This window comes from Hippopotamus amphibius, chromosome 16 (genome assembly GCF_030028045.1).
Source record: "Hippopotamus amphibius kiboko isolate mHipAmp2 chromosome 16, mHipAmp2.hap2, whole genome shotgun sequence".
Taxonomy (NCBI): domain Eukaryota; kingdom Metazoa; phylum Chordata; class Mammalia; order Artiodactyla; family Hippopotamidae; genus Hippopotamus; species Hippopotamus amphibius.
Window position 1 is genome coordinate 51346047 of NC_080201.1, and position 69184 is coordinate 51415230.

General features: G+C 47.7%; 1 protein-coding gene across 1 annotated transcript; it reads right to left on the reverse strand.

The window, feature by feature from the left end:
* Nucleotides 1–3281: 3281 nt before the first annotated feature.
* Nucleotides 3282–57580, reverse strand: FCGBP (Fc gamma binding protein). The gene is made up of 19 exons (XM_057712083.1): nt 57526–57580; nt 52736–53085; nt 34032–34602; nt 31410–32014; nt 28276–28843; nt 23657–24249; nt 22125–22719; nt 21818–22017; nt 20458–20599; nt 17915–18252; nt 16261–16834; nt 15306–15933; nt 14370–14902; nt 12697–13268; nt 11811–12384; nt 10507–10706; nt 7439–7822; nt 3579–3850; nt 3282–3457 (listed from the first exon to the last, which is right to left on the reverse strand). The coding sequence occupies exons 1-19, from the start codon at nt 57578–57580 to the stop codon at nt 3448–3450; spliced, it is 7764 nt and encodes a 2587-aa protein (XP_057568066.1). The 3' UTR covers nt 3282–3447.
* Nucleotides 57581–69184: the final 11604 nt, after the last annotated feature.

The window sequence follows — 69184 nt, forward strand, 5'->3', positions numbered from 1 at the left end:
TCTTAGTTGTGGCATGCATGTGGAATCTAGTTCTCTGACCAGGGATTGAACCTGGGCCCCCTGCATTGGGAGCTCTGAGTCTTAACCACTGCGCCACCAGGGAAGTCCCCTCACTGCATCTTTTTAGCTCCAGGCTCACTGGCACCAAAGCTGCTCCTCTCATAATTCTTGGTGATTTCCAAATTCAGGTAGATGATCCTTTGACCATTCTGGCCTCTCGATGCCTTGATTTCCTCTTCTCTAGTGATCTCGTCCTCCACCTCACCCTTCCTTCCCATACGTAGACTTTGGGCTGGGGACACAATGGTGACTGTGGCCAGCCCTGCGGTTCCAGGCCAGTGGGGGAGAGAGGCACACCCCCAGACAGTGACAGCCCCAAAATCGCAGCCCCTGCAGAATCTCAGTTCCACGCATCTCACTGTCTGCCCATTACTGCTGGTCTCTCCAGTTCACTCCCTCTAAACCTGTTGCTCCTGGGATCCTTCAGCCCCATAAGCTGACCTCCTTTCCCGTGCCCCTCACCCCCTCATGACCACAGTGTTCTCACCACCCAGCCCGATTCCCCATCCACTGCTGTCTCCTCTCCTCAGCTCATGCCCTCAAACGTCTAACTTTATCTTTTGCACCCAATTGAGTCCACTCTCCACCTCCTCCACACCTGCACACTGGAAGCTGAATATGGATGGAGAAAAACCCACACCCACTCTGGCTGGTCTCACCTCGGATTCACAGCCACAAACTCAAGTGGGCCCCATCCTATCACCTGTCCCTAATTAATTCATTCTCACATTTCCTTTTTTTTTCTTAATAGTATCGGTAATGGGTTCATTTTAAAATGCTTGATTAAGGCATAATTTACATACCATAAAGTCCACCTATTTTAAGTGCAGAGGTCAACACATTTTAGTAAATGTATACAGTTGTGCACCCATCACCGCAATCCAATTTCAGAATGGCTCCATCATCCCATTTCATACAAATAAAATCATACAATACATAGTCTGCTGTGTCTGCCGTTTGTCACTTAGCATCACGTTCCAAATGGTTGCATGTATCAGTAGTTAGTTCCTTTTCATTGCTGAGGATTCACTATATGGCTGTACCACATTTCATTTGTCTGTTCACCTGTTGATGAGCATTCGAGATGTTTCCAGTGTGGAGGTTATTATGAATAATGCTGCTATGACCATTCACTTACAAGTATTTGTGTGGACAAATGCTTTCGTTTCTCTTGAGAAGAGTCCCAGGAGTCAAATGGCTGAGTCATGTGATCAGAGCATGTTTACCTTTCTAAGAAACTGACATACTGTTCTCCATACTCTTTTTTTTTTAAAGACTCTTAACCAGTACTTTTGAAAAAATTAATCAATTACAAGATTACTCTGTTGTTCAAACACAAAGATTTACACATTTTTTTGTTCAATTTTTAAATGCTACTGGAAACTACATGCCTTGGACCCATTTTTTGAAGGATTATCTTACACTCTCTCATCAGACCTCAAAACTTTTTCTTTCTCTTAGCTGATGACCTTGCTTCCCATGTAACTGAGAACAAACAAGAAATCACAGGAGAACTGCAGTGTCCTCCTATCCCCATATCTACCAGCCAACAGCACCTGTTACCTCTTATGCTGTAAAAGAAAACTGTTTTTGTGCTCATATGCCTCACTCTGACACCAAATGTATTTCCACAGCAAGCAATTCTCCAGTTCTCTGCAGACTCTACCTGCTGACCTATAATTTAATTCAGTTCGGACACTAACTATCCAGAGTTGCATCAGACCCCACAGGTTAAGGACATAGAGTAACAGAGGAAATCCACTTTAAGTGAGGTGGTTGTGGAAGGCCTAAGGTAGTAACATGTAAGTGGACATTCGAAGGATGAGAAGCATCTAGTCATGTGATGAGTGGAGGGAACAGCTTTTCACAAAGGAATGAAGTGAAAAATTTTGGCATGTACAATACCCTGAAAGGTCAGGTTCCCAAATCATAATTAGCAAGTAGGACAGTGACAGGAGATGAGTCTGAAGAGGTTGGCAAGAGCCTTGTAGGACAAGGTGAAGGAATCTGATTTCATCACAAGATAAATTTGTAGCCAGTGGTCCTATTTATATGTAAAGAAGAGTCATCTAGTGGCTGTGAGGATGAATTACAGGCAGGGAAGAGCAGCTAGTAGGCTATTTCTACACACTGAGGAGGATGGCTGAAGCAGGTGGTGACAGTGGGCATAAGAAAGGCAGGCAGATTTTAGGTGTGTTTTTGATGCAATCCGAAAAGATTTGTTGGTGAACTGAGTGGAGGGCAGAGGGGTGGGGAGAATCAAGACTAATTCCCCATTTTCTGGCTGCTCGACTGAGGATTGGCAGTGCTATTCACTGAGGTGGGGAAGACCTCTGTAGGCAGGGCAGGAGACAGGTTTAGAAGGAAAAAGAGACTTCAATTTTTGGCTTGTAGATTGGATGAACACATTAAATCTTCACTCCAACTCTGAGAGGTAGATGCTATTCTTAGCTCTCCTTTAAACATGATGCTATTGGCTGAATGTTTGTGTCCCCTCAAAATTCATGTGTTGGAACCTAATCTCCAATGTGATGATATTTGGAGATGTGGCCTTTGGGAGGTAAGAGGTCATAAGGGTGGAGCCTTCATGAATGAGATCAGTGCCTTTATAAAAGAGGCCCAGAGAACTCCCTTGCCCTTCCACAAATGGCACATGAGAAGTAGCCATCCATGAACCAGAAAGCAGTTTCTTACCAGACACTGAATCTGCTGGTGCCTTGATCTTGGACTTCCCAGCCTCCAAAACTCTGAGAAATTTAAATTTCTGTTGTTTATAAACCACCCATTTTATTATATTTTGTTACAGCATTTTGTTACAGCAATCCGGAGTGAACTAAAACTTATGAGGAAACTGAATGACAGAGAAGTTAACGTGCCAGGGTTATAAAAGGTAAAGTTAGAATCTATTGATCTTTCCATTTCATACTTCTCCCCTCTATCCAAGTGTTCATTTTCTCATCCATCCATTCTTCTAATCATCCATTTCCCCACACATCCCTTTCCCAATCTATCCATCTATCTCCACCCATCCAACCATCCATTCACCCATCCATCCATCCATCCATCCATCCATCCATCCATCCATCCACCCGTCCATCCATCCATCCATCCCCTCACCCTCCAATAAACATCCATCATGTGCCAGATTCCTTAGGCATCTGACACCTGCTGTGCAGGAAGGAAAGTCAGGAATGAGAAGACATAAGACAGGCACACTGGTATGCAGCTTAGCTTGAGATATTTATTGGATGCTTTCACAGTTGGCCTCAGTGGCTCAGCAACGGGGTAGAGTGGAGAAGGAGCATAGAGTGACAGAATGCATCCTTCAATTACTGTAACCTCCAGGGGGTTCAGGTCCTGAAGTCCTCATTCCCAGTGGATGACTGATCAGTCCTGACTGCAAGAGACAGACACTTAGCAGTTCTTGTAAACTGAGCACCCACCCCGACTGCCCGCTTCCCACGAGGACCCAGGTGCCCCTGCTCCAAGTAGCCTGGCTTCCAAGCTACATCCCTCACCATGGGGAGAAGTCCTGTGCTTTCCAGTTATCCAGTGTTGTCTCCTTCTGGGAGTCATGCCCATGGCTGGTCTGATCTGTGTTCAAGTTTCCGCAGGCCCCACACAGCATCCCAGCATGGTCATCGCTGACCGCCACAGCCAGCTGCCCATCGGTGCCAAGCTGCACCTGAACCCCTGCCTTTTGCTGGACTAGCACAGAGCCATCAGGATTCCGACTCACAGACACAGATGTTAACACCTCAGCTGGGAGATCCACTTGAAGACCATTCACCTGGTGGTTGGGGGCGGGGGTGAAACACAGCGGTGAGGCTGAAACCACGGAAGAGCTAGGGTGTTACTAGGATGGAGACCCCAACGAAGACAGCAAGTTCAAGGAGCAAAAGCAGAGAGGCAGATGCTGAAAGAGATGAAGACCTGGATGGATGCACCAAATGGAGAGATGGCTACCTAAGACAGTTGGAGATTTGGATGGATGGATAAAAGGACAGAGAGGGGATGGATGAAAAGATGGATCAATGCATAAGCAGGCGTGTACACAACATTCCAAGGGCGGCTAGGATTGGAGGGAAGTGCTTGTACCAGACAGATAAATAATCAGTCAATCAAACCCCAGCATCATCCTGTCTGATTCTAGTGCTCAAAATAAAAGAACCCTTGAGCATGTCCTGTAAGTTATTGGTTCCCTAACAAGGCAACTTCATCCCTTATTTTTTCAATGCTGATGTTTGAAGATAAGTGATGACCCAGCAAGTATAATAATCATGTGAGAAAATTACTGTTTCTCCATCACAGGCTGTGGACTCAGTAACCTTGGTAACTTTGTGAGTTTTTCCCTTTAAATAACTGTTGTCTGTTTTCTTTGATGAGTTTACTCTTCTAAAGTTAGACTCCCTAGCAAGTCTTCTTTCAAAGAAAAGTTCTTTTTTTCTAAATGCTTTTGTATGTGACTCTTCCTCTGCCAGATGATTGGATAGTCAGGTAGACAGATAGGAAAGATAGGAAGATAGGTCTGAAAAGATGGATGGATGAATAAACTGATGGAAGGAAGGAAGGAATGGAGGGCGGGGAGAGAAGAAAAAGAGAGGGAGAAAGGAAAGAGAGAGGGAAAAAGGAAAGGGAGATGGAAGGAGGAGAGAAGGAGGGATAGATGCAGTGAAGGACAGTTGGAGATGTGGATGGAAAGTTTCACCAGGCTGCAAGCTTCAATGGTATAAGAACTGGGTCTGAGTTACCTGTGTTACCCAGCACATGGCCTGATGCAGAAGGAACAGGGATGAATGTATTCACAAAACCAAACTTGTCCTGGGTACCCTCTCAGTGCCAGGCCCTGACCTAGCTACTGGTGACAAAGCAATGATCAAGATGAACAGGATCCCTGCCTCCCTGAGGATTATACTCTAGTGATGGAGAAAGGCAACAAACACAAAGAAATAATGGATACCTTCAGATAGTGATAAGCACTTGAGGGAAATAAAACAGAGTAACAGCACTGAGACTGGGATGGAGAGACAGAGCTTCTGTAGGTAGTCAGGAAAGGCCTCTCTGTAGAAGCAATGCTGGAACTGAGGTCTGAAGGATGAGAAGGAGTCAACAGTTAAGAAAATCTGGGAGGGGAATTCCCTGGTGGTTAAGACTCCACGCTCCCAATGCAGTCGGCCCGGGTTCGATCCCTGGTGAAGGAACTAGATTCCACATGCTGCAACGGAGGATCCCACATGCCACAACTAAAGATCCCACATACCCCAATGAAGATCCCACGTGCCACCACTAAGACCCAGTACAGCCAAATACATAAATACATAAATAAATAAATACATAAATACATAAATAAATAAATAAATAAATATTTAAAAAAGAAAATCTGGGGGAAGAGCACTGCAGCAGTGGGAATAGCAAATGCAAAAGGCCCTGAGGTGGGAACCAGCTTGGTCTGCTGTATGAATAGCATAAAGGCCCACTTGGCCTATTATCAGCACAGCCAATGAGGGAAGGAGTTGTAGGAAATGAGGTTGGCAAGGCCGGCAGCAGTCTGATCACACAAGGCCTTGAAGGCCATGCCAGGGAGGTGGCTTGAGTTTGGAATGTTGTTCTGGGAAGTCACTGTAGAGTTTTAAGCAGCAGAATGGCCTGATCTGATTCACATTTCTAGAACACCTATCTGTTGTGTAGAGAATCGTTTCTTGACAGAGGAGCAAGGGAAGGTCAAGAGTAGGGGTCTGTTCACCTGAATTATGGATCAAGCAGAGGGCCAGAGAAAAAGAGTGACTGGTCCAGATTACACTCAAGCTTCCCTGCTTCCAGCAGGGCTGAATCTTGGACCATCTCCATGCATTGGTAGAGGGATGTAGACCATCCATTGGGAGAGGAGTATGTGGAGCATTGGCTGTTTCTCCCCATTAGACCCAGAAGACACCAGTGGATGTCTCTGCAATCAATGAACAGGCCATGTAAACAGAGACATGGGAACTTTAGAGCAGCCTGACGTCTGTGTTTGGGTCTTAGGCTCTATTACACGGGCCACAGCTGATTAGACTACAAGTTGGCATCAGCCCTCAGTTTGGCCAAACAGATTCTGTCTCTAGAGATTTGGAATTGGGGTGGTGAGAACCATGGGGTTTGACAAATGCAAGGCAGTGGTAAGTCAACGAAAATCAAGGGGCAGGACTTGCCTGGTGGCACTGTGGTTAAGAATCCGCCTGCCAATGCAGGCGACATGGGTTCGATCCCTGGCCTGGGAAGATATCCCACACGCTGTGGAATAACTAAGCCTGTGCACCACAACCACTGAGCCTGCACTCTAGAGCCCGCAAGCCACAACTACTGAGCCCACATGCTGCAACTACTGAAGCCCACATGCCTAGAGCCTGTGCTCTGCAACGAGAAGCCACCACAATGAGAAGCCCGTGCACCACAATGAAGAGCAGCCCCCGCTCACCACAAGTAGAGAAAGCCTGAGCATAGCAACAAAGACCCAATGCAGCCAAAAATAAGTTATAAAAATAAAAAAGAGAGATCTGTTTAAAAAGAAAAAAGAAAAAGAAAAAATCAAGGGGCAGAAGGGAGGACTCACGGGGGCTGGAACAGACTCAGGAGGCAGACAATGACAGGCCAGAGGGGGCCCTAAAAGCAAGCTGAAAGACAGCTGAGGGAAGGGTCAAGTGGCCTGGAACTGACAGAGTCCAAAGGATGTTCCCACTGGGCACCTCACCTGGAGTCCATCTCGTCCCTTGTATCCACACCGTCACCACCCGCACTCCTTTCCCATCAAAGTGGTTCAGAGCCTGGGTGCTGGTGGGTTCAAAGCCTGGATCTCCCAGGGACTCTCTGAATGACTTGAGTAAATGACTTCACCTTTTCGGGCCCTAGTTTCCCCTCTGTGTGAAATGGGGATAATAATAGTCCCCGTCTCAGGAGTATGTTGTGGGGAGTCACAGAGAATGAAGCTGATTTGGTGGACAGCAAGTCTAAAAACACAGGTACAAATCCAGACGATACTGCCAGGGCACCGGGATCCAGCCACTCCTGAGGTTCCGTCCCTGGATTTTCTAGTTATGTGGGCCAATAAATTCATTTTTGCTCAAGGCACTCTGAATTTGGTTTCCTGTCACTTGCAACCGACAGTCTTGATTAACACCAAAATCAAAATTAGTAAGTTACTTGAATGTGTTTTTGCTCCTCAAGAACTCAGCCAGAATAGAAGGACTAAGTTTGAAGTATAGACACAAATACAAATCCAGAGAAACAAACTGCAGAGATCCGTAAAGAAAACAGCAAGACAGATGGGCTGCCAGGAACGTAGGGACACTGTAACAGGAAGAACAAACCCCGGGGGAGACATGCCCCCTGGGTCCAGGCTTACCCACACGCCCTTGTTTTGGGTCACAGTCACCAGTCCGTCCTGGAAGAAGATGTGAACCCGGCCCTCAGCTTCACCTTTGCCATTGCAGGGCCGGACATCAGCGACCACACGGTACCAGGGGATGGTCTCCTGTAGTCCTGGACAGCGGAAAGAGAGCTCGTAGACACCGGGGGAGCTGACGTCACTGCGGGTGCCATCAAAGGTGGTGAGTTTGGCATCCACAGAGAGGGAACAGACGCCATTGGGGGCCCAGCAGTCCCGGACCCCAGCCTGGACCTCGCATACGCGGCCTGACGGGCAGCTGGCCGCCTGGACCGTTAGGCCAGTGCTTGAGGAGCAGGAATAGCGCTTGCTGCAGTCTGAGGTCAGCAGGGAGGAGTTCACCTGTGTACAGAAAGGGGCCAGGTTATGGTGGTGTGGTGGGCTGCAAAAATGGCCACAATCCTTCAACCCTCTGGATCCATGCAGAGTGACTCTGCAGTAACTCCCATTAAGAAATGGAGTTTATCTCCCCTTCCCCATGAATCTGGGCTGGCCTTAAGACTATGCCTTGGTTATTACAATGTAGCAGAAGCAATGCTGTGTCAGGTTCAAGCCTGGACCTCAAGAGACCTTAGAGCTTTACTCTCTTTTTCTCGGAACCCTGCCCAGCCACCACAGGCTAGCCTGCCCAAGGATGAGAGACCCTGTGGAAGAAAGACAGCCAGCCCTCAGCTGACCCACTGGGGGCTACAGGTGTATGAGTGAGCCCAGGGGATGGCAGAAGAACTGCCCTGCTGAGCCCCACCCTAACTGCAAACTGTAAAACAACTAAACAAACGGTTGTTTTAAGCCACTATGTTTTGGGGGTGGTTTGTTACTGGCTAAAGCTGACTGATACAGGTAGGAGTGGGCATCGGAGACATTCCAGAGTCCTGACACCCACAGCCCAGAACACAGGGCCCTGGAAACCCAATCCTGGGAAACGGACTTTCTCTTGGTTTTCTCCTGCCTGACAGGCTGCTTTATCTTCACTGCATTTTCAAGTTCCTCCTCATCTCCCAAATCCTGAACACTAACCTGCCCAGGGCTTAGTCCTCAGACCTATTCCTTCTCTACCTACATTTACGACCTGGTGATCTCACCAAATCTCATGAAAACTAAAAGCAGTGTCTGGTCTTCAGTTGGACTCTGGCCCAGGGTGGGGGTCGGGTGGGGTTAATTTATATAGAGACCATTATTGGGACACCTGGTGAAATTCAAATAAAATCTTTAGATTAGATAACAGTATCGAGTCAGTATTAATTTTCTGACTTTGAATTGTATTGTGGTCAGAGCAAAGGCGTTTATTTATTTCTAAGAAATCCTTGCAAAAGTATTTAGGGGGAAAGGGGCACTATGTCTGCATCATACTCTCAAATGGTGCAGAAAAACATATACACGTACATAGAGGGAGAGAGGGAGAGAGAGACAGAGGGACAGAGAGACAGAGAGAGAGAACAAGCAAGCACCTGGCAAACAGGTCAACAGTCAAAGAACTTGAGTAAAGGATATTCAGGAGTTTTTTTGTACTATCCTTGCAATTTTTCTTAAGTTTGAATTATTTAAAAATAAAAGTTTGAGAACTTTAAACAAAATGAATATATTTAACTAAAAATAATTACCATCTCTATAACGATGACTCACATTTGTATCTCCAGCCCAGACCTCTCCCCTGAATACCAGACCCACAAATCCAAGAAACCTTCTAGCACAAGCAGAGTGGTCAAGGCTGGGATGGGGAAACACAGGGGTCTGTGGGAGTCCAGAGGAGGAGCCTAACCCAGCCTAGGGGATCAGGGAGGGCTTCCTATAGGCGGTGAGACATGAAGGAAGGAGTAGGAGGAGTTTGGCATCATTTTCCCCAGAAGTTCTGCACTTCTAGAACCTCTAGCCTACCTTTCTGCCATTAATAAAACTGGGATGAATGGGGAAGGGATGTGATAATCCACCTTTCCTTTATTTGATAAATATGCTTTTGAAAAAGCAGGACCACCTAGTAGTTCAGAGGGTGAGCCCAGGCTGCTGGGGTGTGAATCCTAGACTCCCCGCTTGCTAACGGGTAGCCTTGAGTGGACTTCTCTTTGTCATCTGTAAAATGGGGAAAATAACAATAGCATCCATCTCAGAGAACTGTTGTGACTATCAAATGACAACATCTGTAACAAACTTGGTGCACAGTAAGAGCTCAAAAAATATCAATTACAAAAATAAATGAACTATTAACGTTCAATTCCCGTTATTAAATGATTGTTAGCTGTGCTACCAACTATGCTGCTGTAAATTACTATTATTTTTACTGAGTGTGATGAATGTGGAGGTTGAGGCCCAGTGCTCAGTGGGTGCCTTTCATACACAATCACACCCGATTCCTCAGACACCTATGGTGTAAGGATGACGACCCCATTTTACAGATGGAAACAATGAGGCTCAGGGAGGGGACTATCGTAGGCCCAATAATGGCCACCCCAAAGACTTCAGGTCCTAATGTCTAGAACCAGTAAATGTTACCTTATTTGGAAAAAGAGTGTTTGCAGATGTGATTAAGAATCTTGAGATGTTGAGATTACCCTCGGTGGGCCTTAAATACAATCAAGTGTATCCTTATAAGAAGGAGCCAGAGGGAGATTTTATGACACACACAGAAGAGGAGGGGAAATGTGACATGGAAGCAGGAATTGGAGTGACGTGGCCATAAGCCAAGGAATGCCTGCAGCCACCAAAAGCTGGGAGAGGCAAGGAATAGATTTCCCCCCAGAGCCACTGAGGGAGTGCCGCCCTGCTGACATCATGGTCCAGTGATACTGATTTCCAAATTCTGGCCTCCAGAACTCTGAGAGGATAAATTTCTCTTGTTTTAAGGCACCAAGTTGTGGTCATTTGTCACAGCAGCCACAGGAAACCAACACAGGGAAATTACCAGCACGGAGTCACACAGCAGGGAAATGGTGGTGGCCTCTCTGTCCCCATTCTTGAGGGGGTCAGCACAGAAACTCTGAGCCTCCCTCAAGCTCCTCCACCCTCCCTGCCCGCCTCAAGCTCCTGCTCACCGGCAAGTATCGGCCATCATGGGTGCAGCCGCAGTCTTGGACAGGGATGCAGACACCCTGGGACAGCAGGAAGCGGTCGTCACACTCACAGCCCTCAAAGCAGCGGGTGGTGCAGCCCGTGAGGCCAGAGAGAGCCGCACAAGATCCCTGGCAGGAGCGTGTGCAGATGGAGTAGTGGCTGTGGGCGGGGCACTGGAGCGCTACAGAGAGAGGAGGCAGGGTGGGGTCATGCCTGCACATGGGCACTGAATAATGAATGGGGCCTACTGCACACCCAGCTCTGGGCTGGCGGTGCTGGGGACAAAAGCAATGAAGACAGCTCCAGGCCCTGCCCCAGGAGCTCATATCAGTGGGACAGACAGTGATGGCCCAGTGTGATCAGGGCTGCATTGGGGAAATACAGGTCAGGGCCAGGATGGGGGAAGCACAGGCAGAGGGGTCAGGGCCAGGATGGGAGCTGTGAGGACCCAGGGGAAACATCCAGGGTGAGGACCTGGGCTCTGGCTAAGCATTTGGTAGATGGTGTGGCTGCCCCAAGATGAGGACCAGGATTGAGAAGCAGGAGGATCAGGTTTAGGGTGAAATGCTGATATCATATGGGAACACAGAAGGTGTGCGAGGGACCCTAAGGACACCTAGTGGAAAGTGTCCAGGAGGTCAATGGATCCGTGAGGCAGGAAGTCAGGAGAGAGGTCAGAGATGGAGACAGTGTCCACTGCCAGCACCGAGAACAAATGTAAGGCTATAAGGGTAGATATGGGCCTGGATGTAGGCCCTGCCCTGAGGAGAATGAAGGAGACACAGCCCTGCCCTGGGGGCATGAGTGGCCAGTGCGTTGTCCAGGAGAGTCCAAGGAGACATGGCCCAATCCTGGGAGTTTGAAGGAAACAGATAAGCCCTGACTGCGCGTATCTAAGAGGTACGGTCTTGGGCTGGGGGGGTCTAAGGGAGCTGCAGCCTTGTCCTAAAGGATCTGAGGGGCTATGGGCCCATCCTGGGGGAACTGGGTGAGCCACAGACTCAGGCTTGTGTGAGCTTCTGACCTGCCCAACCCACCTTCCCAGGTCACCACAGAAAAGGTCCAGGATGGGCCCTGAGAAGAACTGTATCTGAGGTCTCAGGAGAGCCAGCCCCCTAAAGAAGTCTGAAAAGGCCCAGTCAGCTGGCCAGGAGAGAATCCAGCAGCAGGGGATGCTGTGGGAGGAGCTGGGGACTGCTCCTGAGATGCAGACAGGACAGGGAGCAGACTAGAGGGCACCCCCAAGGCTGGGCTGGAGACCTCCCAGGCACCCACTGACACTCACGGCAGAAGCTGTCTGTCCTCCAGGACTTCAGGGCCACGCCAGCCGCCTGGCAGGCCGCTGTGTAGGCTGACAGGCTGCGGCAAAGGAAGGCACTGTCGCCCTTCTGGGCACAGAGGTCGTACACACACTGGCGGAAGTACTCAGAGGGGCTCAACACCGCATGGCAGGCCGAGAAGGGGCCCTTGGAGTCCCGGAGCCGCCCGCAGGCCTGGAGGCTCTCATATGGCGCTGTCTCCTCTGCTGAGCACACAGGGCAGCCGTGGGGCCCACAGCCCTCGCCACAGTCCTGGGAGGAGCCAGGTGCCCGCCACGCGGTTCCAAAAGCATTCACACTGGGGGCCACGGCGCCACTGGGCAGGACAAAGTCATCATTCCAGTTGCCATTGAAGTTTCCACAGAGGCCACAGAGCCGGTCATGGAAGGGGCTAGGGATGGATATGAGGATGTGGTCCGTGCCATCAAAGAGAAGCCGCAGATCCTTGGTCGTCTGTAGAACCATGTTCCGGCCCTCGGCGGTCACCCGCACATGGCCCACAGCCACAGGCAGGGCTACGACCTCGCCATCCACAGTGACCTGGATGGAGGGTCAGATGGGTCAGAGACTCACAGAAGCCCAGGTAACACAGTCCCCTCAGACTCCAAGGGTGGAGCTGCCTCCCTCTCTCTCAGTCCCACGGGGTTGGGGCCATGTCCCCACAGACTTCCCAGGGCAGGGTTGTGTCCCCCTCAGGGACTCCAGGGCAGGGCTGTCTGTGTCCTCCTCAGTCCCTTTGGGGGGGGGTCATCTCTGTCTCAGAAACCCCAAGGTGGGCCCCGTCTCCCTCTGAGCCCCCAAGGCAGAGCCAGGTTGCCCTCAGGCCCCCAGGGCAAGGCCATGTCCCCTTACCTGCGGCCCCTGAGCCAGGCCCACAACCTGGCCAGCTACAGTAACCACCAGACGCTGGGGATCTCCAGCCGCGTTCTTCTCAAGCACAATGGTAAAGTCCTCGTCCCCAGTCTGTGGCTGGCAGACCTGGGCCAAGATATAGGAGCAGGAGCCATGCAGGTCATAGGCACGACCATCAAGGGTAACGTAGTGGATGCCCCCGCTGACCAGGCAGCGGCCACAGCCTGTAGGGCGACAGGCCTGGACACCGTCCTGTAACCGGCACTCCTCATAGGGCCTGCAGGCTGCACCCTCCTGGCAGCTGACTTGGCCGCCAGGCCCACACTCACAGCGCCGCCCACATTCTGGGCCCGGGTAGAAGGCCTCACCCAGCGGGTAATAGAGGCCCTCGTGGAGGCAGCCGCACTGGCCCACAGGCACGCAGGTGTCTCCACTGAGCACGAAGCCAGCATCGCAGACACAGCCCTCACGGCAGGTGGATTCACAGCCCTCGGGCGCTGAGAGGCTCGGGCAGCTCACAGGGCAGGAGTCGCCGCAGAGCTTATAGTGGCTGTGGGCAGGGCACTGGAAGGCTGTGGGGACAAGACGGGAATGAGCCAGGCAGGTGTGAGGGAGGGGGCCACGGGGGAGGCACAGAGCTGGAGAACCTGCCCAGGTGAATCCGTATGTTCTGCCTGAGCATATTTCATGAGTGAAGCTGTCCAGGGATCTGAGCGGGGTGTCTGATCCAGTACATCTAATGGGGGGATTCAGTGTGGGGATGTGCGGTCTCTCTGTCCAGGTAGTGGGTCAACCTGATCAAATATTTCTAAAGATCAAGTCAATCTGACTGGGTGAATCTGAGCCCATATGCCTGACCAAGATATGCAGGATTAGAACCAACTGTGAGTATCTCAGGGTGTGACTCTGGCTGGTGTGTGGGGCCAGATGTACCCTGGAGTATGAGTCCACCCGACTATGCCTGGCTGTGGATGTCTGACCTGGAAGCCTCTCTCGGTCTCTCTGACAGGGTCTGTCATTGTGTGACTGTGACCACATGAATGTGATTGGGTGAAGCTGACAGGATAAATCTGACTAGGAGATCTGCCTGAGGGGAACTGCCCAGGACTATCTGATCACCAATCTGTATGTACCTGCCTGGGACTGTCAGGATCCTGATCCTCCCTGGGTATATCTGCCTAAGTGTGTCTCAGTATAAGTGTGATCAAGTGTCTCTAACCAGAGGAGGCCCTGTCTGATGTTACGGGACCAATTCTATCTGACCCTGTGTATTTCCCTATTTAAAACAGTTGAGGGGCATCTGAACAGATGTAACTCTCTAGGTCTTGCTGACCAGGGGTAGCTGAGAGAATCTACTCGACCAGGTGTTATCTCGCCATGTAGCTTGGACAGGGTCAGCCACCCAAGTCTATATCTGAGCGCATGAATCCTGAGAGTGTACTGGACCCAGGGTTTCCCAGCACGTGTATCTGAGTCGCTCCCATGGCAGCATGTGACCTGGTATATTTCAGTACGTGAATGCCGAGGTGTTTCTTTCACAGGAGATATCTGGGCTCAGGGGAGGCTGGGTGGTGCCTAAGCCCCACCAGGAGAAGGCTCTTGTCTTAGAGTCCTGGGAAGGGGAGTAGCGGAGAGACCCTTGCTACATGGCCCATGCACGGATCAGTACTCACGACAGAAGTCCGGTCGCCTCCACTCGCCGAGCTGGACCCCAGCGGCCTGGCAGGCTGCCACATAGGCGGCCACGGCAGGGCAGAGGCCTCCTGGATGGCCCTGGGCCTGGCAGGCGTCCAGCAAGCAGGCCTGGAAGTACTGCGCGGGCGGCAGGAGGCTGTGGCAGGGAGCCAGCGGGCCGTCGGGGGCCGAGATAACGCCGCAGGCGTCCGGGCCGCCGAAGGGCTTCTGCTGCTCCGGCGTGCAGGGCTGCGGGCACGGCCCGGGCACGCACTCCCCGCAGCCCGCGGCACCGCCCACTTGCCAGCCGCTCGGGTTCCCGCCCACCGCGTTCAGGTCGTCTTTGGGGTTCTGGTTGTAGTTCCCGCACAGGCCACAAAGGGCGCCCGCGTACGCGGCCGGCACGCGCAGCCGCACGTTGCTGTCTCCGTCGAAAGCCAGCGAGATCCCCGTGGCCGTGGTCACCACCACGTCGGCGCCGCTCAAGTATGCGCGCAGGCGCGAGTCCAGCTGGAAGGGCAGCGCCACCAGCCTGCCGTCCACCTGCAGGGGCGGGGTGCGAGTGGGGGGCGTGAACGTTGCAGACACAGGTTCGAATCCTGGCTCCCCTATCTACTGGGGCGGGTGTCCTTGTGCACGTGACCGCCCCCTCCTTGTAATAATAATAGTCGTAGTACTAATATGAGCAACTACAGACACGATGTCACTGGCTCCTGACGCTACCCTCTGAAGCAGATACTTTTCTTAGACCCATTTTACAGAGGAGTAAACTAAGATGGATGGGGAAGCCACTACTCCAAGCCATCCAGCTCCAAGGCCTATACTCTGGACCCCTCCATCGGCCCGTCAACCTGTGAAAGGCAATCAGAGTATTGGCAGACCCCCTAACTGTCCCAGGCAACTCCAGGGCTGGCACATGTTCTTGCCTGGCCCACTGACCCCTCACCTGCAGCTGCCGGGGCCAGCCGGCACTGAGGGTGAAGCTGTGGCCGTAGATGTGCAGGGTGACAGTGCGGGTGTAACTGACGGCCTGGCTGCCGCGGTGCTCATTGGCTACAGTGACTGTGAAGTTCTCAACCCCCGAGGGTGGTCCATGGCAGGGCGCACTCAGCAGGTACTCGCAGGTGCCTTGGAAGTCGAATCGGTGCCCATCCAGGGTGATGTAATGGGGGTCACCCCAGGCCTGACACTCAGCTGTGCTGACAGGCTGGCAGCCATGCTGGCCTGAGGGCAGCAAGGCACACTCTTCACCCAGCCCACAGCTGGCAGGCTTGCAGACCAGTGAGCCACCGCCAGGCCCGCAGTGACACCGCTGGGAGCAGGTGGCATCAGCCCAAAACTCACTGCCTGCCTCATGGTAGGTGCTGTTGGCCCAGCAGCCGCAGCCGCCATCCAGGGGGACGCAGCGGTCGGCGCTCAACACGAAGCCTGAGTTGCACTGGCAGCCCTCGGCGCAGGGGCCCTCACATGGGGCAGAGTTGGTGGGGGGTGCAGGAGACGGGCAGCTGGCTGGGCAGGGTGGGCCACAGAGCTCGTAGTGGCTGTTTTCTGGGCAGGGGAGCTCTGTGGGTGGATGAAAGAGCGGGAGGGAAAAGAAGAGAATGGTGTCAGGATATGGGATCTGAGGACAGGGTAGGAGGAGACAAAGAGAGAGAGAGACCAAGAGAGAGAGAGAGCGAAAGAAAATGAAAGACCCAGAGACAAGGAGAGAGAGGATGAGAAATAGACAATCAAAGGGAGACACACAGACATGTGCCAAGAGACTGAGAGACAAAAACAGAGACAGAGAGAAACAAGCAAACAGACCCAAAAGGACTAGAGTGAAACCAAATCATCCCCAAAGAGGCAGGACCCCTGCCCCCAGCTTCTGCTCTGTCCCCCAACACTCACCACAGCCGGCCTGCGTCCTCCAGTCCTTAATGACAATCCCAGCGGCCTGGCAGGCAGCAGCATAGGCAGCCAGAGCCTGGCAGAGTATGTCCTGGGCCCCACCGCCCAGGCAGACATCCAGAACACAGCCCTTGAAGAAGCTATCAGGGGCCACATGGGCATGGCAGGCGGCGAAGGGGCCTCCGGAGGCAGGGACCAGGGGTCCACAGAAGCCGGGGCCCCCGTACTCCTCTAGTCGGTCCTCGGCGCATGTTGGACAAGACCCCTGACATTCATCCCAGCACAGTGGGTCCCAGCCTGGAACCCGCCAGCTGCCACCCCAGAGGGGTATGGAGGGAGCCAGCGTGCCATTAGGGAAGGCTTGGTCGTTGCTGGGGTTGCGGTCCATGTTCCCGCAGAGCCCACACACCACACCGTGATAGCTACTGGGCAGCGTCACCTCCACTCGCCAATCCCAGTCATAGGTGACCTGCAGCCCGAAGTCGGTGGCCAGCACCGCTTTTGATGCGCCATGGGTCACTAAAAGCCGCCCATTGGCCACAGTGACAGGCAACGCCGTCAGCACGCCGTTCACCTGGGGGAAGCGGGGGAGGGGAGGCAAACACAGGTCACTGGAGATGCGGAGGCCCAGCTCTGGCCCCCTGCCTCCCTCGCTGGTCCTGCTGTGGCTGGGAGCGGCCAAGGCCTTCCTCATGACTGCTGGTCGTATAGTCATTTGACAAACATTATGGACACCTGCTTTCGTCCAGGCCCTGGAGAATGAAAGCCCACTCTGCTGCTTTTTCTGGGTTTCTCTTTTGATCTCTCTTTCTCTCTCCCTTCTTCTCTGTTTCTCTCCCTCTTTGTACATCTAGACCTATCTGTCCCTCTCTGGACTCTCTCTCTGGGCCCTCTCCCTTCTCTGTGTCTCTCTCACTTGTGCACTCTCTCTCTCTGCATCTGTGTGTGTGTTACTTTCTCTCTCTGGGTCTCTCTCTGGGTCCATCTCTCTGGGTCTTTCTCCGGGTCTCATTCACCTAGTGCCTCCCTCTCTCCTCATTTCCTGTGCATCTCTATGTGTCTGGGCATTTCTTCCACTCACTCACCATCATTTATTGAGTGTCTACTCTGTTCCGTATCTCACTCTCTCCCTGTGAGCTGCCATTAGTCTGTATCTCCATTATTCTGGGCAGAAAGGGCAGCCCATCTCTCTCTCTCTCTCTCTCCATCTCCCTCAATTTCTCTTCGTGTTGGAGGCTCTGGGCCTCTCATTTGTTCTCCTACAAATAATCAAGGGTGCTTACCTGGGTCACACCCTCAGCTGAGCACTTTACATGCATCACCTCACTATGGGACAGGGCCTGCTATGATCCCCATTTCACAGATGAGGAAACTGAGGCCTGCCAAGTCAAGTCGTTTGCCCAACATCACACAGCTCATAAGGAGAGCCTGGATTCAAACCCGGATCTCTAAAAAGGCAAATTCTAAAAGTCCTACATTAAAGCCCTTAACAAGGGGCTAGGCTCATTTAATTCCCAATAGAGGGGTGATGTTTTTGCTATAATTATTGTTACTCTTGTTTCAGGCCTAAGTGAAGAGAGAGAGCATTGAGCTCCTAACTGCGGCTGGCAGGGCCCTTCCTACCCTACCTGGGGGCTCAGGGGTCCATCCTTACCCGGACTTTGCCAGTCTCGCCTTTGTGGATGGAGATGTTGGTGTTGAGGGTAGTCACGGTGACCAGCCTCACATAGGACACAGAGGGGTTGCCCCGGTTCTCATTCTTGGTGGTGACAGTGAAGGGTGTCAAGCCCTGAGCACTGCTCCCTGGGCAGCTGGTTGATGCCAGCACATAGTTACAGGTGCCCTGGAAGTCAAAGTTCCAGCCGTCGAAGGAGTGGTAGTGTGGGTCGCCCCACAGCCAGCACGTGGCCTCGTAGTTGGGCACACACACACCCTGGCCATTCTTCTCCTGGCACGTCTCCTGTGGCCGACACGTCACATCGTGGCACGGGTCTGGGGGCAGAGGAGAGAGGACCTTGAGGGGCTGCCAGGTATAAGGCCAGCTGCCTCCCAGCATCTGCCCCAGTCTGTGTCGGGGATACTGGCTCTAAGGGCAGCCGGGGGTGAGACCATATTCTAGGGTCCTCCCATCTGAGATGCGGGCCCTTACAGTCTGCCATTTCTGAGACCAGGCCCTGGGTCCCTGCACCCCCATGTCTGAAAATCTGTATCCAAGACCCTGTCAAAGGTCCCCACATCTGAGACCCAGGCCCCAAGGTCCTTGCAGCCAAGACACAGGTTCTAGGGTCTACATCTGAGACCCAGGCTCTAGGGTCCCCTTGCTTGAGATCTCAGCCCCAGAGGACCGAGGTCTGAGACCACAGCCGCAGGGGTCCCTGTGTCTATGAGGCCAGCCCTGTGGGCATCCATGAGGACATCCACAGCCCAGCGTTCTCTGTGTGCAAGACCTGGGGCCCAATTCCCCCATACCTGAGCTCCCAGCCTCCTGGAGGCCACCACATCTGAGACCCAAGTCCTGGAGGTCTCTGTGCCCAAGACCAAGGTGCTGCAGGAGCTTTCTGGTGAGAAACTAACCCCAGAGGTCACACCATTTGAGACCCTGACTTTGGGGTCCCTGTATCTAAGTCTTATAGCCTGGCAATCCCTCTGTGCAAGACTCTGTCTCTCTGGGGTTGCTGTGCCTGAGACCCTGGCCTTGGGGGATGTCATTTTTCAGGCCCTACCTCCAAGGGTCTCTTTGTCCAAGACTATGTTCCTAGGGCCATTGAATCTGTGAACCCAGTTTATGAAGCCCCTTGCCCAAGACCCCAGCCTTAAAAACTTCTTTTTCTCTCCCCCTGTGCCAGTTTTCAGTTGACTGCCTCTTAGCTCCAAATCCACCTGTAGAGTTAGGATTTGTCAGTAGAGGGCGCTGGAGGGTCACGGCAGGAGGAAAGAGCTGCTTCTGCTTCCAGACAGTAGCATGTGTTGCACCTGCTCGGTGAGGTCCACTGGCCCCAGCTGGTTTCCCAGCGAGTCACTCAGGCACCCCGGCAGGCCAGGCAGCTTCCCAGTGAGCTTTGCCAGCACCCCAGTGGTGGTTTCCCCGCCTGCCAGTTCAGCCTGCACAACCTCTCTGCCACCCGCCAATGAGATCTGCTTCTCAGCCTTGGAGTGGGGGCCGTCTTTCCAATCCCTCCCTTCCTTAGGTGCTCTGCTGTAACCTTTGGAGCAGGGGCTGCTCCCTACGTCTGCTTTTCTTGTGTTTGTGGGTGTTCTTTTTATCCCTTAGTAGTCAATCCCTATTACAAGCAAAGAAATGTATTAAATTTTCCCCATTTAAGCTACTGCATGGCTTCTGTCTCCTGTTGGACTGTGACCGAGATACCCTGGTCCCTGGGAGTCCCTGATACCATGCCCATTAGCCCCAAGATCTCAGTCAGTTCTAGAGGTATATCCCTTTATCCTCAGGAAGAAACAAATTATTCTCTGCCCTTCGCCCCCAAGAAATCAGTCCTGGGGGGCGACTTTGTGTCTTAGACTTAATCCTGAGAGGTGTCCCCTGTCTGAGAGTGTATCCCTATAAACCCTGATTCTCCACTTGAGGCGGGTCCTGTATTCAAGACCCTGGCCTTGGTGGGGTCTCTGCCTGAGACCTCAGGACTCTGCTTTCTGTCCCTGTGGGTTCCAGTCTCCCCTACCCCTTGGGGATGGTGTCTGAAACCCTGAGCCTAATCCCGCATACCAGTGGCCAGCAAACTGTGCGCTGCCAGCTGCCGGTTTCTGTAAATAAAATTCTACTGGAGCCATACACATTCACTTACACAGCCTACAGCTGATTTCATGCTGCAGAGGCAGAGTTGAGTCGTTGTGACCAAGACCATATGGGCTGCAAATGTAAATATTTACCATCTGGCCCTTTAGAAAAGAAGTTTGCTGGTCCCTGCCTTACGCTCAGGGTCTCTGCCACCTGCCCCAGGACACCTATCCCTGAGGGTTCCCACAGCCTGGTTTCCACCCTAAGGGTCCCTGCCTCCCAGCCTGGAGGGCCACTGCCCCTGGCCCTGGGAATCCCAGCCTAGGGGTCCCCAGGTCTGAGACTTCAATCCTTAGTCCTTCGTGCCTGCCACCATGAAGATCCGGGTCACATCACCCTCAGCTCCAGAGTCCCTGTCCTCTGTTACCCCAGCCACACCGGCCCTGGCCCCAACCCAGCACCTTTGGTGATGCAGCTCAGGACGCCTCCCGAGGGCTGGCACACCTGCCCTGGATTGCAGCTGTGGTCCTGGCACACCATGCCTTTTCCGGCATGGCACACGCACTGCTGCTGGCAGTTGTCAATGAGTACTGTCTGCTCCGGCTGTGGGGACAGAGGACATGGCTATCAGGGCAGGAACTGACTTTGGCAACTCTGGTATTCGGGGCATGAAAGGATTCGGAGGACATAAAAGGGACATCTTCCAGCAGGGTGGCCCCTTGTCTGTGAAACTAAAGCACAGCACAGCCACTTGGGGTCCAATTCATTCATTCATTCACTTTCACTCATTTACTCACTCATTTGTTTATTACAAAATATCCATTAAATGTCTGCTGTATACGAGAAATGATATAACATAGAAATTAAGAGCAAAGGCTCTGGAGCAGATTGCCTGGGTCTGAAGTCTGTTTCTGCTATTTCCCAGTTCCATCATTCTGCACAAATTACTTAGCCTCGTTATGCCTCAGTTTCCTCATCTGTAAGTTTCAGGTAATAATGGCATCAACTTATGAAAGTATAACTGAGTTAATAATACATATAAAGTACAGATGAAATGAAAAGGGATTTCCTTTAAATATCCAGACTGGAGAGATGAAATAAGATTGGGAAAATGTTTAGTTTTGAGGCTGAGTGACAGGTACATGGAGATTTCTTATACTGTTCTCTTGACTTTTGCCTGTGTGAAAGTTTTTATAATAAGAAGTTTATATATAGCATTATATAAAAAGAATATATATTATATATACATAAATTCATATATATTTTACATACAGCACTTAAAGCAGCAACCGGCATGTAGTAAGCACCATCTACCTGTTTGTTGCAGTACTATTATTCATATGAGAAGGAAAACAGAGAGGTTCCTGCCCTCACAGAGCTCTCAGACCTTTGAGGGAGACAAACTTTAGGTAAACACACACTCAAATCAAAGGAAAAGGAGTAACTCTGAGAAAGTAGGAGAGGGAAGCAGAGGGAGTTATCCTCTGGTATGACAGAGATGAAATCTCGACCTGGATACAAATCCGAAACTTGATCTGGGGAGCCAGGGGATAGTTTCAAGTTGCAGGACGTATGGTCATATTTAGAAAGGTCTTACCCGCTACTGTGGGGATGGCAGACCAGAGGGAGCAAAAGTGAGGGCTGGGAGGGAGCCAGCTGGGAGAGGACACACTGGACCACAGTGGGGCCATGGTGAGGCGAAGAGAAGTGGGTGGGAGAGATGTTCAGGAGGCCAAGTGGACAGGCTGTGGGGCTGATGGGCAGTGGGGGGGGGGTCCAGCATGCAGCCCCCAGCTCTGCTTGTGATGACCAGGTCCCTACCTCGTAGTAGACACCATTGTGGTAGCAGCCGCATTCCTGGATGGGCACGCAGCCTTGGCCATCATTGAGGAAACCAGAGTCACACTGGCAGCCCTCGGCACAGCTATCCGGGCACTGTGTGGGGGCACTGAGTGCCGAGCAGCCCAGGGAGCAGGTGTCTGCGCAGAGCTCATAGTGGCTGTTAGGGGGGCACGGCATCGCTGCAAAGAGAGGGTGCAGGTCAGAGCCCCTGGGAGTGAGGGGCTGCAGGGCCCAGGGTCTGCCCCTTCTGTGCCTCTACCTCCCCTTCTCTCTGCCCCTCACTCACGACAGAAAGATTCCGTCCTCCAGGGTTCAACGTGGCCTCCGGCTGCCTGGCAAGCACTCACATAGGCATGAATGTTGCTGCAGAGAATGCTCTCGTTCCCACCGCCCAAGCAGAGATCAAAGACACAATCTTGCAAGGGACCCTGGGGATCCACCAGCTTGTGGCAGGCGGCCAGCGGCCCCGTGGAGCTGGTGAGGAGCCCGCAGAACTGCTGCTGCTCATACTTCTCCTGCAGCTCAGGTTTACACTCCAGCTCTGTGTCACAGCCCTCGCTGCCAGGCTCACAGGTGGGTGGCGGCAGGCAGGGAGAGCCCGGCACTGCCTCCTCCCAGGAGTTGCCGAACTCATTGGAGCTGCCTGCTTGCGAGCCGTCGGGCTTCTGGAAGTCGTCCTTGGGGTTGCCGTTGTAGTTTCCACATAGGCCACACAGCTGCTGGTAATAGTTGCCTGGGATGGTGACCCGCACATTGTAGCTGAGGTCATAGGCCACGCGCAGGCCAAAGTCAGTCTCGATCACAACATCTGAGCCATGCTGGAAGGCACGGACCTGGCCCTCGGCCAGCACCACGGGCAGCCTCATGTCCACACCATTCACCTGGGAGGTGGGAGATGCCGTGCTTCAGAGGGTACACTTTGAGAGGTCAGACCCTAGATCAAGCCCCTGCCTGACACTGAAGATCTGTGTGACCTCACCTCTCTGGGTCTTAGTTTCCATATTTGTAAAATGAGCATAATCATAGGGTCTTGCGGTGGGTTGAGTGGTGGTTCCCTGAAGAAAAGTCCATCCAGAACCTCAGAATATGAACTTATTTGGAATAAGGGTCTTTGCAGATGTAATTAGGGTAAAGACCTTGAGATGGGATCATCTTGGATTAGGGTGGGCCCTACATCCAATGACAGGTGTCCTTAAAAGAGCCAGAAGAGAGAAGATACAGAGACACACAGAGGAGAAGGCCACGTGAAGATGAAGACAGGGACTGGACTGATGTGGCCGCAAGCCAAGAACACCTAGAACCACCAGAAGCTGCAGGAGGAGAGGGAGGATCTCTCCCAGGGCCTTTGGAGAGGGTGCATCTCTAGCCAACACTTTGATTTGGACTTCTGGCCTCTACAACTGTGAGAAAATAAATTTCTGTTCTTTTGGCCACCAAGTTGGTGGTAACTTGTTGCAGCAGCCACAAGAAATGAATACAGGTCTCAATGGAAAAACACTCTTACGAAAGCAGGGACCAGGAGAGAGGGGAAGATGGAGTGGAAGGGGTGGGGGAGATGTCCAGAGAGGACAGTCAAGGGGCAAGTAGAGGGGAGACTGAACCACATGGGAGAAGGTCCAGGTCCCCAAGGCCTCTTCCCTCCTTGGCTCCCCACTGTAGGCTCTGACTGGCACCTCCTCCCCTTGGGGACCCCATGCCTCCCACATCTCCTCTGAGCTCTGTGCCCCTCTGCCCCTGGGCTGAGCACTGTGCATGCCCCACCCACAGATCGCCCTCTGCCCCAGACCCCTCCCCTTCATGTTCCACTCCTGCTCTCACCGTGACCTTCCACTGATTCTGCTCCAGCCGCAGGGTGAAGTTGGCCACCTGGACAGTGATCACCCTGGTCACACTGACTTTGCCATTGCCCCAGGCCACATTCTCCTGCAGGACGGCAAACTGAGCCAGGCCAGGCCGGGTCCCGCAGGTCTGAGCCAGGGCGTACACACAGGTGCCCATGAAGTCGAAGCGGCGGCCATCAAAGGTGGTGTAATGGGGGTCTCCAGATGCCTGGCAGGTGGCAGAGCCCACAGCCACGCAGCCCAAGATGCCACCGGACGGCTGGCAGGCTTCATGCGGGCCACAGCTGGAGGGCTCACAGGACACCAGGCCACCCTCCTCACAGTAGCAAAGGGAATTGCACTCCGGTCCCGGGTAGAAGGTCTGGCCAGGCGGGTAGTAGGCGCCCTGGTACACGCAGCCGCAGGAGGGCAGCGGCACGCAGGACTCGCCGTTGAGCACGAAGCCCTCGTCACACACGCAGCCCTCCTGGCAGTTGAAGCCGCAGCCCCCGGGCACAGGGAGGTCTCCACAGGACAGCGGGCAGCCGTAGGAACACGCCTCGTAGTGACTGTGGGGCGGGCAGCTCAGCGCTGCAGGGAGAGCGGCCGTCAGGATCAACAATCCCTGCTCCCCGGTGACACCGTGGACCCCCCTCACACACACGCGTGCACACACACATGCTCACATACACTCACATGTATAAGCGGTTCAGCAGCAAGGAGCCCCTCTGTTCAGTGGGGCCTAGGAAACATTCTATCACAGTTAATCGAATCCTGACAATTAAGGTTCTGTTCCAATTTAACGGTGGTCTGGGGTTATCTGCAATGTCTTTAATGACCTTATTCAAGTTGGTAACAAGTTGTGGATCCCTGATATGTATTTTAACCATGCAAATGAGTGTGTGTGTGATCTATGCAGTGTATTTGTGAATGCAGTATTTTTAACTTCTTCATTCTACAACAGTAATGTAGTAGTGGTGGTAGTAGTAATAATTCTACAGTAAATGAAAATATTTGGCCAGGGTAGTAAAGAAAAAAATAAAAAAGAATCCCGGTTCCTCTCTCCAAACTCCAGTCATCTCAGATTAAAATACAGATGGTTTCCTCAAAAACAAACAAACAAACAAAAAAAAACCAAACACCAAACAAACCCTAAAACTGAACCCAATCAAGCCTCTATCTGCACCATCCAATACGATAGCTACATGTGGCCATTTAAGTGTAAGTTAATTAAAATTAAGTGAAATTGAAGATTTAGTTCCTTGGTCACACTAGCTCCATTTCAAATGCTCAATAGCCACACATGGTTGGTGACCAGATGGGACAGCTCAGGTACAGACCATTTCCACCATCACCAAAGTTCTATTGGATAGCGTTGCTATAGAGCTAATATTCAGTTTGCAAGAGAATCAAGGGACAGAGGGACAAATTAAAAACACTATGAAAAAGCACCTAGCCAAATCTAGGAAGTAGGAAATTCTATACCATAAATGACCTGTTTTTTCCATGAACAAAGGAAGGGGTGGATAGAGGGATAGATGTGATAAAGCAAGAATAGTAAAACACAGATTGTAGAATCTAGATGGTAGGTATACATGTGTTCACTGTAAAATTCTTTCAACTTTTCTGTATATTGGAAACTTTTCATAATAATGTGATGGGGGAAGAAAGGAGGGGGCTATTACAGGATAAAAATGAAAGCAGAGGACTTCCCTGGTGGTGCAGTGGTTAAGGATCCACCTATCAATGCAGGGGACACAGGTTCAAGCCCTAGTCTGGGAAGATCCCACATGCCGCAGAGCAACTAAGCCTATGCGCCACAACTACTTAGCTTGAGTGCCCTAGAGCCCATGCTCCGCAACAAGAGAGGCCACTGCACTGAGAAGCCCGCGCCATGCAACGAACAGTAGCCCAATAAAGGTAATGTTGAAATTCAAAAATAAAAAATATGTCATAGATAGAACTACAGTCTGTCATACAGAGTGAAGTAAGTCAGAAAGAGAAGGACAAATATTGTATGCTAACTCACATATACGGAATCTAAAAATGGTACTGATGAACTCAGTGACAAGAACAAGGATGCAGATACAGAGAACGGACTGGAGAACTCGAGGTATGGGAGGGGGCGGGGGGTGAAGGGGAAACTGAGACGAAGCGAGAGAGTAGCACAGACATATATATACTACCAACTGTAAAATAGTCAGTGGGAAGTTGTTGTATAACAAAGGGAGTCCAACTCGAGGATGGAAGATGCCTTAGAGGACTGGGGCAGGGAGGGTGGTGGGGACTCGAGGGGGGGGGAGTCAAGGAAGGGAGGGAATACGGGGATATGTGTATAAAAACAGATGATTGAACCTGATGTACCCCCCCCAAAAAAAAAATAATAAAATAAAATAAAATTAAAAAAAAAAAAAACAGATGATTGAACCTGGTGTACCCCCCAAAAATAAAAAAAAAATAATAAAAAAAGAAGAGTAGTCCTCTTGCTGCAACTAGAGAAAGCCTGCATGCAGCAACAAAGAGCCAATGCAGCCAAAAGAAAAAAAAAAAAAAGAATACAGAAGAATCAACCCAATGCTGTGTGGATTTGGTCTGGACCCACATTGAAAAAAACTGAAAAAAAAAACACAATTTTTTAGCGAATTGGGGAAATTTGAACCCAGGTTGGGTTTTAGAGCATGTAGAAGAATTAGTATTATTTTCGTTATCGGTAATAACAGCACTGTGGTCATGTTTCTTAAAAGTCCTATCTGTTGGAGATGTTTACTGAAGTATTTGTGGGAAAAGTCATACATCTAGAATTTGCTTTAAAATATTTCTGCAAAATAAAAAAAAAGAAAGGGGCAGTGGAGGAGGAGGTAGAGGAATGAGAATAGCAAAATACTAACAATAGTTGAAGCTGTGCTGGGCATATGGGTTCAGGCCCCATCCAGGCCTCCCTCTGCCTGGTGTCTGAATCCTCACAACCCAGTCTTCTAGAATTTCCAAGGGGTCCAAGGGCAAGAGTAGTTTTAAGGAAATAGGAGATTCTCAATTTCTACAGAGGCCACACAATGCAACAATTGACTGTACAAATTCAGGAGCCAACCTGCCTGGGCTCAAACCATGCTGCCCTGCTGTGTGACCTCAGGCAAGTTACTTAATATCTCTGTGGTTCCATTTCCTCGTTTTGTAAAATAGGAACAGGAATGATCCCACCTCACAGGGTGATGGTGAGGATGAAATGAGAGCTGTTAAGCCCTTAGAACAGAACCTGCCCCATGGGACGTGTGCCACACAAGTCCTGGCTCTAATTATGCGAGTCCTGCCTAAGACCATTGGCCTGAGAATGCGCCTCTCATGGAGTTGCACCTCCTGTCCCACCGTGCTTTTTTGCAAGCGTGCTTCTCCCACTTCATAGAAGAGAACAGCGCAGTCCCCACCCATCGTGAATCTTAACACAGTGTGCTGCCCTGGGGGTGTGAAAACCTCCAGCGACATGAAGGGACAATTTCAAATATTACCATAAGCATGGAGACAATGGATGACAAGTCATGACTAATAACAAATCAGTTCCAACTCTGCTCCCAACAAAACCGGAGGAGGGCCTCAAAGAGCTGCTCAGAGGTCATAAAAAGTAAGTTTTATGGCATCTCTCAGTGTGACTAACTTCCCTGCGACTCAAAAGGAGAACAGAGAATGGAGTGACGTTGCTCTAGCAGAACTCCTGCCACTTCCACCCACTTACTAATATCACATCTACCAAACGAAAAATAGAATTGACGCTACACCCTGTCTCCTAACAGCAGACGTGAACTATTGAGGGGAAAAGCCCCGTCCATCTCATTAAGAGATGTCTTTCCAATACATTCTGCTTTTTTATGTTTAATATGCTTATCAGCTGTGTATTAACGATACTTGCAATGATAACTCACTCTAACCTTTTTTTTTTTTTAAAACACATAGAGGCTGTGGTCTCAGGCATTTCTAAAACTTATTAAATGTTGTTCACTCACGCATATGCTTGCGGCAGAGACGTATGATGGGGATGGGGACAGACTGATGATGGCCACCCCTACTCTGGGCTCGGCCCTGGTACTGGCTTTGGCCAATGGGACCTTAGCAAACATGATGCCAAGCAGAGGACGTGCCTCTCACGGAGCTGCTTGCCGACCGGGTGTTGTCTGCCCTTGCTGCTCTTTGGAACCTGAGACCACTGTGTGAAGAAGCCCGCGCTAGCTGGCTGGAAGATAAGACCAAGCAGAGCAGAGACAAGCAGTCCTGACTGAGGTCCTCCAAACCAACCAGCCTGACAACTGCCAGATGTGAGCGCAGGGCTCCTTCTAGAGGAGCTCATCTCTGAATGACAGATGCCAAATGGGAATCAGACCTGGGGCCACCAGATGCATGCAGCCACCTTACAAATATTTACTGCATCTGTGACTTCTTAGCTGTCATGATCCCAGGCATGAAACAACCTTTCTGAGCCTCTGTTTCCTCATCAGTTAAATGGGTATAACCACAGCCCCTACCTCATGGGGCTGTTATAAGAATTAAATCACTTAATGGTATTTATACAATAATGAATATACGTAGGGCCGAGCACCCCCCCACCCAGTTATCACTCTCGGTACTCACGGCAGAGTTCCTCACTCCTCCAGGGGTGCACAGTGGCCCCAGCGGCCTGGCATTCAGCAGCATAGGAGGCCAAGGCGTCACACAGCGCCCCAGACTGGCCTGGCAGCAGGCAACGGTCGTAGACGCAGTCGCGCACAGCACCCTGTGGGTCCAGCTTGTTGTGGCACTCCCGGAAGGGCCCACTGGGGTCGGCAAGGATCCCACACTCCTTCTTGCTCTGCAGCTGCTGGGCCACCAGGGAGTCCAGCTTGGGACAATCGCCTGGCTTGGCCGCTCCACAGCCTGGCCTCGTTTCCTCCTGCCAGCTGTTTCCGAAGGCTAGTGCGTTCGCAGCTTGGCCTCCACCCCTCAGAGCCAGGTCGTCAGCTGGGTCCCCATTGAAGTTCCCACAGAGCCCGCACAGGGCCCCAGCATAGGTGCTGGGCACCTTGGCAGTCACGTGGGCATTCCAGTTGTAGGTGACAGTCAGGCCAAAGTCCGTGCGCACGACAGCATCTTGGCCCTGGCGGAACACCTGCACCTGCCCATCTGCTGCCTGGAAGGGCAGATACTGAAGGATGTCGTCCACCTGGGTAGAGATGTGGGAGGATCAAGAAGTCAGGGTATTCAAGGCTCTGTGGCCCACCCCTCACTCACTCAGCTCTGGCTATTCAGGGCTCCTTACTCTCCTCTTGAGCACATTATGCTTGATCCCACCTCAGGGTCTTTGAACTTGCTGTTCCCTCTGCCTGGTACACCATCCACCTCTCATCATCCTTCAAGTATTTGCTTAAATTCAAATCCCTAACCCATGGCATTCAAAGCCTACAGGATCTGTCTCCCTATTACCTCCCTGACCTAACCTCCTCCCACTCACCCCCTCTCTCTGTTCCAGCCACACTCGCTTTCTTGAGATTCCCCCAACTCTCCCAGTTTAGTCTAACTTTAGGGCCTTTTCACTTTGCCAAGAACACTGCCTACCACTTGCCTCCTGGCTGCTTCCCCTTCATCTTTTAGGACTTGGCTTAAATCTAAGCCCCTTCCCTAGAATGTCCTGCTTAACCTTGGCTCTTGTCTACCTTTGTGCCTGCACCACCTCCCACATCGCTCATTCAGGCTCCCTGCTGTCTCCCAGAACATATCAAATGCACCTCTGGGCCTCTGCACTTGCTGCGACCTCTTCCTGGGATACGCTCATCACTCTTTACTTGGCCACGTCTACTTCATCTTCTAGGAAGCAGCTTTGATCCAAACCCCTTACAATGGCCTAAAAGGCCATACATGATCCGAGCCTCACTGCTCCCCAGTTTAATTCTTCAGGACTGCTTCATTTCCCACCCTTGGAACTCCAGCCATGCAGGCATTTTGATATTCTCCTGAACTCACCAAGCTTAGCCCAGCCTCAGGGCCTTTGCACTTGCTGTATGCTGTGCTGGCAACATACATACCCTCTTCCACATCCTTATTCTTTGTCTAGCTGCCTCCCCATCATCCCTCACATCTCAGCTTAAAATCAAACCCTCTACCCACCAGGCTCTGTTTGTCCCCTCTTTTCCGATCTCATCCCCTACCAACCTCTCTATTGCATCTCCCCAGCCTCGCTCTCTCAGCTCTCTCAGCTACAGCCTCCTTGGCCTCATGCTGTTCTCCTGAACTCTTCAAGCTCAGTCCAGCCTCAGCCTTTGCACTTGTTGTTCCCTCTGCCTAGCAACCACCACTCTTCACCTGGTGGTCTCTTCCTCATCCTTCAGGTTTCAGGTTAAATCAAAAGCCTCTATGATAGCCATCCCCTACATCATCCCCTACCTTGCTCTCCCCTCCCTCTCTCCATTCCAGCCCCACTCATCTCCATGCTGTTCCTCTACCTCTTATGTTTGTTCCTGCCTCAGAGCCTTTGCACTTGCTGTTCCTTCTGACTGGAGCACTCTTCCATCCACTTCCTTCCCTGCCTGTTCCATCTCTTTCATCAGGAAAGGCAATAGAATGTAGAGGTTAAGAGTATGGACTCTGGAGCCAGACAGCCTGGCTTCAAATTCTGGCTCTGCCACTCGTTAGCTGTGTGACCTTGAATAGGTGGCTTAACTTCTCTGTGCCCCAGTTTTCCCCTCCAACAAGATTAGCCATTTCACAGGGTTGTTACAGAGATTAGCATATGAGTTACTGTATGTCAAGCATTTAACACATAGAAGTAAATTGTATATAGATATGAATATACATATACATATGAATATACATATATGTACATATATGTTGGCTATTATTGTTCAAGCCTCAGCTCAAATGTCATCTCAATTATTACTATTTAATATTAATAAATAGTAATAATTATGCCCTCTGTTTATCTAAAACTTCTCTATGACAAACACTAGGCTTTGTGGGCAGAATTTCCTTTATTCTAAGGCTGTTCTGAAGATTACAGGTTAAGACCTGTAAAGGGTTTAGTGCAGTGTCTGGCACAGGAAAGTTCTCTCAGTTTTCCATTTCCAATTCATCCTCCTCCCCACGGCAGGGGCTGCTGCCTCAAACTGCTCAATAATAATTATTAACTATGTTTGCAAATCTTATGACACCCCTACCTCTCAATTTTTGTCTTTCTGTAAAAGAGAAAATCAGTGGTTCTCAACTTCTGCTGGGTGGTGGACCCTGTAAGAACCCTCTGTCCAGACACCTGCCACCTTTGGGCCCACCTGTGAGTACCCCCCACACCTGTAACCCTCCCAGCAACCTTTTGTTCCCGACCTTTCACATGTCACTTACTCTCTATCAGCTGTCCTCCAGAAATTGCACCAATCTTTAACTTTGGAGGGCTCATAACAATAAAACATTAAGTCAACATTTACTGAACACTTGTTGGGCGCTAACGCCTCTTAAAAACATCCTACAAATACTACCTCGTCAAATCTCCACCTTGTGAAGCTGCTCCCAATGGGGAGGCACCATCTTATTATCCGGTTTGTCAGAGGACAAAACTGAGGCACCGAGTGAAAAAGTCACACAGCCAGGGAGAGGCAGCACCGCCCGTCTGGGGGGCCCCAGGCCTAACCACTGGCCACAAAGTCTTCTGACAGACTCCCACCCTCCCCCAGGGGCCAGACTCCTACTCTTTAACGCAGATTCCCTACCCCTCCACCCTGCCTTGGGCGCCCATCGCTCACCAGCACTCGCCCAGGGTATTCCCGGCGCACAGCCACCTTCACGCCGCGGGCCTCCACGCTCACGGCGCGCGTGTAGCTCACGGTCTGGCTGCCCCGATGCTCGTTTTCCACCAGCACCCGGAAGGCGGGCAGCCCCGCGGCCTGGCCACACGAGCCGGCCAGCAGGTACGTGCAGGTGCCCATGAAGTCAAAGCGCCGGCCGTCGAAGCTCACGTAGTGCGGGTCCCCGGACGCCTGGCAGCTTCCGAAGCGGTCGGGGTAACAACCCAGGAGGCCGTTCTGGACGCGGCAGCGCTCGCCCGCCGGGCAGCCCTGTGTGTCGCTGCAGCGCACCTGCTGGGTGGCGGCGTCGCAGGTGCAGCGGCGCCGGCAATACTCATCCGCCCACACCTCCTGGCCAGGCGCGAGCGAGAGGCCCTCGAAGATGCAGCCGCAAGACGAGGCGGCCACGCAGGCGCCGCCGCTGGCCACGAAGCCCGGGAGGCAAACGCAGCCCTCGACGCACTGGCGCGCGGAGCAATTGGACGGCGCCGCGGAGGGGTTGCAGGAGGCCGGGCAGGCGGGCGCACAGAGCTCGTAGCGGCTATTGGAGGGGCAGGACAGGGCTGCGGGGACACGGGAGCGTGGGTCAGGCCAGCACAGCCGGCCCTCGAGAAACACCCAGTTGAAACATGCCAGGACTTCCCTCCCCACCCTTGTTCCTTCCTCAGAGCTCCCCATCTCAGTTAATGGCACTTCCATCCTTCTGGGTGCACAGGCCCCAAACCTCAGAGATATAGTTGACTCCCTCCCCTTTATTCACTGAACAACCAACATGTCCGTAAATCCCCTGAGCTCCATATTCAAGATCTATCCAGAATCTGCCCCCTTTTTCTTTCACCGCAGTCCCCACCCTGGTCCTGTTCACCCCAGCAGCCTCCTGCCTCGTCTCCCCTCTGCTCCCATCCTGCATCCCATCCTATTCCTCACACGCAGCCAGAGGGATCCTGTGAACACCTGAGTGTAATGACATCCCTCTCCTGCTCTGAGCCCTCTGTGGCTCCGTCCTGCTCAGGGTAAAAGCCAGTGTCCTCCTATTGGTCCATGAGGCTTCCCGTGATCCACAGTCTGTCCTCATCACCTCCCTGTCCTCATCTCCTCTAACTCTCCCTCTGGCTCACTCTGCCCCAGCCACAGTGGCCTCCTCTCTGGTCCTCACACTCCCACTTCTGGGCCTTTGCACTGGTTTTCCCCTCTGCCTTTATTAGCATTTCCTGAGAAGGCTTGTGGTTAAGAGAAGGTTACTGGAACCCAGATAGCCTGGATTCAAACCCCACCTCTCCCCTTCTTAGCTGTGCGATTGTGAGCAAACAACTCCAACCTCTCTGTGCCTCAGTTTCCCCATCAGTAGAATGGGATAATAATAGCCCCCATATTAGAAGAGTCTCGTCTGTGTAGAGATACCCCGTGTAGAGCATCATTACAAGCTCACTCTGTTGCCTAATCCTGGTCTCTGCTCCAGCAGCACCTCCTCACAAGGGCCTTCCCTGAGCACTCTCTTCACCAGCCTCCCATTTGCTCTTATCCCATGAACTCTGTTTCTTTTGCTCTCTGAAGATATTCCACATTTAACTGCTTACTGTCTGTCTCCTCTGCTAGGATTATAAATTCTGTGAGTGGGGACCTGGTCTGCCTCAAACGCGGCTGAATCTCCAGCACCACGGACAGGGCCTGGCCCACAAGAGATGCCCAGTAAATACTTTGAAAATGAATGGGTAGATAAATGAATGCACTGGTTCTTCTTTTGCACCAGGCATTGGGGAACTCGGCAGTGGTGGAGGGTGGGGTTTACTAGGCAGTGGGGACACAGCAGTGACCAAGACAAACCCCAAATGGCCTCAATGTCTCCCCTAGACTTACCCCTCTCTGGTGTCCCTGTCTCAAGCCCTGGGCCTGGCCCTGGAAGCCTCCTCCTCCTTCCTGTCCTAGCCTTTCTGCCTCCTGAACATTTCTCTGGGTGCCTCACAAGGGCAGAGACAGGTGTTTTGATCTCCACCATGCCCATCGCCAGCACGGGGTGGGGCCAGTAGGGGCTCAGGGAATGCATGTTGAATAAATGAATACAGTAAATGAATGATTCAGTGGCTATAGAGCTTGGACTTTATCTAGAAAACATTGGGGAGTCAAGGAAGAGTTTAAATGAAGAGATGTTCGCATGTCTGCTTTGGGACATCTCATGCCAAGTCTTTGTACATGCTCTTCTCTCAGCTTGGAACCCACTTTCTGACCCCTTTTTTCTATCTAGTTCCAGTCCCTCCTACAGGCTTCAGACTGGGCATCCCTTTCTCCAGGAGATCCTACTTGGCTCCCCAGACTGAGTCAGGAAGCTTCTCTGATCTCCCACAGCCCCTCTGAACTTCCCCCATCCCAGCCCTGGACATTCTGGACTGTCAATGTCTAGTGACACATCTGCTCCAACCTTAGGCTCATCGTGGGCAGAGCCTGGCCATCTTGGCCATTGCTCCGTCCCTGGCATGGTTCAGCTCCAGGTTAGACCACAGTAAATGCTCAGATACTGAGCAGATGCAAGGGTTCCCTTGCCTCCCACCATGTGCTCCCAGCCCCCACCAGGGTATCACTCACGGCAGTTGGCTAGCGGTCTCCAGTTCCCAACAGAGATGCCCAGTTCCAGACAGGCCTGGGCATAGGCGCTGAGGCCACGGCACAGGCTGGCCCGGTCCCCGTTGACCACACACAGGTCATATACACATTCCTTCAGGAAGGGCTGGGGGTCCAGGGCATCATGGCAGATGGCAAAGGGGCCACTGAGCTGGGTCAGCATGCCACAGAGGTGGCTGCCCTTGTAGTGCTGGGCCTGGTCTGCGGTGCAGGAGGGACAGTTGTCCTCGCAGCCATCCTCACACAGGTAGTCCTCGTCATCCAACTTCCAGCTATAGGCAAACTCCACAGCATTAGGAGCCTGCTCTGAGTCAGGTGTAAGGAAGTCATCAGTGGGGTCACCATTATAGTTGCCACACAGGCCGCACACTTGGCCTTGGAAGCGTGCGGGCAGGCTCAGTGCCAGGTGGGCATCCCAGTCATAGGTGACCACCAGCCCGAAGTCCAGCTCCACCACAGACCGTGTCCCACTCTGGTACACACGCAGGCGGCCCTCAGCCAGGGAGGCAGGCAGGCGTGAGCGCTGGCTGTCGATCTGCAGAGGGAGTGAGGAGGGGAGAGTCAGATCCCCGTGTGGCCTGGCCCTCAGCCCCTCACCTCCTGCCACTCGCTTCCCCGGCTCTAGCTGCATGGGAATTCCTTCGTCCTGTTAGTGCCACTGACCATGCCTCAGAATCTTTGCTCCTGCCTCCCCTGTGGCCTGAAATGTTCTTTCCCTAGATATACATGTGACTTACTTCCTCACCTCTCACAAAAACTTTGCTCAAATGTCACCATCTCAGAGAGGCCATCCCTGACCACCCTATTTTATATGGCAACTCCTCCCTACTTCTATTCCCCTTCCCTGCTTTATTTTTTTCCTATAGTGTCTAACCTTCTAAAATGTCATTTCCAAATATCTGATGTTTATCATCTCTCTAACTTGACTATGCTGTCAGCTCCATGAAGACAGGGGAGCGGCTTCATTTCCAGTGCCTAGAATAATACCTGGTAGAATAGCAGGCACTCAGTAAGTCAATAAAGCCCCTGCTGTATGCTGTATTAAATAAACATTCACTGGACTTCCCTGGTGGCACAATGGTTAAGAATCCGCCTGCCAATGCAGGTGACACAGGTTCGAGCCCTGGTCTGCAAAGATTCCACATGCCATGGAGTAACTAAGCCCATGCACTACTGAGCCTGCACCTGCACTCTAGAGTTCATGAGCCACAACTACTGAACCCACATGCCATAGCTACTGAAGCTCGTACACCTACAGCCCGTGCTCTGCAACAAGAGAAGCCACCGCAATGAGAAGCCCACGCACCGTGAGACAGAATCAAGAAGGCAGAGTAGGAGGACGTATGCTCACTCCCTCTTGCAAGAGCACCGGAATTACAACTAACTGCTGAACAATCATTGGCAGAAAGACACTGGAACTCACCATAAAAAAACACCCCACATCCAGAGACAAAGGAGAAGCCACAATGAGACAGTAGGAGGGGCGCAATCGCATTAAAATCAAATCCCATAAATGCTGGGTGGGTGACTCACAAGCTGGAAAACAGGTATACTGCAGAAGTCCACCCACTAAGTGAGGGTTCTGAGCCCCACATCAGGCTTCGTAACCTGGGGGTCCAGCAATGGGAGGAGGAATTCCCAGAGAATCAGACTTCGAAAGCCAGCGGGATTTGATTGCAGGACCTCTACAGGACTGGGGAAACAGAGACTCCACTCTTGGAGGGCACACAAAAAAGTGTGCTCACCAGGACCGAGGGGGAAGGAGCAGTGACCCCATAGGAGACTGAACCAGACCTACCTGCTGGTGTTGGAGGGTTGCCTGCAGAGGTGGGGGGCAGCTGTGGCTCACTGAGGAGACAGGGGCACTGGCAGCAGGGGTTCTGGGAAGTACTCATCGGCATGAGCCCTCCCAGAATCTGCCATTAGCCCCACCAAAGAGCCTGTAAGCTCCACTGCTGGGTAGCCTTAGGCCAAACATCCAACAAGGTGGGAACACAGCCCCACCCATTGGCAGACAAGCAGATTAAAGTGTCACAGAGCTCCACCCACCAAACCAGATTAAAGTTTTACTGAGCTCCACCCACCCAGCCCAACCCACCATCAGTCCCTCCCATCAGGAAGCACCCACGAGCCTCCTAGATAGTTTCCTCCATAAGAGAGCAGACAGCAGAATCAAGCAGTATCAGCACTATTTCATCTTGTGGAACTGAAAACCACAGCCACAGAAAGACAGAGAAAATGAAAAGGCAAAAGACTTTGTACCAGATGAAGGGACAAGATAAAACACCAGAAAAACAACTAAATGAAGAGGAGATAGGCACCCTTCCAGAAAAAGAATTCAGAATAATGATGGTGAAGATGATCCAGGACTTTGAAAAAAGACTGGATGCAAAGATCGAAAAGTTGTAAGAAAAGTTTACCAAAGACCTAGAAGAATTAAAGAACAAACAAACAGAGATATGCAACACAATAACGGAAATGAAAAATACACTAGAAGGAACCAATAGCAGATTAACTGAGGCAGAAGGGTGAATAAGTGACCTGGAAGACAGAATGGTGATAATCACTGATGTGGAAAAGAATAAAGAAAAAAGAATGAAAAGAACTGAAGACAGCCTAAGAGACCTCTGGGACAACGTTAAATGCACCAACATTCGCATTATAGGGGTCCCAGAAGGAGAAGAGAGAGAGAAAGGACCCAAGAAAATATTGGAAGAGATTATAGTTGAAAACTTCCCTAACATGGGAAAGGAAATAGCTACCCAAGTCCAGGAAGCACAGAGAGTCCCAGGCAGGATAAACCCAAGGAGAAACACACCAAGACATGTAGTCAAACTGACAAAAATTAAAGACAGAGAAAAGTTATTAAAAGCAACAAGAGAAAAACGACAAATAACATACAAGGGAACTCCCATCAGGTTAACAGCTGATTTCTCAGAAGAAATTCTGCAAGCCAGAAGGGAGTGGCACAATATATTTAAAGTGATGAAAGGGAAGAACCTACAACCAAGAATACTCTACCCAGCAAGGATCTCATTCAGATTCGACGGAGAAATAAAAAGCTTAACAGACAAGCAACAGCTAAGAGAATTCAGCACCACCAAACCAGCCCTACAACAAATGCTAAAGGAACTTCTCTAAGCAGGAAACATAAGAGAAGAAAAGGACCTACAAAAACAAAAAGAAAACAATTAAGAAAATGGTAATAGGAACATACATATCGATAATTACCTTGAATGTAAATGGACCAAAGGCACCAACCAAAAGACACAGACTGGCTGAATGGATATAAAAACAAGACCCATATATATGTTTTCTATAAGAGACTCACTGCAGACCTAGGGACACATACAGACAGAAAGTGAGGGGATGGAAAAAGATATTCCATGCAAATGGAAATCAAAAGAAAGCTGGAGTAGCAATACTCATATCAGATAAAATAGACTTTAAAATAAAAAATGTTACAAGAGACAAGAAAGGACACTACATAAAGATTGAGGGATCAATCCAAGAAGAGATAACAATTATAAATATATATGCACCCAATATAGGAGCACCTCAATACATAAGGCAAATGCTAACAACTATGAAAGAGGAAATCGACAGTACTACAATCATAGTGGGGGACTTTAACACCCCATTTACACCAATGGACAGATCATCCACACAGAAAATTAATAAGGAAACACAAGCTTTAAATGACACAATAAATCAGCTGGATTTAATAGATATCTATAGGACATTCCATCCAAAAACAGCAGATTACATATTCTTCTCGAGTGCACATGGAACATTCTCCAGGATAGATCACATTTTGGGTCATAAATCAAGCCTTGGTAAATTCAAGAAAATTGAAATTGTATCAAGCATCATTTCTGACCACAATGCTATGAGATTAGAAATCAATTACAGAAAAAAAACTGTAAAAAACACAAACACATGGAGACTAAACAATATGCTACTAAATAAGCAACAGATCACAAGAAATCAAAGAGGAAATCCAAAAATACCTAGAGACAAATGACAATGAAACATAGTGATCCAAAACCTATGGGATGCAGCAAAGGCAGTCCTAAGAGGGAAGTTTATAGCAATACAATCCTACCTCAAGAAATAAGAAAAATCCCAAATAAACAAGCTAATCTTACAACTAAAAAAATTAGAGAAAGAAGAGCAAACAAAACCCAGAGTTAGTAGATGGAGAGAAATCATAAAGATCAGAGCAGAAATAAATGAAATAGAAACAAAGGAAACAATAGCAAAAATCAATGAAACTAAAAGCTGGTTTTTTTGAGAAGATAAATAAAATTGATAAACCTCTAGCAAGACTCATCAAGATAAAGAGGGAGAGGACTCAAATCAATAAAATTAGAAATGAAACAGAAGTTACAATGGACACCACAGAAATAAAAAGTACCATAAGAGACTACTATAAGCAACTATATGCCAATAAAATGGACAACCTGGATAAAATGGACAGATTCTTAGAAAGGTATAACCTTCTAAGACTGAATCAGGAAGACATAGAAAACATGAACAGACCAATCACAAGGAATGAAATTGAAACTGTGATTAAAAATCTCCCAAAAAACAAAAAAGTCCAGGACCAGATGGATTCACAGGTGAATTTTATCAAACATTTAGAGAAGAGCTAACACCCATCCTTCTCAAACTCTTCCAAAACATTGCAGAGGAAGGAACACTCCCAAACTCATTCACCGTCACCCTGATACCAAAACCAGACAAAGATATTACAAAAAAGGAAAATTACAGACCAATATCACTGATGAATTTAGATGCAAAAATCCTCAACAAAATAGTAGCCAACAGAATCCAACAACACATTAAAAGGATCATACACCATGATCAAGTGGGGTTTATCCCTGGAATACAAGGATTCTTCAATATATGCAAATCAATCAATGTGATACAGCATATTAACAAAGTGAAGGATAAAAACCACATGATCATCTCAATAGATGCAGAAAAAGCTTTTGACAAAATTCAATGCCCATTTATGATAAAAAACTCTCCAGGGGAGAAAAAGATGGCGGCGAAGTAGAGAGACGTGGAGTGCATCCCTCTCCACAGATGCATTGGGAATGCACGGAAGGAGGCAGTCATTCCCACAGAGAACCAGCTGAATACCAGCAGACGGCCTCGGACACCGGAAAGGGCTGCGGAGAACCTGACATAGCCGGTAGGGAGGCATCTACGAGGGCTCAAAGAGGGTGAAGCGGCGGAGCTGTGGCAGACGGGAGGGAGTGAGAAACATACGGAGGGTCCGCAGCGCAGCTCAGCGTTCCCGGACCGAGACATCGATCCGCGGCTGAACGGAGGGTCCAGGAGCGGGAGCGTGGGAACCGGAGAGCTGGTTCAGGGGGAGAAACATTGTTGCCGGTAGGGTGACGGACCGAGAGGACAGGAGGGAGGAGGTCCGCGGAGAGGAGTGCCGATCCCTGAGAGCTGCCCGGCCATGATGGCGGCTGGAGGCTGCAGGCTCCCGGGCGGCGGGGAGGAGCCGCGCGCATAGCCTCTCCCTCTCTTTCTGCGCCTCTGCAACAGGCAGCGGAGAGACGCCCTGCGGGGCCACATAAGGCGCTCAGGGATAACAAGTACCCTCAGGCGCTCGGGCGGGGCTAGATTAAAACTCCTTGCAACGCCAGCAGCAGGGAGGCTGCCGAGAGAAAAAAAAAAAAAAAAAAACCAGCATCAAAAAGAAAAAACCCCGAGAGAGGCCCAACTCTAAGACTTTCTGTGTACGCCTGAGCCACCAGCGCTCTATGCAACAGGCACCTCCAAGCCTGACTGAAGCAACAGTGCGCCACTGCTCACTCCCTCCCAGGAGAAGGAGCCACTATTGCACCCTCTCCCTCCCCACACACCGAGGCTTACAGACGAACAATAAAGGAACCTCTGCTGGTCACAGAATAACGCAAAAAAAAAAAAAAACCCAAGGCAAGGAAAAGGACACTTACAGCTGAGACGCTAAGGAAACAGAAATAGTAGTATCAATACCTATTGAACTGGTCCATTCGGGGATCAGTTCTGGATTTTTTTTTTTTTTTTTTTTTTTTTTGATTTATTAAATACGATCTTAGCCCTAAGGGATCTACAAGTTTTACAACATAATTTTATAAGGATATTTTTCACTCTTTTTTTTTTTTTTTGCCTTTTAAAATACTTCTATATCTAGCTAAGTTTTTGGTAGTACGGACAAAATATCTTTCCTACTTTCCTTTCATCCCTTTCTTTTATACACTTCTATTCCTTTCTTTTTCTTTGCATATTTCCAACCACATTACGCTCTTCTGTTCCCCTTTCTTCCAGCCATTTTAAGTGTATTTTATCTTAACATACTTATAAGCAACACTATCGGTCTGCTCAGACTCCTTGCTCTATTCTCCAGATGAAGCACTGCCTTGGTATTAATATTAGGCTTTTGTCTTTATCTTAGTTCTTAGTACAGTTGTCTAATTACATTCTGAGAATCTCCATTCTCTCTGGTGGTACTCCAGCTCTTTTCTATATTTGATCCTAGCTTACAAAATCTCCCTGGATTGATGTTTGTATGTGTAGGGTGTTATTTGTTGTTTGTTTGCTTTTGCTTTTGTCTCTGATTCGTTCTGTTTCAGTTGTCAATTTCTGCTGGGTTTCTCTCTGAATATCTGATAGCACACTGGGGTTCTGTCAGGTCTTTCTAGAGCCTTATGTCCTAACGGATTCAATAATTGTGTGTCTTATACATGTATGTGTTTCCTAGACTGAATATTCGTCTAATCCAATACTTGGACATTAGTCTGAGGCTTGGACAGTCTTCTATAAACACCTCTATCACCAGGACAAGCAACCCCAAAAGCTTGGACAACCATGAGGAAACAAAGAAACACCATGCAGGCAAAGGAGCAGGAAAAAAACCCACAAGACCAAATAAATGAGGAGGAAATAGGAAAAATGCCTGAAAAAGAATTTAGAGTAATGATAGTAAAAATGATACAAAATCTCGATAACAAATTAGAGAAAGTACAAGAAACAGTTCATAAGAACTCAGAAAAACAAACAGCAATGGATAACAAAATAACTGAAATTAAAAATACTCTAGATGCTCTAACCAGCAGAATGACTGAGGCAGAAGAACGAATAAGTGAGTTGGAAGATAGAATGGAAGAAATAAACGCCACAGAGCAGGAAAAAGATAAAAAAATAAAAAGACTAGAAGACAGCCTCAGAGACCTCAGTGATAACCTTAAACGTACCAACATTCGAATTATAGGCATCCCAGAAGAAGAAGAAAACAAGAAAGGGTCTGTGAAAATATTTGAAGAGGTTCTAGTGGAAAACTTCCCCAACATGGGAAAGGAAATAATTCACCAAGTCCAAGAAGCACAGAGAGTCCCATACAGAATAAACCCAAGGAGAAATACACCAAGACACATATTAATCAAACTAACGACAATTCAACACAAAGAAAAAATATTAAAAGCAGCAAGAGAAAAGCAACAAACAACATATAAGGGAAAACCCATCAGGATAACAGCTGACCTTTCTACAGAAACTCTGCAGGCCAGAAGGGAATGGCAGGATATACTGAAAGTCCTGAAAGAGAGAAACCTACAGCCAAGAATACTTTACCCAGCAAGAATCTCATTCAGATTTGAGGGAGAAATCAAAAGTTTTCCAGACAAGCAAAAGTTAAGAGAATTCAGCACCACCAAACCAGCCTTACAACAAGTGCTAAAGGACCTTCTCTAAGTAGGAAACACAAGAAAAGGAAAACACCTACAAATACAAACCCAAAACAATTAAGAAAATGGTAATTGGAACACACATGTCAATAATCACTTTAAATGTAAATGGATTAAATGCTCCAACCAAAAGACACAGACTGGCTGAATGGATACAAAAACAAGACCCTTCTATATGCTGCCTACAAGAAACCCACTTCAGACCAAGGGATACATATAGACTGAAAGTGAAGGGATGGAAAAAGATATTCCATGCAAATGGAAGTCAAAAGAAAGCTGGAGTAGCAATACTCATATCAGACAAATTAGACTTGAAAGTAAAGACTATTAAAAGAGACAAGGAAGGGCACTACATAATGATCAAGGGATCCATCCAAGAAGAACATATCACAATGGTAAATATCTATGCCCCCAATATAGGAGCACCTCAATACATAAGGCAAATGCTAACAGCTATAAAAGGGGACATCGACAGTAACACAATTATAGTGGGAGACTTGAACACCCCACTTACATCAATGGACAGATCATCCAAACAGAAAATAAATAAAGACACACAAGCTTTAAATGACACATTAGACCATCTCGACTTAATTGATATTTATAGGACTTTCCATCCAAAAACGACAGACTACACTTTCTTCTCAAGTGCACACGGAACATTTTCCAGGATAGATCACATCCTGGGTCACAAATCAAACCTCAGCAAATTCAAGAAAATTGAAATCATATCAAGCATCTTCTCAGACCACAATGCCATGAGACTAGATATCAATTACAGGAAAAAAACTGCAAAAAATACAAACACATGGAGGCTAAACAATTCACTATTAAACAACCAAGGAATCACTACAGAAATCAAAGAGGAAATCAAAAAGTATCTAGAAACAAATGACAACGAAAACACAACAACCCAAAACCTATGGGACGCAGCAAAAGCAGTTCTAAGAGGGAAGTTTATAGCAATACAGTCCTACCTTAAGAAACAAGAAAATGATCGAATAAACAACCTAACCTTACACCTCAAACAACTAGAGAAAGAAGAACAAAGAAACCCCAAAATGAGCAGAAGGAAAGAAATCATAAAGATCAGAGCAGAAATAAATGAAAAAGAAAGGAAAGAAACCATAAGAAAAATCAATAAAACTAAAAGCTGGTTCTTTGAGAAGATTAACAAAATTGATAAACCATTAGCCAGACTCATCAAGAAAAAAAGGGAGAAGATGCAAATCAACAGAATTAGAAATGAAAAAGGAGAAGTCACAACGGACACCTCAGAAATACAAAACATCATGAGAGACTACTACAAGCAACTATATGCCAATCAATTGGATAACCTGGAAGAAATGGATACATTCTTAGAAAAATACAATCTTCCAAGACTGAACCAGGAAGAAATAGAAACCATGAACAGACCAATCACAAGTACAGAAATTGAGGCAGTGATTAAAAATCTCCCAACACACAAAAGCCCAGGACCAGATGGATTCACAGGCGAATTCTATCAAACATTTCGAGAAGAGTTAACACCTATCCTTCTCAAACTCTTCCAAAATATTGCAGAAGGCGGAGCACTCCCAAACTCATTCTATGAGGCTACCATCACCCTGATACCAAAACCAGGCAAAGATGTCACAAAAAAAGAAAACTACAGACCAATATCACTGATGAATATAGATGCAAAAATCCTCAACAAAATACTAGCTAACAGACTGCAACAGCACATTAAAAAAATCATACACCACGATCAAGTGGGGTTTATCCCTGGGATGCAAGGATTCTTCAATATACGCAAATCAATCAACGTGATACATCATATCAACAAATTGAAGGATAAAAACCATATGATCATTTCAATAGATGCAGAAAAAGCTTTTGACAAAGTTCAACATCCATTTATGATAAAAGCTCTCCAGAAAATGGGCATAGAAGGAAATTACCTCAACATCATAAAAGCCATATATGACAAACCAAAAGCCAACATTGTTCTCAATGGAGAAAAACTGGAAGAATTCCCTCTAAGAACAGGAACAAGACAAGGGTGTCCACTCTCACCACTGTTATTCAACATAGTTTTGGAAGTGTTAGCCACAGCAATCAGAGAAGAAAAAGAAATTAAAGGAATCCAAATTGGAAAAGAAGAAGTAAAATTATCACTCTTTGCAGATGACATGATACTATATATAGAAAACCCTAAAGACTCTACCAGAAAACTGCTAGCACTCATTGATGAGTTTAGTAAAGTAGCAGGATACAAAATTAATGCACAGAAATCTCTTGCATTCCTATACACGAACAACGGAAGAGCAGAAAGAGAAATTAAGGAAACTCTCCCATTCACCATTGCAACCAAAAGAATAAAATACCTAGGAATAAACCTGCCTAAGGAGGCAAAAGATCTGTATGCAGAAAACTTTAAGACATTGATGAAAGAAATCAAAGATGACATAAACAGATGGAGGGATATACCATGTTCCTGGATTGGAAGAATCAACATCGTGAAAATGACTGTACTACCCAAAGCAATTTACAGATTTAATGCAATCCCGATCAGATTACCAATGGCATTTTTCACAGAACTAGAGCAAGAAATCTTACGATTTGTATGGAAACGCAAAAGACCCCGAATAGCCAAAGCAATCTTGAGAAGGAAAAATGGAGTTGGTGGAATCAGGCTTCCTGACTTCAAACTATACTACAAGGCCATAGTGATCAAGACAGTATGGTACTGGCACAAAAATAGAAAGGAAGATCAATGGAACAGAATAGAGAACTCAGAAGTAAGCCCAAACACATATGGGCACCTTATCTTTGACAAAGGAGGCACGAGTATACAATGGAAAAAAGACAGCCTCTTCAATAAGTGGTGCTGGGAAAATTGGACAGCAACATGTAAAAGAATGAAATTAGAACACTTCCTAACACCATACACAAAAATAAACTCCAAATGGATTAAAGACCTACATGTAAGGCCAGACACTATCAAACTCCTAGAGGAAAACATAGGCAGAACACTCTTTGACATACATCAAAGCAACATCCTTTTTGACCCACCTCCTAGAATCATGGAAATAAAATCAAGAATAAACGAATGGGACCTCATGAAACTTAAAAGCTTTTGCACAGCAAAAGAAACCATAAACAAGACTAAAAGGCAACCCTCAGAATGGGAAAAAATAATTGCCTATGAAACAACGGACAAAGGATTAACCTCCAAAATATACAAGCAGCTCATGCAGCTTCATACCAAAAAAGCAAATAACCCAATCCACAAATGGGCAGAAGACCTAAATAGACATTTCTCCAAAGAAGACATACAGATGGCCAACAAACACATGAAAAGATGCTCAACATCACTCATCATCAGAGAAATGCAAGTCAAAGCCACAATGAGGTATCACCTCACACCAATCAGAATGGCCATCATCACAAAGTCTGGAAACAACAAATGTTGGAGAGGGTGTGGAGAAAAGGGAACTCTCCTGCACTGTTGGTGGGAATGTAAGTTGGTACAGCCACTATGGAAAACAATTTGGAGGTTCCTTAAAAAACTACAAATAGAACTACCATATGATCCAGTCATCCCACTCCTGGGCATATACCCAAAGAAAACCATAATCCCAAAAGAAACTTGTACCATCATGTTTATTGCAGCACTCTTTACAATAGCCAGGACATGGAAGCAACCTAAATGCCCATCAACAAATGAATGGATACAGAAGATGTGGCATATATATACAATGGAATATTACTCAGCTATAAAAAGGGATGAGATGGAGCTATATGTAATGAGGTGGATAGAACTACAATCTGTCATACAGAGTGAAGTAAGTCAGAAAGAGAAAGACAAATATTGTATGCTAACTCACATATACGGAATATAAAAATGGTACTGATGAACTCAGTGACAAGAACAGGGAAGCAGATACAGAGAATGGACTGGAGAACTCGAGGTATGGGGGGAGGCGGGGGGTGAAGGGGAAACTGAGAAGAAGCGGGAGAGTAGTACAGACATATATATACTACCACCTGTAAAATAGTCAGTGGGAAGTTGTTGTATAACAAAGGGAGTCCAACTCGAGGATGGAAGATGCCTTAGAGGACTGGGGCAGGGAGGGTGGGGGGGAATCGAGGGGGGGGCGTCAAGGAAGGGAGGGAATATGGGGATATGTGTAAAAAAAACAATTGATTGAACCTGGTGTACCCCCAAAAAAAATAAAATAAAATAATAATAAAAAAAAAAAAAAAAAAAAAAAAAAAAAAAAAAAAACTCTCCAGAAGGTGGGCAGAGAGGGAACCTCCCTCAACTTATTAGAGGCCATATATGACAAACCCACAGCAAACATCCTTCTCAATGGTGAAAAACTGGAAGCATTCCCTCTAAGATCAGGAACAAGACAAGGATGTCCACTCTCACCACTACTATTCAACATAGTTTTGGAAGTCCTTGCAACAGCAATCAGAGAAGAAAATGAAAAAAAAGGAATCCAAATTGGAAAAGAAGTAAAACTGTTACTGTTCGCAGATGACATGATACTATACATAGAAAACCCTAAAGATGCCACCAGAAAACAACTTGAGCTAATCAATGAATTTGGTAAAGTTGCAGGATACAAAATTAACACACAGAAATCTCTTGCATTTCTATACACCAACAATGAAAGATCAGAAAGAGAAATTAAGGAAACTATCCCATTCCCCATTGCAACAAAAAGAATAAAATACCTAGGAATAAACCTAACCAAGGAGGTAAAAGACCTGTTCTCAGAAAACTATAAGACACTAATGAAAAAAATCAAAGACGACACAAACAGATGGAGGGACATACCATGTTCTTGGATTGGAAGAATCAACATTGTGAAAATGACTATAGTACCCAAAGCAATTTACAGATGCAATGCAATCCTGATCAAATTACCAATGGCATTTTTCACAGAACTAGAACAAGAAATTTTACGATTTGTATGGAAACGCAAAAGACCCCGAATAGCCAAAGCAATCTTGAGAAGGAAAGACGGAGTTGGTGGAATCAGGCTTCCTGACTTCAGGCTATGCTACAAGGCTACAGTGATGAAGACAGTATGGTACTGGCACAAAAACAGAAATATAGATCAATGGAACAGGAAAGAAAGCCCAGAGACAAACTACAGTCAACTAATCTATGACAAAGGAGGCAAGGATATACAATGGAGAAAAGGCAGCCTCTTCAATAAGTGGTGATGGGAAAATTGGTCAGCTACATGTACAAGAATGAAATTAGAACACTCTTTAACACCATACACAAAAATAAACTCAAAATGGATTAAAGACCTAAATGTAAGGCCAGACACTATAAAACTCCTAAAGGAAAACATAGGAAGAACATTCTTCGACGTAAATCACAGCAAGATCTTTTTTGATCCACCCCCTAGAGTAATGGAAATAAAAACAAAAATAAATAAGTGGGACCTAATGAAACTTCAAAGCTTCAAAAAGGAAACTATAAGCAAGATGAAAAGACAACCCTCAGAATGGGAGAAAATATTTGCAAACGAATCAACAGACAAAGGATTAATCTCCAAAATATATAAACAGTTCATCCAGCTCAATATCAAAAAAACAAACAACCCAATCAAAAAATGGGCAAATACCTAAATAGGCATTTCTCCAAAGAAGACATATGGATGGCCAAAAGGCACGTGAAAAGCTGCTCAACATCACTAGTTATTAGAGAAGTGGAAATCAAAACGACAATGAGGTATCACCTCACACTGGTTAGAATGGGCATCATCAGAAAATCTACAAACAGTAAATGCTGGAGAGGGTATGGAGAAAAGGGAATGCTCTTGCACTGTTGGTGGGAATGTAAATTGATACAGCCACTATGGAGAACAGTATGGAGGTTCCTTGCAAAACTAAAAATAGAGTTAGCATATGACCCAGCAATCCCACTACTGGGCATATACCCAGAGAACACCATAATTCAAAAAGACACATGCACTCCAATGTTCATGGCAGCACTATTTACAATAGCCAGGACATGGAAGCAACCTAAATGTCCATCAACAGATGAATGGATAAAAAAGATGTGGTCATATATACAATGGAATATTACTCAGCTGTAAAAAGCAATGAAACTGGGACATTTGTAGAGACATGGATGGACTGTCATACAGAGTGAAGTGAGTCAGAAAGAGAAAAGCAAATATCGTATATTAACACATATATGCAGAATATAGAAAAATGGTACAAATCAACTGGTTTGCAAGGCAGAAATAGAGACACAGATGTAGAGAACAAACATATGGACACCAAGTGGGGAAAGCAGGGAGGGTTGGGAGGGAATGAATTGGGAGATTGGGATACCAAATTGTACACTCTAAATATATGCAGTTTATTGTATGTTAAAAAAACAAACAAACAAAAATCTTGAACTTTGTGAAAAACAGTTTTGCCCAATTTAGCACTAGTTCTAGGGAAGTAGAACCAATTAATGAATCTGGTTAATTCATGAGTCAGTATTCATATTTTCAGTCAGTCTTGTTTCCTGGGATCACAGCTACAAAGCTTACTCACCTTGTAGGCATGTATCAGAGAATCCCAACTCATTTACTCTGAAGCTGACTTTTGTTAAAGTAATTTAAATAACTTATCCACTCACCATAAGCCCAGTTGAAATGAAGTTGGTGCCATATAAAACTGGCTTTCCTGGTTTTCTAAGCATTCTGGTCACTCAGTAAAAGTTATATAATAAAACACATTATAAGTTGGTTCAGGAGTTTCCAAATTGCCACTGTGTTTATATGGGAAGATGCTTGGAAATCCAAGCTTATTTCTGCGGTTTGTGCTTATTACAAAGTTGACTAAGGACACTGTATGTTTTGATAGTCATGAAAATAAGCACTGGTCCTAAAGTCCAGGGTCAAAGCCAATTGCCCTTAATGATAATCAAGTCTTAAGATGACTGGGACTTCCCTGGTGGCTCAGTGGGTAAGAATCTACCTGCCAATGCAGCAGTCACGGGTTCAATCCCTGGGCCAGGAAGACTAAGCCCGTGCACCACAACTACTGAACCTTCGCTCTAGAGCCTGTGAGCCACAACTACTGAAGCCCGTGCGCCTAGGGTCCGTGCTTCTCAACAAGAGAAGCCACTGCAATGAGAAGTCCGAGCACTGCAACGAAGAGTAGCCCCCATTTGCCACAACTAGAGAAAGCCTGCGTGCAGCAACGACGACCCAACACAGCCAAAAACATATAAATAAATAAATTTATTTTAAAAAAACAAAAACAAAAACTAAGCCCGTGTGCCACAACTACTGCAGCCTGCCCACCTAGAGCCCGTGCTCCACAACAAGAGAAGCCATGGCACTCTGAGAAGCCTGTGCACCGCAATGAAGAGTAGGCCCCGCTCGCCACAACTAGAGAAAGCCTGCACAGCAACGAAGACCCAACGCAGCCAAAACAAACAAACAAACAAACAAACAAAGAAATAGGAAAAAAAATTTTTTTTTTTTTTTTTTTTTTTTTTTTTTTTTTTTTTTTTGGCACACGGGCTTAGTTGCTCCGTGGCATGTGGGATCTTCCTGGAGCTGGGATTGAACCCGTGACCTCTGTATTGTCAGGCGGATTCTTAACCACTGCGCCACCTAGGAAGCCCAGGAAAAAAAATTTTAAAGAAACATTCACTGGGCACTGACTCTGTGCCTGGCCCTGGCCTGGGAGATCCTGAAGATACACTGATGACAAAGACAGCCCCATACCCTGCTCTCATGGGCTCCTGGTCCAACAGTGGAGACAGAGATGTCACTAGACAATGACAGATCAGCGTGATCAGGGCTGGGATAGCGGAGGCACAGGAGGTTTTGGGAGCCTGGAGAAAGGGCCAGACCAAAACTTTCAGACCAGGGGAGGCTTCCTGGAAGAAGGGACAGCTGAGCTGAGCTGTAAAGGACCAGTGAGAGATAGCCATGAAAACCAGGAGGGGGAGGGGTGTTCCTTTGCAAATGTCCTGAATGGAAAAGAGTCCAGCCAGGAGATAAGGAGTGTGTTCTCTCTGTCCCCTGGGCCCATGTTCCTCTTTCTGAGCATCTGTTTCTTATTCTTTCCTCACACAGTCTTATCTTAGCCAAGAGGATGGGGTATGAGAAAAGCAGTAACAGGTAGAGGGGACAGCATGAGCAAGGTCAAAGGTAAGACAGATCGTTCAGTCAATCAGCAATGCCTCCATGAGCCATTGGACACACAGGGATGTGTGTCCAAATCTATGCCAGGCAGTGACCAAGACAGCTCACGTTCACGGTCCAGGAACCACTGTTCAAATCCATCTCTCCCCTGAGACCAGCGATCGTCATCTTTAGATGACACAAGGAGTGCTTGTTCAGTAAAGAAAACTTACAAAATATTTATGAGCAAAAATGAGAAAAGAGAAAATCACCCATATTGTTACACACACACACACACACACACACACACACACACACATTTATGAATCATGTCAAGTTCTTTTTCTACCTTTAAATACATTTATATTAAAAAAAAAATGAGACCACGCTGAAGTCACCATTTCACAAACTCCTCTTTCCTCCTAATAAGGTCTTGTGGACACCTACCACGATCCTACCAGGAACTCTAAACCTTTGTCAGGTCTCTGACCTCTGTAAGGATCTGACAAAGTAGTGGAACCTCTCCCTGAAAAACTACACAGCATATGCAAGATTCTGCACGTAAGTTCAAGGGATTTGAGGTCCCTATGAGCTTGCGCTCAACCCCTGCTCCCTTCAAGAACACCTACTTTAATCCACTTGGTTATTAATCTCACAGATCCACCTGCACATTCACAAAACAAGGGAGATACAAGAATATTCACGGCACTGCTGCTTGCCAGCATGAACAAAGCATCCAACCACAGGAGCCCGAGCTAAATGAACGATGATGCATTCCAGCCAATGGCAAACTGCGCAGCTGTAGAAAGGAAAGAGGAGGCCCCTCCCCACTGACAAGGAAGCAGCTTCAGAAGGCACTCTTCAGTGCAAAAAGTCAAGTGCAGAACAGAGCACAAGTGCAGTACTGTTTGCCAAAAAAGTGGAGAGGTAAGAATGTATGTTTATATTTTCTTGAGTTGGCATAAAGAAACCCTAGATGAATACTCAGGAAAACAGTACAAATCGTTACCTGCGAGGAGCAGGGGATAGCAGGTGAAGATAGGTGTAAAAGCAGGACCTTTCACAACATGCCTTTTTGTTTTTTGTTGTAAATTCTTTACCTATTTAAAAAAATTAATCGCCGCAGCATGGAAGGACCCTGAAACTATCAATATTATGCTGAGCAAAAGACTTACACAAAAGCCTTCTTGCACTGGATGATTCTATTACTATGAAGTCCTCGAACCGGCAAAACTAATGTATGGTGGAAAAAAATCAGAATTGTGATTGTCTCTAGGAGTGGGTGGGCCATTGTTTGGGAAGGGGCAAGACGGAATTTTTCAGAGGGATGAAAACATTCTATATCTTAACAGAGGTTTGGTTTGCACATTTGTCAAAACTCAGTGAACAGTTCACTTGTGATTTGTGGATTTTATTATGTTTAAATTTTATCTCAAAGGTAAGCAAAAAGAAGTGTAAAAATACCGTATGCATGTTGAAATCTTTGGGGGTGAAGTGTATTGATGTCTAGGACTAACTTTAAAGTGCATACAGAACTTCCTAGGTGGCACAGTGGTAAAGAATCCGCCTGCCAATGCAGGGGACACGGGCTCAAGCCCTGCCCCGGGAAGATTCCTCATGCCACAGAGCAACTAAGCCTGTGCGCCACAACTATTGAGCCTGTGCTCTAGAGCCTGTGAGCCATAACTACTGAGCCCATGTGCCACAACTATTGAAGCCCACGCGCCTAGGGCCGGTGCTCCACAACAAGAGAAGCCACTACAATGAGGAGCCTGTGCACCACAATGAAGAGTAGCCCCCGCTCTCAGCAACTAGAGAAAGCCTGTGTGCAGCAACGAAGACCCAGCACAGCCAACAAATAAATAAATTAAATAAATAAATTTATTAAAAAAATACAAAATAAAAAAAATAAAGTGCATACAAAATAAGAGGGATTGTTGAGTGGATAGCAGGATGGACAGATGATAGATGTGTAATGAGCAGAGAAGAGTAAAATGTTTAGAATCTAGTGAATGAGTGTTCACGTGTGCAATGATTTCAGCTTCTCCGGATGTTTGAACATGTTCATAATAATACGGTAGGAAAAAGGAAAATGTTTTTATTTATATTGCTGTTATTTATATTGGCTGAGTAGTAAACCATTTACCAGAGGCAGAATAGCCTAGAGGTTAAGACAGAGACTCAGAAGCCAGCCTATGGGTGTTCCCAGCTCCATCTCTTACTAGCCCTAAGCCCTCGCAAGTCATTCCTCTCTCTGGACCTCAGTTTTGTTATCAAAAAGTGTTAATAATAATAATCCCTACCCCCATAGACTGTTGTCTGTGGGGGTAGGGATTAAATGCATTAACACATGGAAAGTGCTAAGAAACAAACCCGTTACATAGTAAGGCGCTCACTAAATTTTTAATATTTGGTCACTTAAATTCCCCATTGTTGGATATTTTGTCTTCTTTCTTTCTCTCCCCCCCACCCCCTCCCCCCTCGCCACGTTCTCGCTATTATAAACACATTAGCATAAACTTTTTCCCCCTAACCATCACTCTGAGCATTCTTAAAATTTTTAGAAATCGAATTGCTGGATAAAAGGGGTTTAAGGTTCTGCCACTGGTTTTCAAATCCCCTCCACCCCAGCCCCCACGCCTTTGGCCCACTTCTCTGCACCCTGCACCCCATGGCAAAGGGCTCGGGTTTGGGGTCTGACGCGCAGGCACTGCCTCCTCCTTCTGACTGGCGGGCGGCTCAAGGATTTTTTTAAACCCTGAAGCCCCATCTGGATCCTTACCCGAGCGAAGCCAACTTCCCCGCGGGCCAGCGACACCGCGTGGCTGTAGGCGCGCACGGTAACCAAGCCCACGTAAGAGACGCGGCGGCTGCCCCGGTGCTCATTCTTGGCCTCGACGCTGAAGGCAGGCAGGGTCTGGTCTTCGCTGCACAGCTCCGCCATCGAGTACAAGCACGTGCCCATCATATCGTAGTAGCGGCCGTCAAAGGTGGTGTAATGGGGGTCACCCTGGGCGCGGCAGGTAGCCGAGGAGGACGCCATGCACCTGGCCTGCCCATCCAGCACCTTGCAGAGCTGCCTGGGAGCGCACTGCTTGCCTTGGCAGGAGGCTTCCTCCAGGGTCCGCTGGGCTGGGGAGGGAAAGGGGTGGCCACAAAGAAAGAGTCAGGAGTGTCCACCCCTAGGAATCCTGGAGCTCCCCCCACCCTGGGGAGTTTGGGCTCACAACTACCCATTCTAAAAGTAGGGAGACTGAGGTCTGGAATCTCACAGGGAGAGAACTGCTCAGGCCTGACTGCTCTTAGGTTTTCTGGTTCCCCAGTTTCACACAGCTCAGCCCCGAAGAGCTGGAAGGTGGTGAAGAACTGCCAGGCAGGAACGTGATTGGAACATGATGAGAAAGGTTAATTTGTGGCTTTTCTCTCCTTGTTTCCCCCTCACCCCTACCTTCCCACTCAGGCTAAAAGGCTAAGGGATCATTTTTATTTTTAATTTATTTTTTATTTTTGGCTGCACCACAGGGCATGCAGGACCTTAGTCCCCTGAGCAGGGATCGTACCCATGTGCCCTGCAGTGGAACGCAGAGTCCTAACCACTGGACCGCCAGGGAAGTCCCTAAGGGATCTTTTTTAAAGATAGCAAAGGGAAGACAGAGACGGTTCAACAAAATGGAAACAGTGGAGTCAGGCTGCCTAGGTTAGAATCCTGGCGCAACCAATTGGCTGTGTGACACTGGAAAGTAATTTATAATTCTCTGTGCCTCAGTTTCCTCATTTGTGACATTGGGGTGATAATAATATCTTCTTCACAGGGCCAGTTGGGGACAGGGAATGACCAGGTTTAAAGAAGCTAAAACACAAGTAAGGGTTGGAACTGATCCCAGGTGTTAATTAGGTTAATTATTGCCTGTTAGAACCAATCACCTACATTTTCCCCATTACTATTCAAGCTCACAGTGGCCCTTTGAAGTTGGGTGGCTTCCATGCCCTAGAGGGTGGATGGGAGGGGCATTTTTGCCAGTGCTGGGAACCCTAGTGTCTAGGGTCTTTGCTTTGGCTAGAAAGAGGCAGCTCTTCCTCCCCTGCCTCCTAGTCTGCAAAGGCTCTTCCCTTCTGTCTGCTCATACTAATAGCTCACCTTTATGTAGCCCGACTCACTTGCCTGATACCCTCTAAATGCTCTATGCATGTTAACTCATCACACTGTCACTTAACAGTCCTGTGAGGGGTGCAATTATGATTCCTATTTTACAGATGTGGAAACAGGTCCACAGAGGTGGTCACATGCTCAAGGTCACACAAGCAGAGGTGGGATCTGAACCTGGGAAGTCTGGCTTTAGCGTCTGTGCCCTCAAACGCTGCACTGCCTGGTTGGCAACTCCTCGACAGGCTGGGCCCAAAAGTACACACATGGCCAGGTCCTAGAAATTAACTATGTTAACACACACAGACACCTAGAGTGGTCCCTGGTATACTGAGAAATACTCCCCCCACATGGTAGCCATCACTGACATACTTTTAGACCTCCTGAGTTTGGCATTCCTATATGAGGTGTGGGGGGAGTGGCAGTTAGCAACTGGTATGGTTGTGTATCAGCTGCTAAAATAACAAAACATTTCCAAGCTTGTTGGTAAGAAGCTGCTGACCTGACCCCACCCCTCCACAAAAATCCCTCCATCTTGGCATCGTGGCTCTCCCCAGGACCCTTTCCCCAATGCCAGCCCCCACAAAAGCAGCAAAGGGCTGATGCCATACACCCTGGGGGTTTCTAGGACCATGCTGCAGTACTCTGATTGGCATCTCTTCAGACTGGTTGGGACCCTGGATCATGCCAGTTGCTAAACATTTAGAGTAGTATTCCTGGGATCGGGGGTTTGGGGGGAACAGCGAGGGCTTGGGAAGCCTTAAGGGAAGGAAGGATGGAAGAGAGGATGGAGGTGAGTGGGGGACAGACCAGCTGAGCCAGGAAGCCACAGATGAGCACAGAAAGGGTGAGAAATGGAAAAAGGCAAGCCAGCTGGCAAAGGGGTCACCAGGGGGACAGGACCAGAGGTCATTTCTTATCACTCACTCTGGCTGCAGGCAGCTGATGTCCCAAAGCTCACGTCCTGGTCCAGCCCAAAGGTGAGCAACCCAAAGTTGGTAGTGGCCTCAGCCATGTGGAGACTGTCGGCAGTGCCGAGGTCCACTTCAGCATATGAGAACTCACTGCCTGGCACAGGGGCCCAGGTGAGCTTGGCCCCCAGCCTCTGCCCGTCCATGGTCAGCTCACCAGCAGCCTTTGTTGGTGCCACCACCAGGGCCACACCCTTAGAGCCTGGCACGGTCTTCACCACGTAGGCTGGGCAGTAGGCTGCCACGTCTGGGATAAGGACCAGGTGGGGGTCATAGGGCACTCCATCTTTGATGTTACCCGTGCCAAACAGCAGGACTTGGATGCCCACATCTGCAGACAGGTAGAGTGGCCGGGACCGCTGTATCTCAAACTCTGCCACATCACCTGCCTGGAGCCCACGGGAGCCAGTGGTGCCCCCGAGGTTGTAGGTCAGCTTCGTGGCCTGGCTGGCCACGACATAGACCAGATCATAGAGGGTCTGGAAGGACAGAGGGGGCACCACATAGCGGGTGCCCCAGGCAGATGTGGGTAGCAGCTGCTCCACCACATGGTTGCAGTTCGTGTTTTTCTGGGCACAGCTGTGGCCAGACAGGACAGCCACAGGGCTACTGGCAGTGACCTTTGACCCTGAGAGGTTAGCCGTGCTCTGTACCTGGGCCACCTGGTAGGGGTCCAGAGTCAGCCTCAGGACATTGCCTGCTGAGTAGGACTTGCCCCGGAATGTCACTGACCCCTTCAGCTGTATATTGACAGAGGCACCGGCTGCACCTGCCACCACAGCAAACTCCTTGAGGTTCCTGGATGAAGCGCTGGAGGGTGTGAGCACAAAGTACTCAGTGCCCAGGGCGCGGACAGGCCACAACTGTGTCGCATCCCCTGTGCTGGGCTTAGCGTTTACTGCCTGCACAGAGATGGTGTGGTCAGAGTGGACTACTACCGCACGCTGGAAGATACTGCTGCCAAACATCTCAGCCTTGGAGTTGATGTTGACCATGACTGACTGCCCGGGCCCCACAGTGACCTTCTGTGAGGTGCCATCTGCCCGGCTGAGGATGGAGACTGAGGTGAGGCTGTCCGACAGACTGGAGAGGAGAAGGTAGAGGTGGGCTTTGCTGTACCCGAGATTATAGTTTTGCAGGAAGGCCATGAGGAATTCCTCCCCCCCGCTGTTCTTGGGGTCCACTGAGGCCTCCTGGGTCAACCCTGGGGTGAGAAAATGCAGTTGTGGGTATGCTTTATCCAGTCCTCCCCATCAGATAAGTAACCTCACGCCCTGTGCCTGGGTCACATGTTGAAATACGACATGGGCTTCTATTTTCTTTCTTCTCTCTCCTTTCCCCTTGTTCATGCAGTGTTCACCTACCAGCCTTTCTGGCTTTTGCCTTCCAAAAGCCTGAACACTTCAGACAGGGATCTCAACCTCAAATGCTGTTGGGGGCCAGGCAGGTGACGTGAATGTGTGAAACAGAATGGGCAGACTGTGCAGCTAACGTATTCACATGCCATGGAAAGTGGGATGTTGCTACTAGCTTTAATCTGTTGTTATGATGATGGCTTATGGGCTCTTTTAAAAAATGTCAGATCTTACCATTTTTTCAAGAGAAATTACATATCTGAATTTCCATGTGAAATCTCCAATCCAAAATGATTTTAGGTAAGCACTATGGGGCCCACACTGGCTGGATTCAGGTGCCAGTTTGTGATTTCTGTCTTCATAGGATTAGGGGTTTGTGTGAAGGCAAAAAGGGGGATTATGAGAGTATGGACAAAACGTCTCCTAGAAATAGAGAGGAGTGGGCACTTTCAACACCTCTGCCTAGGAAGAGATTCTCTAGGACTGAGAAGAGAGAGGGGGAGGGAAAGAGAGATCACTCTACGGGGTCTTGAAGAGAGTTGTGGGGGGTTATAGAAGGACTATTGCTGAATAAGGGAAACTTGAAGGACATCCTAGTGTCCCACAGGGCCAGGGGATTAGGGACAATGAATGTTTCTAAAGTAACCTAAATAGATGTTGACCAGTAAAGATGGCCTGGGTGCCCCATCCCTTCCCCAAACTTTGGCTTTACCTAAGACTCTAGTCCTGGACATAACCCTACAGAATCGGGCACCAAGCCCCCCAAGATTGCCTTTAGTGAAATTTTCCATCGCCTCAGCAGAATGAAGCTCTGAGTCAAAACTTTAGTTGAGTTGCAGAAAATCAAGAAAGTAGTAGTTCTTACCTACTTGAATTTGAGGACTAAAGTTTTTACCTGCTTCCCTCCAGAACAGAAAGAGAAGGGGTGAATTCCACCACATTACTCTGCAGGACTTAAAGGCCCTCTCTCCCATCTCAGCTAGCCTGGGGTGACACTGGGAGATGGGTTTGTGGAGGGGTCTCAAATGGAGGGTGCTGACCCAGGCAAGCAGAGTTCTCCACACTGGAACCAGGACATAGATGGGATTTCGGTCTGACTTACCCCACAGGAGGGTTGCTCCAGCCCAGAGCGTCCACCAGCTCCGCAGAGAACCCATGTCTGCCGTGGGGAAAGAGAGGGGGTCATAGGAGGCTGGTCTGCCCCTCCTGCTAGAGGACAAAAGGGCCCAGTCTCAGGAGAAGGGCTACCTGGGTACCAAGAAGGCTGAGGTGGACTGGATCCAAGGGCCAGTATGTGGGTAAGGGGAGTTGGACATCTGGTGGGTCTGGGAGTTGGGCAGGGAGGGCAGGACACGGGTAGGATGCGGAGTTGGATGTCCAGTGGGTATGGGGGGGGGGATGGGGAGGCCTGGAGCCAGGGGCAAAGGGTAGGGGATCTGATGTCCCATTTCCAAAGGGGACGTGGCTTCTCTTACCTGCAGGTTCCCGGAGCTGCGGGGCTAGCCCCTGGGCTGGGCTATATAGTGGAGTTTCTTGACTCCTCAGGACACACCCTGGGCCACCTGCCAGGCAGATGGTGCCAACTTCCTGGAGGAGGCTGCTGACCCCAGAGTCAGCTGGAATGGGGACCCTGAAGGCCTGGGAAGGGTGGAGGGGGAGCCTGAATGCCTGAGTCCTGAGAGGACTGTGAGAACAGCTGGTGGCTGTGCCCAGGGAGTCTGATGGAAATGTCAGTCCTAGAAGGGTGGTGTTCCTTGTCCCTGAGAGAAACAGCTGGGGAGCAGAGTGCTGGGGGCCTGGACCTAGGCCCTCCGGGTGTGGGGAGCAGAAGCTGAAGGTGGCATTTAGTTTTGTTTGCTGGTTCAATGGCTAGATTTTTTTTTCCCTTGGCTCCTGCCAGGAATAATAGTGAAGGACCCACCCCAGTCCCCACAAGCTGTTCTCTGGTCCCCAGCCACCCATATCCTCTTTCCAACCACTCAGGGGGGTTGGGGGTAGGGGGGAGGTGCCTGAGGTGGGCAGAAATCTGAGCACCTGACCCAGGACTGTGGAATGGGACACAATACCTCCATCCCCAGACCAACAGGGCCTCCTGGATACCTAATCTGCAAAATGGGAACATCAAAACTAGCCTCACTGGGCTTATTTAAATCCCAGAGGGCACTCTGTAAACTCTTAAGGACTGTAGGTGGGAGGCAGGCTCTTCTGGTGTGGCCCAGGGTGGGGAGCAGGTGGGACCTGAGGGCTGGAGCTGTGTGTAAAGAAGGATGGAGGCCCCTGTTTCCTGGTTCCACGCAGACAATGCGCTCTGCTTTCCGGAGAATTTGTTTTCTGGGAGGTGTTTCTTGTTTTTTGTTTTCTTTCCTCTGAGAAGGGACCAGCTGAACAAAGTTTGGGTGATTCTGTGCCCTCATCACTCCAAAATCTCCCTGAGATGGGAGATGGGGGTCTAGGTCACACGCGGGGAGCAGAAGCAGAAACAGCTGAGAGGTAGTGTGTGCTTTGTGTGGTGGAGTCTGTTCCTCCTGAGGGGCTGACCTGAGCCATGCTCTGCTCTCCTTCCCCCAGTCCGGGCCCTCATTGTTTGCTGGGGAGTCTCCCCTGGAAACAGCAGCTGCAAAGCCTGGGTGCCCTACTGGACAACACCCCAGCAGCTGCTGCCCCCAGGACTTCTCCTCTCTTATCACAAGGCCTGGGCCTCCAGGCAGCCAGGGTGGGTGGGTGCTGTCAGAGCCCCCACCCAGGGCAGGTTCCCAGAGGGAGAGATAAAGGCTCAGAGTTGACTGGGACCCAAAGTCAACAAGGAAAATGAGGTGAATAAACAAGAGACTGGAGAAGAGCCAGAGATATTAAGAAACAGGCAGGGGTGAGGGGACCCATGGGGACTGAGAGCGTTGTGGGGAGCGGTGCCTGGGTCCCTGAGGGGAAGAACTGGGCGGAGGTGCTGCTGGGATTCCTGAGGAGGAAACAGCTATGGCAAACCAAGGTGTCACAATCTTCTGTGTCAGATACCCCTTATTTAGCCTGAGACATTCAGAGAAATAAGGGATGAGGGGGCAGAGAACTGGAGTAAGACTCAGAGGTGATTCTGCCCCCCAGTCTCTAAACCTTGAGGTCTCCCCTGGTTGAACCCAGAGAGAAACATTCCCCCTCCTCAAAATCCACGTTGCATGCGGCAGCCAGAGTCCCCAGAAGTGGGGTGGTGTGGGAAATCTCACAATTTAATATTTGACACCCCTGGAATCGTCTCCCTCCTTTCAGAACCCAAGGGGTGTGAGTGTGGTGGGTGTGTGTTGTGGGGGTGGGTGGCTATGGTATGACACACCCTATGCCCTACTCCACATCATATCAATTCTCAGAAACCCTGCTTGTAATCCCCCGAGATAACCTGTGGGGACACTTCCTTGTGGTCAGCAAAATCACATCCATCCCACGGCAGCCCTGCTCGGCAGAGCCCAAGCAAGTGGTATTTGTGTGTCTGAGCCCTCTGGCCTCTCCCTGCTGACAGGATCTGTAGGGGGCAGATCTGTACTGGTCATACCACTTGAGACCCCTGGGACCCTCCGGCTTGTCTGGGTTGTAGAGACCGAGGGCTCAGTTGGAAAGAATTTACTCTGCAGCTAAATTCAGATTTGCTGGCAATTTTGAACTTTATTCTTTCATGCTCTGGATCCCACAAGGGGTCTCCATACTGCCTTGGGGAACTCCTTCTTGCTCAAGCTGCCACTTGACCTTGTTCCTCCTTTGCTCAAGAACATTGCATGTTTCCCTGTCCCTGTGAATACAAGTCCACATTCTTGGCAGGACTGTCTCAAGCCCTAATGCTCCATTTCCTGCACCTTCCACCTTGTCATTGCCAGTGCAGTTCCTTCCACCTGGAACACTCTACGTATTCTACCAGACATCATTTTCTGCATGCATCATTTCCCAAGAAACCAAGCTGAGGCTAATCTCTTGTATTCCTCCTATATGGCACTAGCCCTTGCTTTATGGAAATTCCCTTTGTTTTACCTTCTTGAAACTTCAGACCTGCTACATTTATGTTCCTGTTCTGCACGTCCCCACCCATCTCTCTCTTTCATCCACCACAGTCTGACTTCCATATGCATTGAAATTGTCCTGCTAAACCCTCCAATGACCTCTTACTTGATGCTTACTCGTCTGTAACATCTGACATGAACACTTCCTCCTCGAAAATTTCTAATGTCTTGGTTTCCGTGATATTACTTTCTTCTGGATCTTGTATTACTTTGGCCTGTTTCCTGCAATAACCCCTTTAACATTGGTGGTCCTCAGATTCTCTTTCTCTGCTTCTTTACCTTTTTTCTCCAGGAGATCTTATCCATGTCCACTTATGCTGTCTATTCTGTGATGATGAAAATTTTCTGTGTTTTGCACTGTCCAGTTGTGGTAAGCAATGACTCCATGTGTCTATTGAGCTCTTGAAATGTGACTAATGCAAAGGAGCAACTGAATTCTTAATTTAATTAATCCATTTAATTTTTTTAAATTAATTAATTTATTTATTGGCTGTGTTTGGTCTTTGTGGCTGCATGCAGGCTTTCTCTGGTTGCAGCAAGTGGGGGCTACTCCTTGTTGCAGTGTGCAGGCTTCTCATTGCAGTGGCTTCTCTTGTTGCAGAGCACAGGCTCTAGATGCACAGGCTTCAGTAGTTGTGGAGCATGGGCTCAGTAGTTGTGGCTCCCGGGCTTAGTTGCTCTGCAGCATGTGGGATCTTCCCGGACCAGGGATTGAACCCGTGTCCTCTGCATTGGCAGGTGGATTCTTAGCCACTGCACCACCAGGGACAGTCCCTCATTAATCCATTTTAAATTAAATTTAAGTAACTACCTGTAACTTGTGTCCATATTAGACAGGACTAACAACTCTAGAATTGTTGCTGGCCCAGGCTCCATTTCATCTACCTACCCAGCTGCCTATCTATCTGCCACCCACCTACCTACCTATTTACTCTCTTTTATACCCATTTTCCATTTCTGGCACCCTTGTGGGCAACCATTCTAATGTGATTCATGGGAATATTTTTAATGTTTTCTTCTGGGACTTCACTGGTGGTACAGTAGTTAAGAATCCACCTGCCAATGCAGGGGACATGGGTTTGATCCCTGGTCTGAGGAGCAACTAAGCCCGTGTGCCACAACTACTGAGCCTGCAAGCCACAACTACTGAGGCCTGTGCGCCTAGAGCCTGTGCTCTGCAACAAGAGAAGCCACTGCAATAAGAAGCCTGTGCACCACAACAAAGAGTAGCCCCCGCTTGCCACAATTAGAGCAAGCCTGTGCGCAGCAACAAAGACCCAACACAACCCCCCACAAAAATCTGTATTTTTAATGTCTTCTTGAAATAAAATACACATATTAGTAAGTGCACAAATCATAAATGTATGCAGCTCATTGAATTATTTCAAAATGAATACATCCTTATAATCTATTCCCACGTCAAGAAAGAGAATGTTTCCAGCATCATAGAAGCCCTCTTCATCCTCCTTCCTAATCACTGTCCACTTTCTACCTCCCATAAGGAGCCACTATTTTGGCTTCTAACACCACAGATTATTTAGCTCGTTTTTGAATTTTACGCAAATGGAATCATATGCCCACATTATTTTGTGACTGGCTTCTTTCACTCAGTGTTATCCTGTGTACACAACTATAGTTCATTTTTGTTGCCATATGGTACTCGCTTGTTTAAGAATCACTTCTTGGGTGGCACAGTGGATAGGAATCCTGCTCCCAATGTAGGGGGCCCGGGTTTGATCCTTGGTTGGGGAACTAGATCCCACATGGATGCCACAACTGGGAGTTTGCATGCCATAACTAAGGAGCCCGGGAGCTGCAACTGAGACCTGTTGCAGCCAAATAAACAAATAAATATATTTTTAAAAGTCACTACAGGGACTTCCCTGGCTGTCCGGTGGTTAAGAGTCTGCGCTTCCACTGCAGGGGGCACGGGTTCAACCCCCAGTCAGGGAAATAAGATCCCGCATGCCGTGCAGTGCTGTCAAAAAAAAAAAAAATCACTACATATTTACCCATTCTACTGTTTCCACTTTGGGCTAATGAATACCATTTTTTGATGCACATGTGCACAGCTTCTGTTGGGATGTGCTGTGGAGTTCCTAATGGTCATTGTGGACTCATTGTGCTTAACTTTAGTAGAGGCTACCAAACATGTTTCAGTTTCAACTCCCACAATCAGTGTATGACCAATCTGGCTGCTCCACAGTTTCACCAATATTTGGCCTTGTGACTTTGTAATTTTAGCCATTCTAGAGGTGTAGTGGTATTGGGTTGTGGTTTTAATGTGCATTTCCTTGTTTTTTTTTTGTTTTTGTTTTTTTGTTTTTTTGTTTTTTGGTGAGGTTGAGAACTTTTCACATAGTAATTGGCTATTTGGATCTCTTTCTTGTGATTGGTGATTTTAGTAATTTACTTGCTCAAGTCTCCTGCCCATGTTTTTAATTGGGTTGTCTGTTTTTTCTTATTGATCTATATGAATTCTTTATATATTCTGGATACAAGTCACTTGTTGGTTACATGTTTTGCAATTTTTGTTCTCCCACTCTGTGACTTATCTTTTCACTCATTTTTTTTGTGTGTGTGCCCATACTGCATGGCTTGGGGGATCTTAGTTCCCCAACCAGGGATTGAACCCAGGCCCACGGCAGTGAAAGCACCAAGTCCTAACCGCTGGACAGCCAGGGAATCCCCTCTTTTCACTTTCTTAATGATGAAAAAATTCTTAATTTTAATGTAGTTCATTTTATCAATCTGTAACATTTTGTGGCTGGCCTTTTTTTTCTGTGTTGAATTCTTCTAATCCACAAACATTCTATTTTTTCCCATTTATGTAGATCTTCTTGGATTTATTTCACCAGTATTTAAAATTTTTCCAGAAGTATTATGGGGACAGGAAATAAGAATTCTGAGGGGGCTTAGAGCAAGTAGAATGTGATGTGAGCTCTGTCACCTTGGCATGTGCTGTGTCTGAAGAAAGTAATAAACATGTACTCTGAAGACATTCAAAAGGACACTTTGATGTAATGGTTAGTGAGAGCGAGGAGTGGGCTATGGAGGATGTTGACTCTGATGAGGAATGAATAACTATTCCTCATTATTCTTAGGACCTGTGTTCAAATGTTGAAACCCTTTTACACCTGGACTCCACAGAGTGGATTCTCCTACCTAGAGTGAAAACATGACACCATCCAGGAAGCTGAAAGAATGCCTCCCAGTCAGAGACGCCATTTTTTCTCTTCTTTGAGTAGGTGAACTACAGGGGCTTGGCAACTTCCTGCCAGAGCCACAGATGGAACTGAAAGGGAAAGGAAAGGCAGCAGGTGGTGGGCAAAATTATCTAGCTCAAGATTTCAGAGCTCAGTTGATGCAATTCTGTGAAAAGAAGCTTTTGGAAACCCTTTACAACTGAGTTAGGGGACCCTAACTCAGAGAGCTGGGTTCCCCACTCTGGCATCCTGTAATTTCTTTACCAAAACACGTTTCACATTGTCTTGTAATTATTTTCTTGACTTCCTTGATCTGCACAAGGATGTGTTTATTTTACTGATCAGTGGATCCCCGGGGCCTGGTATAGCCCTAGCTCACAGTGGGTACTTAATAATTATTTCCTGAGTGAATGGAGAAATGAAGAGAAGCTCCGGAGGGGTGACACAGGTTTGTGGGGTTCAGCTCTGTCTGCTGGATGGGCCTGTGGTGGAAGTTGTCCTTCCCATAGCAATAATGGAGGGTGGTAGAGACACTTTGCAGAGACAGAGTGGGAGAATCAGGCTGCTTGGTCATATAGCACGGATATGCTGTGCTTCAAGCACAGAGCTCAGATCAATGGTCTCTGTATTTAGGTCTTCTAGGCAAAGTGATGTTGGCTATTTTTAGACTCAAATTTTGCTGTGACACACAACATACATGTATGAGCCAGATCTGAATAAATATAGACCATGGGACTACATATCTGAAATTTACAGAAATATTTAAAGATAAAAATGCAAATGTCCTCGTGGTTAAGAACCTAAGGTCACTTGGCTGGCTGGTGCCAGAAATGGAATTCTGTCTGGTTGTCTGGGCTCCAAGTGCAGTGCTACTTCCACTCTGCCACTGACACACAGGTCCTTTTGGTGGGGACATATAAAATATTACTGTTTTGCACATTGAAAAGTAGTGCATGGGATATTACTCAGCCATAAAAAGGAATGAAATGGAGCTATATGTAATGAGGTGGATAGACCTAGAGTCTGTCATACAGAGTGAAGTAAGCCAGAAAGAGAAAAACAAATACTGTATGCTAACTCATATATATGGAATCTAAAAAAAAAAAAATGGTACTGATGAACCCAGTGACAGGGCAAGAATAAGGATGCAGATGCAGAGAATGGACTGGAGGACACGGCGAGGCGGGGGGGGACGGGGGCGAAGGGGAAGCTGGGACAAAGTGAGAGAGTAGCATAGACATACATACACTACCAAGTGTAAAATAGATAGCTAGTAGGAAGTTGCTGTATAACAAAGGGAGATCAACTTGATGATGGGTGATATCTTAGAGGGCCAGGACAGTGAGTGGGAGGGAGTCGCGGGAGGGAGTCGTAGGAGGGAGGGGATATGGGGGTATATGTATAAATACAGCTAATTCACTTTGGTGTACCTCAAAAGCTGGTACAAGAGTGTAAAGCAATTATTTTCCAATAAAGAGCTTGAAAAAAAAAAGAAAAGTAGTCCAACAATTTTGGGTCACTTAATGGTTGTAGTTCCCACTTCTCTCCAAGGAAGGCTAATATCTACCTTGAAGGCCATCTATAAGGTACCTTAAAGGCTTTTAAGTTGCTTGCTTAAATTTGCAATAGTTATACATACTTGTTGAACATTTTTCAATCAATTCAAAGTGTGAAGATAAAAGTACAACGTAAGTATTGCCCATAATTCTCCTCATTCCCCACCATTTCCCAGAGGATGACTCCAGTTAGCAGTTTGATGTGTACCATTCAGTCCTTTATATAGTCATATATACTTATATACACATATGCATATGTACACGTATATAGCTTTTCTAATAAGAAAAAATGAGATCATTGTTATAGGTTTAATTGCGTCCCTCTAAAATTCATATGTTGAACTCCTCACCCCCAATACCTTAGAATGTGAGCTTATTTGGAAATAAGTTTGCTGCAGATATAGTTAGTTAAGGTGAGGTCATACTGGAGTAGGGTGGGCCCCTACTCCAGTATGACTGGTATCCTGATAAAAAGGGACAATTTGGACACAGAGTTAAACATGCACACATGAAGAACATCATGTGAAGGTGAAGGGAGAGATGGGGTGATTTAGCCAAGAAATGCTAAAAATTGCCAGTAAAACATCAGAAGCTGGTAGAAAGGCATAGAACACATGCCTCACAAGGAAATTAACCTTCCCTCAAAGGACTAACCCTTCTGACATCTTTGTCTTGACTTTATGGCCTCTAGAACCATGAGACAATAAATTTCTATTCTAAGTCAAAAAAGGTGTGTGTTTTTTTAACACATAGATCCTGAACATGTTTTGTTAGACTTATACTTAAATATTTTATTTTTCTTTGGAGCTATTGTAAATAGAATTGTGTTTTAAATTTTGGATTCTACATTTTCATTGTTAGTGTATAGAAATGCCCCTGATTTTTGTGTGTTTATGTGTTTTGTTTTGTTTTTCTGGAATTCTTGGGATTTTCTATCCAAACAATCATGTCATCTGAATATAGGGACAATTTTACTCCTTTCTAATCAGTAGTTTTTAGGCTTTGTTTTGCGTTATTTAGCTGGCTAGAAATTCTAGTACTATGTCAAATACAAGTGCTGAATTGGTTAAGAATTCGCCTGCCATGGCAGGGGACACGGGATAGATCCCTGCTCCTGGAAGATCCCACATGCCTTGGTGCAAATAAGCCCATGCGCAACAACTGCTGAGCCCACACTCTAGAGCCTGTGAGCCACAACTATTGAGCATGTGTGCCACAACTACTGAAGCCCCCGAGCCTAGAGCCTGTGCTCCACAAGGAGAGAAGCCACCAAAATGAGGAGCCCGTGCACCACAATGAAGAGTAGCCCCCGCTCGCTGCAGCTAGAGAAAGCCCGTGTGCAGCATCAGAGCCAATGCAGCCATAAATTAAATAAATAACTATATAAATAAATACATTTATTAAAAAAAAAAAGAATGGTGAACATCCTTACCTTGTTCCTAATAAGAGGAAAAACATTGTCTTTCAGCATTAAGTATGCTAGCTGTAGTTTTTTTGGGGGGTTTTTTTGGTTTGATTTTTGGTTTTTTTTTGCCACACAGCATGGTAAGCAGGATCTTAGTTCCCCAACCAGGGATCAAACCCGCCCATGCTCCCTCCTCCCCCGCAGCCCCCCACCCCCACAGTGGAAGCCCAGAGTCTTTACCACTGGACTGCCAGGGAAGTCCCTGTTAGCTGTAGTTTTTTGGTAGATGCTGTTTTATCAGGTTGGAGCAGTTCCCTTTTATTCCTAGTTTGTTGAGTTTTTGTCTTTATGATATGGGTATTGGTTACTGCCAAATTATTTTCCCATGTCAATTGATATGATTTTTCATATAATTTTTCTTCTTTACCTTGTTGACATGGTGGATTACATTGTTTTATTTTTTAATATTGAGCCAGCCTTGCATACCTGGAATCAACCCCTCTTGGTTATGGTATATATTTCTTTTTACACTGTGTAGGCTTTGATTTGCTAATATTTTAAAGCATTTTTGAATCTAAGTTCATGAGAGATACTTTCTAAGTTTCTTTCTCTCTCTTCCTCCTCCTCTTTTTTCTTTTTGCAATGTCTTTGCCTGGTTTTGGTGTCAAGGTATCTTTGTGTAATGTGCTTGTCTGGTTTTGGTGTCAAGGTAATTCTGGCCTCATTGAATGAGTTGGAGAGGGTTCCCTCTTCTTTTTTCTGGAAGAGACTGCATAAAAAGTGATGCTAATTCTTCTTCAAACGCTTGGTAGAATTCTCTGGTGGAACCATCTGGACTTGGATACTTCTTTCTTGAGAGCTTTTTAATTACAAGTTCAATTTCTTTAATGCCTCTTCAGGTTATCTATTCTATATTGATTGAGTTTTTATAGCTTGTGGTTTTTGAAGAATTGATCTGCTTCATCTAAGCTGTGAAATTTGTGAGTGTAGAGTTGTTTGTAGTATCCCCTTATTACCACTGTAATGACTGCAGGGTCCATAGCGATATATGATCTTTTATTCTTTTTTTATTAATTCTTATTGGAGTGTGGTTGCTTTACAATGTTGTGTTAGCCTCCACTGCACAACAAAAGGAATCAGGCATACACATACAGATATCCCCTCCCTTTTGGACCTTCCTCCCATTTAGGTCACCACAGTGCATTAGGTAGAGTTCCCTGAGGTATACAGTATATTCCCATCAGTTGTCTATTTTATACATAGTGTCAATAACATATATGTGTCAATCCCAGTCTTCCAATTTCTCCCACCCCACCCCTTTCCCCCTTGGTAGCCCATACATTTATTCTCTACATCTGTGTCTCTATTTCTGCTTTGCAAGTAAGATCATCTATACCATTTTTCTAGATTCCACATATATGCATTATTATATGATATTTGCTTTTCTCTTTCTGACTTACTTGACTTTGTATGACACTCTCTAGGTCCACCCATGTCTCTACAAATGATCCAATTTCATTCCTTTTTATGGCTGAGTAATATTCCATTGTATATATGTACCACATCTTCTTTATCCATTCCTCTGTCAATGGACATTTAGGTTGCTTCCATGTCTTGGCTATTTTAAACAGTACTGCAACGAATTTGGGATGCATGTATCTTTTGGGGCCATGTTTTTCTATGGATATATGCCCAGGAGTGGGATTGCAGGGTCACATAGTAGCTCTATTTTTAGTGTTTTAAGGAACCTCCACAGTGGCTGTACCAATTTACATTCCCACCAACAGTGTAGGAGGGTTCTCTTCTCTCCAGCATTTATTTTTTGTGGACTTTTTGATGATGGCTATTTTGACTGGTGTGAGGTAATATCTCATTGTAGTTTTGATTTGCATTTCTCTAATAATTAGTGATGTTGAAGATCTTTTCATGTGCCTCTTGGCCATCTGTACGTCTTCTTTGGAGAAATGTCTATTTAGGTCTCTGCCCATTTTTGATTGAGTTGTTTGTTTCAATATTAAGCTGCATGAGCTGTTTGTAAATTTTGAAGACTAATCCCTTGTTGGTCACATCATTTGCAAATATTTTCTCCCAATCTATGAGTTGTCTTTTGGTTTTGTTTATGGTTTCCTTTGCTGTGCAAAAGATTTTGAGAGTAAATCCTGGTTTTTTTTTTAATAAATATTTGCATGGCATATTTTTTCCCATCCTTTTACTTTTAACCTACCAATGTTGTTATATTTGAAGTGAGTTTGTTTGTTTGTTTGTTTGTTTGTTTTTTGAGACAGCATATAGTTGAATCGTGTTTTTTAAATTCACTCTTTTATTTTGTGTATTTAGATTCATAATTTACATCTAAAGTATTTATTGATGTGTTTCGGCTTAAAATTGGCATTTTATTATTTATCTTCCATTTGTCCCCTCTGTTTCTATTTCTGTATCTTTTTTCTTATATTCCTATGGGTTATATGTGCATTTTTTAGAATTCCATTTTGACTTATATTCTGAGTACTTAACTTTGGATAAATTTCTTACCACTTACTTTAAGTATTATTAC

Bases quoted from the DNA above. Each gene is read 5' to 3' on its own strand.
- FCGBP (XM_057712083.1), bottom strand. From the start codon at position 57,580: ATGGGTTCTCTGCGGAGCTGGTGGACGCTCTGGGCTGGAGCAACCCTC. The intron at 34,603-52,735 runs GTAAGGATCCAG...CTCCCTCTGCAG, and splicing joins GGGAAGTTGGCTTCGCTCGG to ATCGACAGCCAGCGCTCACG. The intron at 15,934-16,260 runs GTGAGTGTTGGG...ATCCACCCACAG, and splicing joins GAGGACGCAGGCCGGCTGTG to AGCTCCCCTGCCCAGAAAAC.